Genomic DNA, 72,089 nt, shown 5'->3' with positions numbered 1-72,089 from the left:
TAAATACTATTGAGATAAACCTATGTCCAAAAGACTTTATTAATTCTTATTTTTCTTCACCCCCCCATTCACACACACATAACATTCAAAAGCGAACGGTTAACAGATTTGTAAAAATGTGTATTTTTTTTTTAAAAGAGCTGATTCTTAGGAATAAATAAATAGCTGGGTTGTATGTCTGAGTGAGTTATGTTCCCAATTGGTGAGGTGCCCCAGAGTTGAATTGTCAGATGCAACTCGAAGTCTCCAGGCGAATTTAATGAGCAGTCTTTACTGCATAGGTGTTCAAAGCACTTCGGTTGCAGCAGGCATCACATAGTTTATTCAATAAGGATATAGCAACAGGTCTATTTGGATTCTAAAATCGGTAGTTTTTCAGTAGAAACTTTATTGAGAATTCCAGCAAACACAAAGACAATAGAGTTACTCTTGAAGCAGAGACTTCTTAGAGTTTGGAAGTAAAAAGGAATTTACTACCTCCAACAATATGAATGTTCTTTTTCAGGGTTTTTCTCTTCTTAGGCAATACACAGCCTGAAAATAAATGTATATATTTCTGCTAAGAGAGGGATCATTCCTTTCAGTAAGCACACTTCACTGTTCTCCAAATCAGACTGGTTATAGCTAGACTTTTCACAGTCAAAAGTTACAATACAACAGGTGCCTACCTCTAGGAGGTTGTTGGCACACTGTGTCCCTTAGTTTTTAAAGGCAGACTGTTTTTGAATAGAGCTTTCAAGGCACATTGTTTCTAAGCAGAAAAAATACGATACTTCCAAGACAACTCCACCCTTGGCAATATGAAATGAGTTTGGTTACAATGTAAAACAGAAACTAAAAAAAAAGCACTCTAACCATATTTTCACATTCATGACCCCATTCACTCTATTGATAATTAACAGAATTTTTCTTTATACCATCACCATCCATGTAACAACCAGGTTAAATTTGTGACAAAGCATCGGCGATAACATTGTTTTTCCCTGAAATAAGTACAGTTTTCAAAGGATAAGGCTATAATAATGAACTTCATCTAAATATCCTGGCATTTTGGTTGTTAAATTTTTCCCGAAATGTTAATGGGTTATAGTCTGTGTATGTTAGTGTTTCTTTGTAGTCTGGGCGGACATACATATAAATGTTTGAGACCCAGGAAAAAGTTCTAATGTTTCTTTTTCCACAGTGGCATACGTTTCTGGTGGCAATTGCATTTTCTTGAAAAGTACCCTACTGTTTTTTCTATGCCCGATTCGTCATCCTGCAATAGGACTGCACCAACCCCAGGTTGAGAGCATCGATTTGCTATTTTGAAGCGTTTAGAAATTTTGAAGCAGCCAACACTGGGTTCATTAGTTAAGATTGCCTTTAGCTTTTCAAAAGTTGCCTGGCATTTATCTGACCATACTACTTTGTTTTTCTTTTTTTTTGGTAACAAGCCAATTAATGGAGCAGCTACAGTACTAAAGTTCCTGTAAAAACTGCACATCCCTAAAATCCTCATTATTTCACATTTAGATTTAGAGCTAGAGAACTCTACTCAGGCTCGTACTTTTGCCATTTTTGGCAATACTTGACCGTATCCCACTGTGTCCGAGGTAAGTTACTCTTGCTTTTCCCAATTCGCTTTTTTTCCAGATTTATCATTATGTCCACAACTTGCAGTTTTTTAAACAGAGTTTTTAGTTGTTTTAAGTGTTCTTGCCAAGTGTTACTGTATATTAGTACATCATCCAGATAAACTACACAGTAGGGAACACTGGCTACTACCTGATTCATTAACCTTTGAAAAGTGGCTGGGGCATGTTTTAGCCCAAATGGCATCACTCGGCACTGATGAAGACCATCTGGTTTTACAAAAGCTGATATCTCTAACTCAGAGTTAAAGGATCCCTTTAACAAGTCGATCGTGGTAAGACTGCACACTCTGTCATTTCTGTCTTCTAAATGCGGAATTGGGTAGGAGTCTGCCTACGTTACTGCATTGACCTTTCTGTAGTGTATGCAATGTCGGGTTGACCCTTCAGGTTTAAGCACCAAGACTATTGGTGAACCCCAGCTGCTTTGACTAGGTTCAATTAAGTTGTTTTCCAGCATGTATTGGATTTCTGCTTTTACTTGGGCCTGTTTGTCTGGACTTTAGTGATAAGGATGTTGCTTTAAAGGAATGGATTCCCCAGTATCCACTTTATGTGTGACTAAGGATGTACGTCCTGGCTTATCCCTACGGACTCTTTTAAATGTTGTGAAAAGCCTGGTTAGGTCTTCATGTTGTTTTGCCTCTAAGTACAAAAGCATGATGTCTAATTTTCCTTGCTATTCTGTATTTGCTAACCTGATAGTTGGAGGTTCAATCTGAGAATTGTCTCTGCCTCATCGTCACTATCCTTTTCCTTATCAATAATCCCCATTACCTGACATACCCGTATTGGCTTATGTTCCTCCCTGCGATTAATATTGCTTTAACATATTGAAATGAGACAACTGATTCTTCTTCCAGCAGTCAGGCGTGTCAATCAAGTAATCTACCTTACAAACTCTTTTGATCGCTTAATATGGGCCACAGATCCATACTTTTAATGGTTCATCCTGTAACGGTAACAACACCAATACTTCATCCCCTGGTTGCAAATTGTTGGCCTTTGCATTCCTGTCTGCCCATTTTTTTCATATTGGCTTAGGATGCTTTAAGGTTTTCCTGAGCCACACTACAAGCTTTTGTGAGCCTTACGCGGAACACAGATACATAGTCTAGTATTTAAGAATCTGTCTTTGAGTTTTAGAGGACCTCTTATTTCATACTGCAAACCAATTTAAAAGGACTAAAACCTGTAGACTCATTTGGTGAATCTCTGGTGGCAAATAAAAGAAAGTCTAGCCCTTTATACCAGTCAGGCAGATATTTGTGACAGTATGTTTCCATCATTGTTTTGAGAGTTTGATGGTACCTCGCTAAAGCTCCCTCTGACTGTGGGTGATATGCTGAAGATTTCAACTGTCTAATCACCAAATTGCCCATGACTTCTTGAAATATCTTAGACATGAACTTAGAACCTTGATCTGATTGAACTTCAAGTGGTAATCCATATCTCGTTAAGAATTGGGTTAACTTTTCCACTGCTATTTTTTAGCAGTAATTGTCCTCGAACGAATGGTCTCTGGCAATCGAATAGCCATATCCATGAATGTCCCGTTTTTGTTTTTGGAAAAGGTCCTACACAGTCTACCAATACCCTGCTAAATGGTTCCTCAATCACTGGTATGGGAACTAGTGGTGCCGGTTGTGTTTTTCCCACTATTTGGCATGTATGGCTTGTCCTACAAAATTGCCTCACATCTTTTGTAAGGCTTGGCCAGTTATAATGTTGACTTATGCGTAATTTAGTCTTCCAAATCCCCCTATGCCCTGCAAACGGAATGTCATGTGCCAACCTTAATAATCCCTAATTAATAATTCAACCACTGTCCAGTCTTCAACCCCAGGTCTATGAGGTGGTCTCCATTTCCTCCTCAAAACCCCATCTTCAGTATAATAGCCTTCCGGAACTCCTTTCACCTCAGCTTCTGTAAGAGCTGACTGTGCTATTCTGTTTAACTCTGGATCAGCTTGCAATGCTGCAGTTATGGAAGATTTGTTAAACATCTCATTTGGATTATCTAAATCCCCAAATAAGGTTTCGGATACTCGGCTATCTGTTTGTGGTGTCAATTTTATGGAACTATTCAATGGAACCTGTTTAGCCAGGAAATATTCCTGGAACTTGTTCCTGTAATTGTTCCAGTTCTTTAACTTCACTTGGTTTCTCTGTAATTACAGGAGAAACTGATACTTTTGATCCGGCCAAATTATATCCTAGGAGTAGATCAATTCCCTCTACTGGCAAACTGTGGACCATTCCGACAGTTACCATCCCAGATATTAGGTCACACTCTAAGTGCATGGTATATAAAGGTTCGGGTATATACACCCACCGATTCCATTAACTAAAATTTTAGCGTTCAGGGTGCTCTCTGGTGGAAATGTCATCCCTTTCCCCAGTAAGATCGTTTGGGTTGCTCCTGTATTTGAGTTTAATGATAGATTTTCCTGCTTCACTTATAGGATATGGAGTTACTTTTCCCCTGGACGAGAATTCATTATAACTTTCAGATATCTTATTCTTAACCTCTACATTCACTTTTTAGTTTTTGTATCTGGTTTTACAGCCACTGTTAAAGCTACAGCCTGGTCTGCTGTACGCTCCGTCAAAGCTCTTTTCTCTGCATTAGTTTTGTGTACTCCAACAAGTCCTATGGGTTCACCTTGCAATGTCCAGCGTTCTGAACGAATATGACCCATTTTGTGGCAATGATAACACTTCGGCTTACGGACCTCAGTCCTCCTACCCTGCGCACCTTCCTTTCTGGCTGGAGGTGGTGATCCTGGGGCATTCCCAGCTGTTCCTTCCTTTCACTCTGCCACTTTTTATCCTTCTCGGGTTTGTGGGGGTGACGAACCAAAGGTTTTGGCTTATTCTCAAGCTCAAAATCATCAGCAAGCTCCGCTGCTTGCCTAGCTTTTAAAACTTTCAGGTTATCTACATGAGTTCTCACTACTGAATGAATTGAATTTTTAAACACTTCCAAGAGAATCAATTCTCGAAGGTTCTCATATGTGCTCATCTTTAATGCCCGTATTCCAATGGTCAAAATTAATTTGCTTCACCCTCTCAAATTCTAATTACATCTGTCCAGCCAGTCTCCGTAAGTTCTGAAACTTCTGACGGTAAGCTTCAGGGACTCATACGCAGCGAGAATAGCCTTTTTTTGCCATCTCATAAGCTGCAGAAGCCTCTTCAGGAAGCATCACAGAAACTTCATGAGCTCCGACAATCAACCTGCTTTGCATAAGCAGTGTCCAGCTTTCCTTTGGCCATTTCATTTGTTTGGCTATTTTATTAATGATATGAAAAATGCCTCGATGTCCCTTTCCTCGAACTTGGAAAGAACTTATATAAATTTAAACAGCTTTTTGCTGGGTCCTGGGCTGAATTCAGATTCTTCCTGACCAGAATTTACTCTGGAGTCAAGACTACCCCTTTGTCTTAGTTACATCTCTTTTAACCTAAATTCCCTGTCTTTCACTTTCTCTCTGGGCTCTCTTTCTCCCTTTCCTCTTTCTCAAGTGCAAGTTTTCTTAGTGCTGTTGCTTTTTTGGTTTCCTGTTGACCCTCCAGTTGCCTCAACTGTAACTGAATTTTAGCTAATTCCACTGCATCACTCTCTGACTTACTATGTTCTTGTTCCAATTTTAAATGTTGGACTATTGCATCAAATACCTCTGCTTTTTTAGCACCTGATTTAAATTCTAAACCCAAGTTTGCTGCCAAATCTTTTAATTTAATCTCGGTTAATGTTTTCAAGTCACTGGGGGACACATTTTCCTTTCCCAGAAACTCTGCTGCAATTGCTAATGCCATTCTGATGGTATAACCTTCACCCTATTATACAAGAAAACTGGTTCCTTTTTATCTTTCTCAATCACATTATTACTCCCCTGATAATTCACATAACTGGCATTTGATTTGGATCCCAACAACTAATTGCTTTCACACTGGGATCATATTAATATGTTATGACCTAGGCGGGAGTAATATACTGTCAATTCAACCAAATACTTCACAGGTTGCAGCATATTATTAAAGTTTTCCACCTCCTGGAAATTAGCCAAATTAAACAGAATAAAACAGACCAAACCAGGTATCTTTATACAACAACAATGAAGTATTTATTGATAAACTAAATCTTAAGCACAATTGAGATAAATCTATGTCTAAAAGACTTTATAACTTCTTATTTCTCTTAACTCCCATGCACCCACATACATTCAAAAACAAACAGTTAACTGTTTTTAAAAAATGGCGTTTTTTTTTTTAAACGCTGTTTTCTTAGGAATAAATAATAGTCCTGGTGAGTTACATTCCCAATTGGTGAGGTGTCTCAAAGTTGAATCGTAAGATGCAACTTGAAGTCTCCAGGCAAATTTGATGAACAGTCTTTACTGGATATGTGTCCAAAGTACTTCGGTTGCAGCAGGCGTCACACAGTTCTTTCAACAAGGTGTATAGCAACTTTGGATTCTATTTGGATTCTAAAATCGGTAGTTTTTCAGTAGAAACTTTACTGAGAATTCCAGAAAACACAGACAATTGAGAGTCACTCTTGAAGCAGAGACTTCTTCGAGTTTAGAAATAAAAAGGAATTTACTACCTCCAACAATGTGAATGTTCTCTTCCAGGGTTTTTCTCTCCTTAGGCAATACACAGCCTGTAGATAAATGTATATTTTTCTGCTAAGAGAGAGGGATCATTCCTTTCAGTAAGCATGCTTCACTGTTCTCCAGATCAGACTGGTTATAACCAGTCTTTACACACAGTCAAATGTTATAATACAACAGGTGCCTACCTCTAGGAGGTTGTTGACACACTCTGCCCCTTTGTTTAAAATCAGTGTGCCTTTAAAAGCCGAGTCTTCTAAGCAGAAAAAATACTATACTTCCATGACACCTCCGCCCTTGGCAATATGAAACGCCACTCTTAAGATGAGTTTGGTTACAATGTAAAACAGAAACTGAAAAAAGCACTCTAACCATATTTTCACATTCATGCCCCATTCACTCTATTGATAATTAACAGAATTTTTCTTTGTAGCATCGCCATCCATGTAACAAGGTTAAATTTGTGACAAAGCATCAGCGATAACATTATTTTTCCCTGAAATAAATAGAATTTCCAAATGATAAGGTTGTAATAATAAACTCCATCTAAATATTCTAGCATTTTGGTTGTTAAATTTTTCCAGAAATCCTAATGGGTTATAGTCAGTGTATTTTATTTTATTTTTTTATTTTAGAGATACAGCACTGAAACAGGCCCTTCGGCCCACCGAGTCTGTGCCGACCAACAACCACCCATTTATACTAACCCTACAGTCATCCCATATTCCCTACCACCTCCTACACTGGGGGCAATTTACAACGGCCAATTTACTAGTGTTTCTTTGTAGTCTGGGCGGGCATATACTTCGAAATGTTTGAGAGCCAGCAAACGTCCTAATGTTTCTTTTTCCACAATGGAATACTTGTTTTGGTGGCAATTAAATTTTCTTGAAAAGTACCCTACTGATTTTTTCTATGTCCGATTCATCATTCTGCAATAGGACTGCACCAACCCCCAGGTCGCTAGCATCGATCGCTATTTTGAAGAGTTTAGAAAATTTGAAGCAGCCAACACTGGTTCATTAGTTTAGAATGTCTTCAGCTTTTTAAATGCTGCCTGGTATTTACTTGAACATACTACTTTGTTTTTCTTTTTATTGTAACAAATCGGTTAATGGAGCAGTTACAGTACTAAAATTATGTCAAAAGCTCCTGTTAAAAACTGCACATCCCTAAAAACCTCATTATTTCAGGTTTAGATTTAGGGATAGAGAACTCTACTAAGGCTTGCACTTTTGTTATTTTTGGTAATACTTGTCCTTACCCCACTATTTGTCTGAGGTAAGTTACTCTCGCTTTTCTGTATTCGCTTTTTGCCAGATTTATCACTAAGTCCACTGCTTGGACTTGCAGGGAGCCCTCCTCAAGCCAGTAACAATAGTGCTGAAAGCAGGAGTGAGACCCAGAGACCTGTGTTTCCAAGGTAGGTCACTTCAAAGCTGACTGCTGGAAGCTAAGTGGGAAGCCTGTAGGATTAATCAGGGCACACCCGACCAGTGCAGGAGAAGGGTTCCTAATGGAAAGCACAGCAGAGCAGGCTGTGGCTTTAACTGTACCAGTAATAAGACCCAGGAAAAATACTTTTGTGAATGCAGGAAAATTTAACAAGATCCCTGAAGGTTATCAGGTTTTTGTATGCGAAGGGAGAGTAACCCCATACCCGTCAAGTGGGGCAAGCATGCCCATCGTCATACTCGGGGATACAAGGGCCACTAGATCCCTTTTGCTGGGAAAAGGCATGACCTTTTCCCCAGAGAGAGCAGTGAATGCGAGGATGATAGTCAATGGTATCGGAGGGCGGTGTATGCCTGTACCTTTTTATCGGGTGCTCTTGGAGTGCGACCTAGTTTTGGGACCTGTGACCGTAGAGATTGCCCCTCATTTGCCTGTGGACAGGGTTCACCTGCCCCTAGGTAATGATCTGGCGGAGGTGAAGGTGGTAGCTTTCCCAGTAGTGTTAGAGAGACCCTGCATCTCCCCTAATTGTGTAGTGACTCAGGCCATGACCAAACCAGCTCCCTCAGAGGAGACAACTGGTATGACAGATACATGACCATGCTGTCTGCTTGTCTGAAACTTTCCTTGGAGAGTTAGAGGACCCAGGGAATGGGTGAAATGAATCTTCACTAGTTGAGGCTAAGCAAGCTGACACAGTATTAAGGAAGTTAGCAAGGCTGCCCAAACTGAAATTGAAGCAGATAGAGTCCGTGCTTGCCACTATGTAAAGAATGAGGTGCTGATGAGAAAGTGGAGCTCTCCTCACAGACCTGAGGACAAAGAGTAGACAGTGGTTCACCAGTTAGTGGTGCCGCTGACGTTTATCGTAGAGAAATATTAAGAATGACCCATGAGCTTACAATGGCTGTACATATTGGTGTACGAAAAATCAAAGCCCGCATAAGACAGCAGTTTGACTGGCCAAAACTCCACAAAGATAAAAACCTGCCACATGTGCCAGGTTGAGGGGAAGCCCTAAACTGTAGTAAAATCTGCACCCCTAATTCCTGTACTGGCTTTTGGGGAACCCTCCAGCAGAGTGCTAGTGAATTGTGAGGGACCCTTGCCGAAAACAAAAAGGGACAGACAAACACAGGTCTGACAGATGGTTAGGGAGGAAGGGGACGAAAAGGAAAGTAAGGACAGATTAATGGAGGGCTTGGAGAATTCCCAAATAAAGCCCCCGACTGTCTGCTCAGCCAACCCTGAAATATTGGAAAGATTAGACCCCACACCCTCCTACATAAATGAAGACAAAAGGAACACCTTTTCAGGGCTGTTAATAGCATTTGCACAAACTTGCAGGGACAAAGAAAGTCCCCAAATGGGTAAACCAACAGTGAGAGTGATGCCTCATCAATCCCAGAGCTAATCAAATCCCACAATATTGCTTCAGACTCCAGCAAGAACAAAGGCCCAGAGGAAATCTCAGACACATCACAGGGACTTAAAAACAATTAATTACCCAATACTACCATAGGGAGAGAAAGTAACAAGGTACTGGAACCTGAAGAGTTAGAAGCACATGTTGCAGAAACAGCAGCTGAGAGGATAAAGCTTGTGCACAAAGGAGAACTTAACCTAGGCAATTCTAGAAATTTACAGTCACCAAGCTTCCCCAACATGCATATTGGGATGCCCATTCCCAGCTTAATACAAACTTGACACTAAAGAAACTTTAAACGCATTTGAGCAACACCTAGCCATCGCAGACAAACTTCAAGGGAAAAGGCCAGTTTCAATCAGCACTGCTGCTGCAGATGAAAAATGGACAAGATGCAACAAATTTAAAGCTTCTAAGTGGATGAGTGAATGAAAAAAATACGTGTCCTTTCCTGTGTTTTCTTCTTAAACTCCTCTGGAAATCACTATATGAAAGGTTGGTAGAGGCAGAAACTCTTCTAACATTTGAAAAGTACTTGAATATGCACTTGAAGTGCCGTAACCTTCAACGGCGCAAGAGCTGGAAAGTGGGATTAGGCTGGATAGCTACTTGTTGGCTGGCCCCGACATGATGGACCGATTGACCTCCTGCCCTATTGTAAGTTTCTATGATTCTATTATTCACAAATGATAGCAGCCCCTTCCAATTCCCTGGCAGAAAGATGAAAGCACTGAGATCACACTTTCTTATATGCTGACTTAGGGGTGTTCATGTTAGCCGTTCAGTTGAAGAGGGGTGGGGGGAATATTCCTGAGGTCTCATGGGAGGAAAGCAATGAAAGGAGTCATATGAGCCTTGTGGAGTCTCGGAGTGCTATCTTTTTTCACTTAGGGCTGCAGGCCAAAGCCAAAATAAATTTAATGACCTGGTGAGGGCAGGCAAAAAAACTGCCATCTCACTATTCACTTTAACACCAAGGGAACCCCCCCTCTTCATCCTCACTTCCTAACTGGAATAAAAATTCATCATGGACCATGGTTCAATAACTTTCTAACTATTTCACCCAGAGTATGTGCTTGGAACTTCCTTCACAAAACTTTCTTGAAATTCCACCATCCTATGCTGCATGATCCTTCTAATCCTTGCTCTTCCTGTAACATTAGCCTTCTTCTCGGAGGCACCGGGGGATGCTTGCCATCTCCTAATGGTGTTAATTTTGTTGCTGGAGAAACATTGCAGAGTAGCAGAGGTAGGCCATTGGAAGAAGGAAGACAGTCCCTAACCTGAAACAGCTTGCTTTTTCCAAGAGACAGGCAGACGAACTGCTGGGGAGGCATTCTGCATTGGCTCAGTGATGGGACAGGCTCACCAATTTCTCCAACAGTAGGTAATTATGTTAAAGCATTGGCAGCACTGCTGCTGTAGCTTACTCCATCCTTTAGGAAGAAAATTACAGAATTTTGCTGTCTCTATCTGGTTCCACACTCTTGGTGCACACCAAGTCTAACCTTTTACTCTGCTTTTGCAGATTAATCATAGGAAAGTAGAGGATCTTTTTTATTTATTCTTGGGATGTGGGTGTTGCTGGCAGGACCAGCATTTATTGCCCATCCCTAATTGCTCGAGTAGGTAGTGGTGATCTGCATTCTTGAACGGCTGCAGTCCGTGTGGTGTAGGTACACCTGCAGTGTTGTTAGGTGGGAAGATCCAGGATTTTTATCTAGTGACAATGAAGGAACAACTATATATTTCCAAGCCAGGATAGTGTGAGACTTGGAGGGGAATTTTCAGGTGGTAATGTTCCCATGCGCCTGCTGCCCTTGTTTTTCTAGGCAGTAGAGGTTGTGGGTTTTAAAGGTGCTGTTGAAGAAACCTTGGCAAGTTGCTGCAGTACATCTTGCAGATGGTACACATTGTATCAATGATGCACTGGTGATGGAGGGAGTGAATGCTTAAGGTGTTGGCTGGGGTGCCTATCAAGCGGCTGCTTTGTCCTCGCTAGTGTCGAGCTTCTTGCGTGTTGGAGCGGCACTCATCCGGGTGAGTTGGAAACATTCCATTACACTCCTGACTTGTGGCTTGTAGATGGGGAAAAGGCTTTGGGAAGGTAGGTGGTGATTTATTTGCCACAGAACATCCAATCCCTGATCTGTGTTTGCAGTTGCAGTATTTATATGGCTGACCCAGTTAAGCTTCTGGTGAATGGTGACTCCCAGGCTATTGCTGGTGGGGGAATTCAGCAATGGTAATGCTGTTAAATGTTAAGAGTGTAAGATTTTTGTATGTTTAGGTGGGATGTTGACTAGCTTTTCCCCCCACAAGGTACAAACTCTGGCTTCTTAATCAAGATAGGGAGTTTATTAAGTATAGCAAGAATATACAAACAATACTTAACCAACAGCAGTAGTTATACAGCAGGATAGAGGGTGTCTTCAGTCCTTATCTTTCACGCTGCTGTGGCACCATCTTTGAGGTGTTCTGTTGACTGTAGATTGGTTTCTTCTTGATTCGGTGTGCATGGAGTTGTCCCAGCACCTGCCATTCTTCCCTTCCAGATTAGGCTATAGTCCACCTTAATGCTTTGGTCAGGTAGAAACTCACCTTTTGTACATTGTCCCTTCTTGATTATAGTAATCAGATTACAGCAGATATGGCCCTACCCTCTGTCCATTGTCACAATGTCATTGTGATACAATGGGGAATGTTTGCTGTCAATTCAAGTCTTGAATGGTCTCTGAATATCTTTATTTGCATTATCATCCTTCATGAGGCCTATAAGTCTATCCCTTATTGTGGCTGAGTTTGTCTTAGTTGAAATGCAGAATGGGCATCCTCTGTCATAGCAATGCTACTTCTGTTATTGCTGTTACAGTGTTTACTGTCTCCCACTGTCTCTTCACTACAGTATACAAATATACATTGCACATTTAACATGATTCTAAACAAAGAGTTCTGATCTAATACATTAACTACTCCTGAGTATTACCGCATCACTTAAAATCATTCGAATTTAAAACATAGCATATCATGTGAGTTTTATCAGAGCATAACTTAGATTCATCCAACAGATAAAACATGGCAGAGGTTAACCCTTTAGTTCCTAAAAGGGGCAATGGTTAGATTCTCTCTAAATTGGAGATGTTCATTGCCTGGCATTTGTTTTGTAGTGTGAATGTTACTTGCCACTTATCAGGCCAAGTTGAATGCTGTCCAGGTCTTGCTGCATGCGGGCACAGACTGCTTCATATTCTGAGAAGATGTGAATGGAACTAAACATTGTGCTATCAGCCAATATCCCCACTTCTGATATGTTGGAGGGAAGCAGCTTGGGCCTTCCACATTGCCCTGAGGAACACCTGCAGTGCTGTCCTGGGGCTGAGATGATTGGCCTCCAACAACCACAACCATCTTCCTCTGCTAGGTATAATTCAGCCGGTGGAGCGTTTACCCTTGATTCCCATTGTCTTTATTTTACTAGGGCTGCTTGATGCCACACTCTATCAAATGCTGCCTTGATGTCTAGGGCAGTCACTCTCCCCTCACCTGAAATTTAGCTCTTTTGTCCATGTTTGTAACAAAGCTATAATGAGATCCGGAGAAGAGTGGTCCTAGCAGAACCCAAATTAAGCATCAGTGAGCAGGTTATTGGTGAGTAGGTGCCACTTGATGGCACTGTTGAGGACACCTTCCATCACTTTGGGAGTAAATTGATGGAGTGGTAATTGGTCAGATTGGATTAGTGCATTTTCTGGACAGGACATATTTGAGCAATTTTCCACTGTGTTTGGTAGATGAGAATATTTCAGCTATACTGGAGCAGCAAGGCTAGCTAGGGATGTGGCTAGTTCTCGTCTAAAAGTTTTCAGCATTACAGCTGGGATGTTGTTGGGGCCCATGGTCTTTGCTGTATCCAGTGCACTCAACTGTTTCTTGATATCACAGAATGAATCAGATTGGCATCTGAGATGCTGGGGTCCTCAGAAGGAAGCCAAGATGATTCATCCATTCTGCACTTCTACCTGAAGATGGTGGCAAATATTTCAGCCTTATCCTTTGCACAATCATGGAGGATGTGGATGTTTGTGGAGCCTCCTCCTCCCATTAGTTGTGTAATTATTCACCATCATTCACATCTGGATGTGGCAGAGTTTTGATCTGATCTGTTGCTTGTGGAATCACTTAGCTCCATCTGTAGCATGCTGCTTCTGCTGTCTAGCATGCATGCATTCCTGTGTTGTAGCTTCATCAGGTTGGCACCTCATTTTTAAGTTATGCCAGCTGCTGCTGTCATGCTCTCCTACAGTCCTCATTGAATCAGGGGTTGTCCTCTGGTATGAATAATGGCAGAGTGAGCAATATACTGGGCCATAAGGTTATTGTGGAATAGAGTTCTCCTGATGCTGATAGTGCACAATGCCTCATGAATGGCCAGTTTTGAGCTGTTAGATCAATTCTGAATCTGTCCCATTTTGCACAGCAGTAGCGCCACAACACAAATGGAGGGTGTCCTCAGTGTGAAGACAGGACTTTGGTCTGAATTTTCAATCTGGGATTGGGAACCCAGTGCTTGGAACATTTCTGGGTCCCGACCCCACATCAACGTCAGTGACGTGATGAAATTTCCAATTTAAAGGGATTAATTAGTCCAAGGGAGAGTCCAGCACCCAATGAATGGTGCTGGGAGCTGCCTAGAGGCAGGGAAAGAAATGGAGGGCCCTTTGAAAAGGCAGCGACCGCTATGGCAGGGCTTGATGTTTACTGAAGAGATGGCCAAGGAGTGTTTGCAGAGGGCAGGGCACGCATCCAAAAGGTGGCCCCACCGTTCTCGGATACCTCTCTCGAGCCATTAACTGAGGCAGTAGCTGAGAGGCAAGCGATATTGTTCCTGGCATCTTGTAGAAGAAATCTACCCAGAAATAGCATCAGGGCCTAGATGGAGCTGGTGGTCAGCAGCAGAGGAACAACCAGAGGGATGTGGATCCAGTGCCTGAAAAGATTCAATGACCTGATAAGGTCTGGCAAAGTGAGGTGTGTATGCTGGTGTAGCTTGCCAAAGCAGAACAGACTGAGTACCCACGATTCTCCCCAACATTATCAGATCAAGTGGCCAGTTGCATCACTAAGAAATCAGCCACCCTCGCATGTCGGGCGCAATTGATAAGTGGACATCACTGAGGAGCGTGACAGCTCTTCTCATGGTCATGCTGAAATAGGAGAATGAGGCCAGGCCATTCATACATCATTCTCTCCGCATCCTGCAGGGAAAGAGAGCTCACAACAGTCGTAAGATGTCTAAGGGTGCTGGTTTGGCAGACCTGCACAATCGGATACTGATGGAAGCTTTGTTGGACATTGTGAGGATGCCATTGCGGCAGGTCGTGGGGAATGGCAAGATAGGAAATCGTGAAGAAAAGGGTTTGCGCTGTTTTCAGGTGAACGGCATGGAGGCAACTCCTGTCCAATGGGTGCTGTGTCTGACTGCTGTTGGATTGGTTTTGCTGAGTCACCTGCTGAGTAATCCCAGTTCTCATCATAGCCTTCTTTGTTCCTGCTCCACTACTGGTCCTGTGGGGAACACGAGTGTCCCAGTGCAGTTGTCACTGGCTGCCTTGGTAAGTAGAGATGTTCCAGAGACTGCACTGTCACATCATTCCTCCGTGCCTGTCAACAGAGCAGAGACACCCCTCTCAGTTGGGCCTAAATTAAGATTAGAGCAGCTTGTGAGCAGCACATCACAAGTGAGCAGGAGTTCAAGAGTGAGACAAAGTCAGCTATGGGAAGCTACCTTCGGAGGGACAGTCACAGCACTGCTTCACAGGGTGAAGATGCTGGACCTCAAGTGTCACACACAAGGAGGGTTTTTCTGGAGCCCTCGTGGACACCTCCACAATAAGGTAGGAAGCTGTGGGCATTGCAGATGCCTGGAGAGGCAATGGAGCAGGCTGCCTCCACTTCATCCTCAGCCATTGGGGAGAACCTCGTAGGATTGGGGATGAGCACAAGGTGCCACATCCAAGCAACACACCATTCCAACTAGGAACTCTATTGCCATTCCTTCACTGTTGCTGGGTCAAAATCCTGGAACTCCCTTCCTAACAGCACTGTTGGTGTACTAACACCACATGGACTGCAGCGGTTCAAGAAGGCAGCTCACAACCACCTTCTCAAGGACAATTAGCGATGGGCAATAAATGCTGGCCGAGCCAGCGACACCCACATCCCATGAATGAAAAAAAAAACTGCACCTTTTGGGTCACCTGGGTGAAGTTCTCTGAATTTGTTTGACCGTTTATTTCTCCTTTAAGAATAATTGCCTATGATCTCTAACAAACCGGTGTTTAAGTTATGCTGGATAATAAAAATGAAATGGTTGGCGTGGAGGAGGGGGAATTTGGGTCTGCTGTGGCTCCATTGACTGATGATAATGTTTTTTTTTTTTTAATTCATTCACGGGATGTGGGCATCGCTGGCCAGGCCAGCATTTATTGCCCATCCCTAATTGCCCTCGAGAAGGTGGTGGTGAGCTGCCTTCTTGAACCGCTGCAGTCCATGTGGGGTAGATACACCCACAGTGCTGTTAGGAAGGGAGTTCCAGGATTTTGACCCAGCAGTGAAGGAATGGCAATAGAGTTCCAAGTTGGAATGGTGTGTTGCTTGGATGTGGCACCTTGTGCTCATCCCCAATCCTACGAGGTTCTCCCCAATGGCTGAGGATGAAGTGGAGGCAGCCTGCTCCATTGCCTCTCCAGGCATCCGCAATGCCCACAGCTTCCCACCTCAATGTTGGCAGTGGAGACCCCATTCTCAAACGTTTTGGGTGGCAATGGAATTTCTAAGATGTGTGAGCTTGCTGGATTGTCTCAACTTCCATCAGAGAGATTGAGTCATCTGTCATTAGAACTGAGACCTCTCAGATGAAATATTGCTGAAATCAGCATCGTGTTTGCAGCTATGCCTAGGACAGCCTCGACGGTCTTCCTCCAATGCCTGGGAACCAATCTACTCTGCAGAGCCCCTTTGTCATCTCCTTCCTCCTCCGAGGCAGACTGGCGTTCCAGGGTTCGAGGTCCTCCTTTTCATCCAGCTCCAGTCCTCTTTGCATAACCATGTTGTGCAGTGCACAGCATGCGACCACAATTTGTGACGCACTGGCTGGCTCATTCTGGAGGGCACCACCTGAGCGGTCAAGGCAACAGAAGTGCAAATTCAAGATGCCAATGGTCTATTCAATGCAGATTTGTATTAGTAGAGGGCTCTGGTTGTAGCGTCTCTCTTCATCAATGTCTGGGTACCAGGTGGCGACAGGAGCCACCTCTTCAGGGGATAATCCTTATCCCCCAGCTGCCACCCACAGAGTCTGGATGTTGACCTGAAAAGGTATGGCACCTGGGACTGTCGCAGGATGAAGGAATCAAACCAGCTGCCTGGAAACTGAGCGCACACCTGCAAGATGAGCTTCCTGTGGACACACACCAGCTAGACATTCAATGAGTGGAAGCATTTTCTGTTCAGGAAACTATATGGCTGGTCTGTTGGTGCCTTGATATCTACACAGATGTAATCGATGACCCCTCTGACCTCAGAATCCATTGATTGTGGCAAATCCCAATGCTCTGTATGCCTGTGATGGCCCACCTGTCTGAAAATGGATGTATTCCCCCACCCTCATGAAAAGGACATCTGTGTCCTGCCTGATGGCATCATGAACTGCCGACAGAGATGCCACCCAGATCCCTATCTGATCCTTGGAATGACCCGGTTGCTGAAAAATTCAGGACGGTGACCTTGATGGCTGTAGGTAGTGAACTGCCATGGGGTCTGCGAGGCCTCAGGTCACTGTTGACCAGAGCGAAAATGTCCGAGACTAACGGCTTGGATAGGCACAGTCTCCTATATCTCCTAAAACGGCCGTGCTGTCATTTGCAGGTAGCTAGTTCTTGGGTAGTTCCTCCTTCCCCTGCAGCCCCTTGCTGCTCTCCTCTGGCCTCGTTCTGTCCAGGAGGATGCATCTGTTGCAGTTCCACCTTGCTACTCTGTCCAATGTCAGAGTAGTCAGCTCTCATGTCAACTCCCTCAGCTGGCACTCGTTCATTCGCCAAGGCTTCCTCTGTCAGCCTTTGCTGCCCAAGTAATGGCAGCAGCCTCATGTTCCTCTCAGGAGTCCCACCACTCATTGGTCAAAAATGCAAGCCTCTGAGCACCATCAATAGCAACTGTGTGCCACTGTTTGACCAGCTGAGCATTAATCTTGGCATTAAACTTTGTTGACCAATGCATCCATTAGTCCTCATGGCTCCACGCTGTGTTCACGACAGCTGCACCTTGATGTGCCCCACACACACTGCATGTTCCCCATACATCCCGGTTGAAAATTTTAAACTGCTTCTCCGAGGCCAGTTAAAAAGCTATTCAACAACCTCGACAACCAGATAATTGGGAGGCGAGGGGGTTCCCCAATCCCCCCTTCCTTTGAAACTTGCATTGCATTCCAGAGGTAGCGGAATCCAGTGTCACCCTCCAGGTATGCAATTTTCAAATTATGCCCCGCCTGTTCCAGACGCTAACGGGATTTGAAATTCCAGCCCATTTTCTTCACAAGGACTGTGTAGTGGTCACTCCTACCAATACTGTCAGGTAGATACATCTGCGACTGGTAAGTTAACGAGGCCGAGGTTAAGTAGGTTTTTCTCTTGTGGCATGTGGAGAGAGAACAAAAGCCCAATCTGGCAGCTATGCCCTCAGAACTCTGCCAACTTGGTCTGTAATGGTGCTACTGAGCCACTCTTGGTGATGGATGTTGAAGTTCCCCACCAGAGTATATTCTGTGCCCTTGCTACCCTCAGTGTCTCTTCCAAGTGGTGTTCAACGTGGATTCATCAGCTAAGGGAGGGTGGTAGGTGGTAATCAGTAGAAGATTTTCTTGCCCATGTTTGACTTCATGCAATGAGACTTGGAGGAGAGGGCAGAGTGTACTATATACCAATTTTCTGACAATACAAAAATAGGTAGGAGGGCATGTTGTGATGAGGACATAAGGAATCTGAGTGGGCAAAAACTTAGCAGATGAAGTTTAATGTAGGAAAGTGTGAAGTCATGCACTTTGGTAGGATGAATCAAAAGGCAGATTAGCTAAATGGAGAGAGACTCAAAAAAAGTGCAGCAGAAGGATCTGGGTGTTCTCGTGCATGAAACACAAATTTAGCATGCAGGTGCAGCAAGTAATTAAAAAGGCAAATGGAATTTTGGCCTTTATTGCTAGGGGGTTGGAGTTTAAAAATAGGGAGGTTTTGTTACAACTGCCTAGGGTGTCAGGCTGCAACTGGAGTACTGTGTACAGTTTTGGTCCTTTTTTTTTTATTCATTCATGGGATGTGGGTGTCACTGGCTATGCCAGCATTTATTGCCCATCCCTAATTGCCCTCGAGAAGGTGGTGGTGAGCTGCCTTCTTGAACCGCTGCAGTCTATGTGGGGTAGATACACCCACAGTGCTGTTAGGAAGGGAGGTCCAGGATTTTGACCCAACGACAGTGAAGGAAAACGTACAAGATTGAGGGGGCCTGATAGTAGATGTTGAGATGTTTCCACAAGTGGGAGAATCTCAAACTAGGGGACAGTTACAGAATAAGGGGGCACTCATTTAAAACTGAGATGCAAAGGAATTTCTTCTGAGGGTAGCAAATGTCTGGAATTCTTTAGCTCAGAGTTGTGGAGGCTAGATCACTGAAAGTAAAGAGGAGGTAGATAGATTTTTGAAATGTCGGGGAGTTGAGGGCAATGAGCTGGCATGAAAGAGTTGTTGAGGTCTGGGACAGATCATCCATGATCTTATTGAATGGCAGGGCAGGCTTGAAGGGCCAAATTTCCTACTCCTGCTCTTATTTCTTATGCAAGATTAATCTGCCACCTTTCAAATGCAGGATTCCTTTTTAAAGAGATGCAAGTCTCCTTTACAGAGAGAGGTAACACTTTTCTGGGTCTTTTCTCTATTGCACCAGGCAGGTCAAGCAAAAATTTCAAATGCCTGCCCTTCCTCCAATTCACTGGCTTTTTAAAGGGTCCAAGGTGAAAAAAGCCTTCTTGAACATGGTCACATGTCCAGACAGTGTCTCTTGTCCTTCAAAAAAACCTCTAAAAAGGTCATACCCCTGTGGTTTCATTGAAATTGCTTGCTTTTCTGACCTTGTACCAGTTCAACTTCCTTTCAAAACACCATTAAAGTTCAACTCTTGTTCTGAACTTCCTTTCAAAACATTGCAGGAATTCCAACTATTTACAGGTATCTTCCACTGAGCAAAATCCTTTTCTCAGCTTTTAAAACACAGAATTCTAAGCTTTCTTTTTAAAAACAAAACACTTGTAACAGAGGGCACAGTTGATATTTTGACCACCTATTCAGGATGTACAAGGAAGCCATCAGAGCAATCCAAGTCCCTAAATCACCTGGTCTATTAGCATTGGTTGATACATGGGTGTCAGTCTGTTGTACCTCAGCCCTGACATGCAAATTGTACAGAGGCATGAGCCAATATCTCCCAGCTGCCAGTCATTGAGCTTTTCCTCTGTAGAAAGACTATTGCTGCAGGATACATGAAACATGGATACCACTGAAGCAGACATTAACTGCATACATGCAAGCTAGTCATCACATTCCATTACTATATTAAGGGAGTGGATGCCCAATTTATGTACCCAAGACTATAGTTGCAATTTGCTTGAAAGGAATAGCTGACTTTTGGCCTATACACACAGTACAAGGGTTTTTTTGGTGGAAAGAGACTGTAAAGACTCATACCCATCTTTCCTCTGTAATGATGCAGGGCAGCAGAAATTGAAGTTATAACTCTCAACATGTTTATCTATTTGCCACTGCCATTGCGATAGGGGCAAGGGAACAGTAGCATAGCTGTTGTCTTACTGGAATAATGATCCAGAGACATGAGCTCAAATCTAGCCTCCACAACTCTAGGGTAGAGAATTCCAGACATTCACGACCCTCAGAAGGAATTCCTTCGCATCTCAGTTTTAAATGAGTGTCCCCTTATTCTGTAACTATGTCCCCTAGTTTGAGATTCCCCCACTAGTGGAAACATCTTCTCAACGTCTACCCTGTCAAGCCCACTCAGAATCTTGTACGTTTCAATAAGATCACCCCTCATTCTTCTAAACTCCAATGAATAAAGGCCTAACCTGTTTAGCCATTCTTGATGAGTCAACCCCTTCCTCCCAGGAATCAGCCTAGTGAATCTCTTTTGAACTACCTCCAATGCCAGTATATCCTTTCTTAAATATGGGACCAAAACTGTACTCCAGGTGCAGCCTCACCAACACCCTGTGCAGTTGTAACAAGACTTTCCTATTTTTAAACTCCAACCCCCTAGCAAAAGGCCAAAATTCCATTTGCCGCCTTAATTACTTGCTGCACCTGCATGCTAACCTTGTGTTTCATGCACAAGAACACCCAGATCCCAGTGTTGCAGTATTTTGTAGTCTCTCCATTTAGATAATAATCTGCCTTTTGATTCTTCCAGCCAGCCAAAGTGCATGACTTCACACTTTCCTACGTTAAACTCCATCTGCCAAGTTTTTGCCCACTCAACCTATCTATAGCCCCTTGCAGATTCCTCATGTCCTCATCACATGCCCTCCCACCTATTTTTGTATAGTCAGCAAATCTGGATATATTACATTCTGTCTCCTCCTAGTCATTCATATAGTAAATAATTGAAGTCCTAGGACTAATCCTTGTGATACTCCACTAGTTATGTCTTTCCAACCTGAAAAAGACCCATTAATCCCACCTCTGTCTTGAGTTAACCAATCCTCAATCCATTCTAATACATTACTCCCAATACCATGAGCTCCTATCTTGTGCAATAATCTTGTGTGGCACCTTATCAAATGCCTCCTGGAAATCCAAATACAGTATATCTACCAGTTCCCTTCATCAACTCTGCTTGTTATATCCTCAAAGAACTCTAGCAAATGTCAAACATAATTTCCCTTTCACAAAACCATATTGACTGTTTGATTCCATTAAGCTTTTCTAAATGTCCTGCTATTTCTTCCTTAATGGACTCTACCATTTTCCCAATGACTGATGTTAGGCTGACTGGCCTACAGTTTTGTGCTTTTGTCTCCCTCCCTTCTTGAACAAGGGTGTTACATTAGCAGTTTTCCAATCTGCTGGGACCCTCTGGGGAATCCAGTGAGTTATGTAATATTTCGACCAATGCCTCCACTATCTCTGCAGCCACTTCCTTTAAACCCCCTGGATGCAGGCCATCAGGTCCTGCCGGCTTGTCTGCCTTTAGTCCCATTAGTTTGTCAAACACTTTGTCCCTCGTGATAGAGACGGTTACGAGATCTTTCCTCCCATTAGCTCCTTGGTTATCCGATATCTGTGCGATGTTTATAGTATCCTCCACCATGAAGACCAATGCAAAATATTGGTTTAAATTATCTGCCAATTCCTCGTGCTCAGTTATAAATTCTCCAGTTGCATCCTCCAAGGGTCCCATGCTCACTTTAGCTACTCTTTATATACCTATAGAAGCTCTTGCTGTTTGTTTTTATATTTCTTGAAAAAGGTCTAAGAATTCCTGCAGCCAGAGAGATTCCTGCTGCCTCCTGTGTTCTAAGAAATCTTGAAATCTGAAGAATTCTTTTACTGTTGAACTGCTGCTTCAAAACCCAAGCAGACCTATTGCTACACCCCTGATGGAAGACCTATGTGATGCCTACTGCAGTTCAATTGACATGAACACCTATCCATCAGACTGTTCATTAACCTCGCCTGGAGAGACTTCAAGTGGCATCTGATTTTGACTCTGGCATCTCATTGTACCAAAAACATCCTACCAAATATGAACCTCAATTATTTTTATTATTCTTTCTATTCCTAAGAAACAGCTGTAAACCAAAAGTATTTTTCCCCTGATTAACCGGTTCCTTTTTGAATGTATGTGTGTATGCATGAGGGATAAGGAAGGGTTTTTTTCATGTATACATTTATCTCGTTAGTAGTTAAGACCTATTTATTTTCTAATAAATTGTTAATGTTGTTTAAAGAAACCTGGTTTGGTGTGCTTTATTCCGGGGGCAGGGGAAAATAGTGTTTAATTTGACTGTTCTTCGGTAGGTGGGAACTTTATTTGATATGCTTTGACCTGTAGAGTCGTGGGAATGATTTAACAGTGCATTACTCCTGCCTTGGTCGTAACACCTCCATGCTGCACAATGTTATCATTGAACATGCAGTTTACTGATAATTAGCAAGTACCAGGCCAAGAGGAGGATGATCTGGGGCAACAACATCTGCCACGTGTCTGTGCCACATTATTTTCATGGTTCCCCTTTATCCACCCTGCTTGTTGCATCCTCCTCCGGTGATTAGTCATGTTCCCTTTGCTTGAGATCTCAATCTCAACTGCAGTGCTAGTCTCTGCCCCCTGCAGTAAAGATCTCTGATGTGTTCAACCTTTTATATCCTTTTTCAGAGGATGAGTTTAGTTTACTATATTTACAGGCCACACCATCCTATGAATCTTTATAAAGGCGCTATTAAGGCCACATGGTGAGGGATGTGGGTGGTTCCCACTGTTCAACTCCCACCTGACTGCAGCAAGTGTTTGTGTTATTTGGGTTTAACCCCTTTGTTTTCAGGTTTACTTGTAATTCTAAACAAAAGCTCAATTATTTATTGAGCAATATGCCTTATTCTGAAATTGTCACAATCGTATTCACACATTCACTCGCGCATGCACATAGAAGGGACAGATAGAGAGGAAAGGGGTAAATAGTTTTCAGGTGAGGTTTTGGGGTTCATACTAAAACTGTTGAATTCTCTTGGAAGTCAAGTTCTGGTTGGTTTCAGGCCTGAGGGGTGTGTAGATATCTCTGTTGAAAATTCAGTCTGAAGATAGAGTGTCACTTTCATATAGGTTAGAAATGTAGGATTTACAGCAGGGTCCCTCCCTTGTGTCTTGCTGGATTTTCTCCCAACTATTAGCTGGGCAAGCTTCTTGGTGATGCTTCTTTCTTGGTGTATCTCGCTCAGGCTGCCTTTTCAAGTTTGTCACATCATATTCTGGTACAAGATGCTTTGGTCTCTTCCCCCAAGGTGATCACGCAATGGTCCAGGATGAGAATAATCTGATTGATGTTTTCACTTAAAACCTTCTTTGTTTCAGTAGAACCCATTTAATTCAGGACTGTTTCAGGAGGGGTGTAATTGACACATTTCAACCAAGTTTGACATCCTTTGTTCTAAACAGGCAATGTGGCAATGTTTGAATTTTTCATAACACTTCAGTTTTAGTCCATGTTCAACGTCACACTTACAGTAAGCATATAGGCACAATACTGAATTATATTCTGCACTCCTGGTTTAAAGCATGATTTGAATTGCCCAGAAAGTTGTCCATCTTTCACTTTCTCCAGTAATCTTCCAATTATGTGCAGCCTCTTTAAGTCAATTTTCCAGGAAAAAGAACATTCTCCTCTTGCCCTATTTGCTGTTGGAATACTCTGCTTCACCCTATCTAGGTCTGAGGTCTAGTCTTCATAAGATAAAGCACTAGTGTTTCCTGCTTTCTTGGTAGCATTTGTTTTTTCTGTTGGCTTAGTTCAGCAAGTTTAATTTTAAAAGACTGAAACCTGCATTTTTCATTAGTGCAGTTTCTAGCTTCCCAAGGCTTGCTGGTTGAACGTCAAGCTTAAACTTTTTTTGTCCTACACTCTCCTGCCAGAACCATGCTAGGGTTCCCCTTGTGCTCAGCTTCCACCCCACCAGCCTCCACATTCAATGGAATACCATCTCCCATTTCCACCAACTCCAACTTTGCCACTGATTATGTTTTCCCCTCCCTTCAGCATTCCAAAAGGATCATTCCCTGTTTCCTTGGTCCACTCTTTCATTACCCCCAACACCTACTCCCCTTCCCAAGCAGACACAGGAGATGCAACAGCTGCCCTTTATTATTTATTTTTTTTTTATTTTATTAGAGATACAGCACTGAAACAGGCCCTTCGGCCCACCGAGTCTGTGCCGATCAACCACCCATTTATACTAATCCTACACTAATCCCATATTCCTACCAAACATCCCCACCTGTCCCTATATTTCCCTACCACCTACCCATACTAGTGACAACTTATAATGGCCAATTTACCTATCAACCTGCAAGTCTTTTGGCTTGTGGGAGGAAACCGGAGCACCCGGAGAAAACCCACACAGACACCAGGGAGAACTTGCAAACTCCACACAGGCAGTACCCGGAATCGAACCTGGGTCCCTGGAGCTGTGAGGCTGCTGTGCTAACCACTGCGCCACTGTGCCCTTGTACCTCCTCCCATCCCATCATCGGCACCCAAACACTGCTTTCTGGTGAAACAGCAATTTACTTGTATTTTTTCCAATTTGGGATACTCTATTCACTGCTCATGATGCGGTCTCCTTTACATTGGGAAAACCAAACAGATTGGGTGACTGCTTTGCAGAACACCTCCATTCAGTCTCAAACCTGATCCTGAGCTGTCAGTCACTTCCCATTTTAATTCTGTGCCCTACTGCCATTCAGACCTCCCAGTCCTCAGCTGCCTTCACTATTGCAGTGAAGCTCAATGGAAACTCAATAAACAGCTCATCTTTTGATAAGGCATTTTACAACCTTCAGGACTCATCAAATTCAACAATTTCAGATCATAACCACTGCTGCTGTTTGTGGGCAACAGGTACAGGTAATTGTTTTGATCTCATCACTTACAACTGCTCTGAACCCATAATTTGTTTCTTTACTTGTCCCATTATCTTTTTGCTTTCACCATCATCCGTCTTGTCATTTAATTACTCCTGCCTTCCATCCCATCACAGGCATTCCTTTTTATTCTTTCCTCCCCTCCCGCTCTTTTCCTTGCCTCTGTACTTAATTACAAACTGCTACATCCTTCTTGACCTGTCTGCAGCCTTTAACACGGTTGGCAATACCATTCTCCTCCAGTACTTCTCCTGTGTCATCCAGCTGGGTGGGACAACCCTCAGCTGGTTCCATTTCTATTTGTTCAGTCATAGGTAGAGAAGTACCTGCTATGGTTGTTCTTTCCACTCCTGCAATATTAACTCTTAGATCCCTGCCAGGATCTATCCATATTCCACATGTATGCTGACAACACCCAGCTCTACCTCACCAGCACCTCTTTTTGACCCCTCCAGTCCTCTGATAGGTCATGTTGCTTGACTGACATCCAGTATTGGATGAGCATAAATATTGGGAAGACTGAACTAAGTGCAATCAACCAGCACTTACTCAGCAATAACCTGCTCACCAATGCCAGGGCCACTCAGCTCCACAGGTGAAGAGAGTGACTGCTCTTGATGTCAAGGCAGCATTTGACCGAGTGTGGCATCAAAGAGCCCTAGCAAAAATGAAGTCAGTGGGATTTAAGGGAAAACTGTCCTCTGGTTGGAGTCATACCTAGAAAAAAGGAACATGGTTGTGGTTGTTGAAGGCCAATGTTCTCAGCTCCAGGATGTCACTGCAGGAGTTCCTCAGGGTAGTGTCCTAGGTCCAATCATCTTCAGCTGCTTCATCAATGACCTTCCCTCCAACATAAGGTTCAAAGTGGGGATGTTCGCTGATGATTGCAGAGTTTAGTACCATTCACAACTCCTCAGATACTGAAACAGTCCATGCCCGAATGCAGCAAAACTTGGACAACATTCAGACTTAGACTGAGAAGTGGAAAGTTATATTTATACCATACAAGTGTCAGGCAATGACCATCTCCAGGAAGAAAGAATTTAACCATCTTCCCTTAATGTTCAACAATATTACCATAGCTGAATCCTCACCAACATCTTGGCGATTACCATTGATCAAAAACTGGACCAGGCTTATAAATACTGTGGTGACAAAGGTAGGTCTGATGCTGGGAATGCAATAGTGATTAACTCCTCAAAGACTGTCCACCATCGACAGGGCACAAGTCAGTAGTGTTGGAATGCTATCCAATTGCCTGGATCACTGCAGCTGCAACAGCACTCAAGAAACTCGACACCATCCAAAACAAAGCAGTCTGCTTGATTGGCATCCCATCCACCACCTTAAACATTCACTCATTCCATCTCTGGTGCACAGTGGTACTGATACACTGCAGCAACTCACCAAGGCTGCTTCAACAGCAGCTTCCAAACCTGCGACCTCAACCACCTGGAAGGAAAAGGACAGCAGACTCAAGACCACCACCTTCAAATTCCCTGCCAAATCACACACCATCATGACTTTGAACTATATGTATTGCTGTCCCTTCACTGTCAGTGAAAATCCTGGAAACCCTCCTTGACAGATCTATGGACTGCAGTGGTTCAAGAAGTTGACCACCACCACCTTCTCAAGGGAAATTAGGAATGGGCAATGAATGCTGGCCTTGCCAGCGATGCTCACATCCCAAGAAAAAGCCCATGTCTTCAGACCTTGCACAAACTATCTCACTATCAACTCCATTCTTCTCCCTGGCCACTGTCTGATACTGAAACAGACAGCTTTCAATCTTTAGAACTAGTTTACATGTGAACATACAAATTAGAAGCAGGAACAGGTCACTCAGCACCTTGAGCCTGCTCTACAATTCAATAAGATCATGGCTGATCTGATTGTAACCTCAACTCCACATTCCTGCCTATCCCCAATAACCTTTCACCCCACCTTGCTTATCAAGAATCTATCTACCTATGTCTTAAAATATTCAAAGACTCTGCTTCCACTGCCTTTTGAGGAAGAAAGTTCCAAAGACGCAGGAACTTCTGAGAAAAAAAAATTTCTCCTCATCTCGGTCTTAAATCAGCAATCCCTTATTTTTAAACAGTGACCCATAGTTCCAGATTATCCCACAGGAGGAAATATCCTTTCCACATCCCACCCTGTCAAGAGCCCTCAGGATCTGATATGTTTCAATCAAGTCGCCACCTACTCTTCTAAACTCCAGCAGATACAAGCCTAGCATGTCCAACCTTTCCTCAAGACAACCCACCCATTCCAGGTATAAGTCTAGTTAACCTTCTGAGCTGCTTCAAATGCATTTGCATCCTTCCTTAAAGAAAGAGACCAATATTGTACTCCAGATTTGTGTAATGAGGGGAATAATTGACAATCTAGTTGTGCGAGACCCCTTGGGGATGAGCGACCATAATATGATAGAATTAACTGTCACTCCATCTTGAAGAATTCTGAGACTAGGATCCTGAATCTTAAAGGAGACTATGAAGGTATGAGGCATGAGTTAGCTGTGATGGATTGGGAAACGTTACTTAAAGGGATGACAGTGGATAGGCAATGGCAAACAAAGAGCACATGGATGAACTGCAACAATTGTTTATTCCTGTCTGGCGCAAAAGTAAAACAGGAAAGGTAGCCAAACCATGGCTTACAGGGGAAATTAGAGATAGCATTAGATCCAAGGAAGAGGCATATAAATTTGCCAGGAAAAACAGACCTGAGGATTGGGAGCAGTTTAGAATTCAGCAAAGGAGGCCCAAAGGGAAAATAGAGTAAGAGTGAGCTTGCGAGGTACATAAAAACTGACTGTAAAAGTTTGTTGGTATGGGAAGATCAAAAGATTGAAGACAAATGTAGGTCCCAGTCAGAAACAGGGGAATTTATTATGGGGAATAAAGAAATGGCTGACCATCTAAATGCATACTTCGGTTCTGTCTTCACAAAGGAGGACACAAATATCATACCAGAAACATTGGGGGAACACAGGGTTTAGAGAGAGGGAGGAACTGAAAGAAATCAGTATTAGAGAAAATGGTGTTGGGGAAATTGATGGGATTGAAGGCCGATAAATCCCCAAGGCCTGATAATTTATATCCCAGAGTACTTAAGGAAGTGGCCCTTGAAATAGTGGATGCATTGGTGGTCATCTTCCAAGATTCTATAGACTCTGGAACAGTTCCTACAGATTGGAGGGTAGCTAATGTAACCCCACTATTTAAGAAGGGAGGTAGAGAGAAAACAGGGAATTATAGACCAGTCAGTATGACATCAGTAGTGGGGAAAATTCTTAAGTATATCAAAGATTTTATAGCAGAGCACCGAGAGAACAGTGGTAGAATCAGACAGTCAGCAGGGATTTATGAAAGGGAAATCATGTTTGACAAATCTACTAGAATTCTTTGAGGATGTAACGAGTAGAGTTAATGAAGGGGAGCCAGTAGATGTGGTTTATTTGGACTTTGAGGCTTTTGACAAAGTCTTACATAAGAGATTAGCATGTAAAATTAAAGCGCATGGGATTGGGAGTAGTGTATTGCGATGGATAGAAAATTGGCTGGCAGACAGGAAACAAGGAGTAGGGATAAATGGGTCTTCTTCCAAATGGCAGGCAGTGCTAGTGGGGTACCGCAGGGAACGGTGCTAGGATCCCAGCTATTGACAATATATTAATGATTTAGATGAGGGAACTAAATGTAATATCTCCAGATTTTCAGATGGCAAAACTGGGTGGGAGGGAGAGTTATGAGGATGCAGAAAAGCTTCAGGGTGATTTGGACAAGTTGAGAGAGTGGGCAAATGCAGTATAATGTGATAAATGTAAAGCTATCCACTTTGGTAGCAAAAACAGGAAGGCAGATTATCTGAACGGCTAGAAGCGGAGAGGGGAATATGTAACGAGACCTAGGTGTTCTCGTGCACAAGTCGCTGAAGTTGAATATGCAGGTGCAACATGCGGTAAAAAAGGCAAAAGGTATGTTGGCCTTCATAGAGAGAGGATTAGTGTACAGGGGCAGGGATGTCTTGCTTCAATTATACAGGGCTTTGGTGAGGCCACACCTGGAATATTGTGTACAGTTTTGGTCTCCTTATCTGAGGAAGGATGTTCTTGCTATAGAGGGAGTGCAAAGGTTTACCAGACTGATTCCTGGTATGGCGGGACTGACGTTTGAGAGAGCAAGTCGTTTAGGATTATATTCGCTGGAGTTCAGAAGAGTGAGGGGGGAATCTCATAGAAACATAAAATTCTAACAGGACAGACAGGTTAGATGCAGGAAGGATGTTCCTGATGGTGGGGGAGTCCAGAACCAGGGGTCAGAGTCTAAGGATATGGGGTACACCTTTCAGGATTAAGATGAGGAGAAATTACTTCATCCAGAGAGTGGTGTGCCTGTGGAATTCGCTACCACAGAAAGCAGTTGAGGCCAAAACATTGTATGTTTTCAAGGAGTTAGATATAGCTCTTGGATATAAAGGGATCAAAAGGATATGGGGGGGAAAGTGGGAACAGGTTACCGAGTTGGATGATCACAACGAATGGCAGAGCAGGCTCGAAGGGTCGAATGGCCTATTCCTGCTCCTATTTTCTATGTAAATGTGGTCTTAATGCCCTGAAAACTGAAGCATAACCTCCCTACTTTTGTATTCAATTTCCCTTGCAATAAACGATAACATTCTATTAGCTTTCCCAATTACTTGCTGTACGTGCATACTAACCCTGTGCGATTCATGCACTAGGACACCCAGATCCCTCTATCTCAGAGCTCTGCAATCTCATTTAGATATGTTTTTTTTTTTTAATTCTTCCTGCCAGAATAGACAATTTCACATTTCCCACCCACCTAACCTATCTATATCTTTTTGTAGCCTCTGTATGCCCTCTTCACAACTTGCTTTCCTACCCATCTTTATGCCATCAGCAAATTTAACAACCATACCTTCAGTCTCTTCATCCAAGTCATTTATATAAATTGTAAAAAGTTGAGGCCCCAGCACAGATCCCTGTGGTATACCACTCGTTACATCTTGCCAACCAGAAAATGACCCATTTATGACTACTGTTTCCTGTTAGCTAGCCAATCTCGTATCGATGGCAATATGTTACCTGCTACACAATGAGATTTTATTTTCTGCAATAAACTTTGATATGGCACCTTATTAAATGCCTTCTGGAAATCTAAGTAAATTGTATTCACTGGTTCCCCTTTATCCCCACATGTTGGGCAGAATTTTATGAGCATGTCACAATTCGCAGTGGCACGCTCTGATCTCACTGGCCCACCTGCGTGGAGTGGCCATCGCTGAGCCACTGCAATATTTCATGGGGATCCTCATTTAAATGGAGGGGGCACAGCAGCCGCCCACGATGGCATAGAGGGGGCAGCTGCTCTGTCCCAGACAATGGTGTCCGGCACCACTGCACATGTGCCATTTTTAAAGGGCTTCAAGCTGCTCTTAGAAGAATTTTTATTATATATATTTTTTTTTATAAAAGGAAATGAAAGTGTAACCTCTTCACTCCCCTCAGCCACACCCCCAAGGAATAATCTATTAATTAATAGACCATTCCCCCCAAAAGTTACTTTAATACAGATCCTGACCTTTCCTCTCCAACATTTAAAAACTTTAACCCTCAACCCCTTCCCACCAGGACTGCTGCCAATTCAGAGTTTTCCTGGCTCTTCTCCCACCCCCCCCCCCAACCTAAAAATATCACTTCTCCCCCCTTCCCCACCAGACCCCTGCATTGGAACTCCGAACAGAGTTCCGAAGGCACGGGAGTTCCGTCCAGCATCAGAGTGGCCCTCGCTACCAGGCAAGTAATTATTTCATTTGAATATCATTTGCATATGAGAATGAAGGCCACACTGAGGCCTCTCCACCACCAGCAAAATTCAGTGGGGTGTTCCCGGTGTCCGGGGTCATGGTGATCCTCTCCCAGAAGAATTTTCCAGGCCGCCTGCTTTCATGCACTCATACTTGCCCTTATTTAAGTTTAAAATACTAGCCTTAGACCCATTCTTCTCTCCTGCAAACTGAATGTAAAATTTAATCATACGATTGCTGCTGCCTAGGGGTGACTTCACGATGAGGTAATTCATTAATCCTATCTTGTTACACAATAACAGATCTAATATAGCCTGCTCTGTGGTTGGCTCCAGAACGTGCTGTTCCAAGAAGCTAACCCAAGAACATTCTTTGAACTCATCGAGGCTACCTTTGCCCACCTGATTACCAGCTATATGTAGATTAAAATCCCCCATGATTATCGTCATAGCTTTCTGACAAGCTCCCATTACTTCCTTTATACCCCCGTCCTACCATTTGGTTACTTTCAGGGGCCCTGTAAACCACTCCCACAACTGACTTCTTGCCTTTATCATTCCTCATCTCGACCCAAACCACCTCTACATCTTTGTTTCCTGAACTTAGGTCATCCCTCTCTATTGTGCTAATACCATTAATTTACAGAGCTACCCCTGCACCTTTTCCTAGCTTCCTGTCCTCCCTAAATGACATGTACCCTTCAATATTCAGATTCCAATCTATGTCATCCTGCAGACATGTCTCTGTAATGGCTATCAGATCATACTTATTTATTTCTATTTGCGCTATCAGTTCATCGGTTTTGTTTTGAATGCTACGTGCAGATACAGAGCCTTTAATTTTGTCCTATTATTGTTTTTGTAACCTGTCCTTATCTGCTAATTTACTTAGATTGGTAGTCACTGTCCCTTCCTGTCACAGCCTGTTTATCTGTTCCCATATTCATACCTTTCTCTTTTGCCTTGTCTCTACTCTTTGATTTAACATATCTTACCAAATTTGATCCTTTGCCCCCACTATTTAGTTTTAAATAGTCTTTACTTCCCTAGTTATGCGGCTCGGAAGAATACTGGTCCCAGTAAAGTTCAAGTATAGAACGTCGCAATGGTATAGCTCTCACTTTCCCCAGTACTGGTGCCAGTGCCCCATTTCTACCACAGCAGTCTTTGAGCCACACATTCATTTCTTTAATCTTTTGTCCTGTGTCAATTTGCACATAACTGAGGTAATAATCCAGAGATAATTACCTTTGAAGTCCTGCTTCTTAATTTGGTGATTAGCTCCTTATACTGACTATGCAGAATCTCTTGTCCTACCTGTCATTGGTACCAAATGGACTATGACGACTGGATCCTCCCACTGTAAGTTCCTCTCCTCTGGACTCTTGCACTTTGCTGCAGAGAACAGTGTCAATCCCCTTCACTATACTGCCCCCTACCACTACTTTCCTTTTTGCTCCTGCCGCTTGAACGACTTCCTGTACCATGGTGTCATGGTCAGTCTGCTCATGCATACTACAGACCTCGCTCTTGTCCATATAAGCTACAAGAACCTTGAACTTGTTGCTCAATTGTAAGAGTTGAGGCTGCTCCACTTCTACCCTCAATCCCCTTACCTGCCTGACTTGCAATCACACCTTCCTGTTCCTGACTGACTAAATCAGATGACCCTATCCCAGAAGGCAGTCATGCCCCTTAGAACAAAGTGTCCAGGTAACTTTCTCCTTGATGCATCACAATGTCTGCAACTCGGCCTCCAGGTCATCTACTCTGAGCGGAAGCTCCTCCAGCTGCAGACACTTACTACAAACATGGTTGCCATGGATTGCCTTGGCATCAGGAGCTCCCACATGCTGCAGCCTCAACACATCACCTGTCCTGCTATCTATATTGTGTTAATTAAAAAAAAATTATCTTAATATTGTTCCTCTCTTCACCAAACTCCCTTCTTGAAGCTCTGCACTCAAGCAGCACTGTGTAGACCCTAATTTGACCCCAAGATGAGCTGCTGACCCCATATGCTCCATCAGCGCAAGTGCCTACTTCCACCTGCGTAACATTGCCCATCTCCACTCCAGCTCAGCTGCTGCTGAAACCCTCATCTATCCTTTTTACTTTCAGACTCAAATATTCCTCACGCTTACTTATCTTAGTAAGATTCTCCAGCTCTTCTGGGCTTCACGATGTGTTCCTTCAATTCTGTCCTTGTGCATCCCCAATTTTAGTTGCTGCACCATTGGTAGACGTGCAGTCATCTGTGTTGGCTATAAGCTAAGGAATTCCCTCCCTAAACCTCTGCCTTTTTATCCCTTTCTTCTCCTGTAAGATGGTCCTTAAAACCTGCTTCGATGAAGCTTTTGGTCACTTGTTTTTCTATCTCATGTAGCTTGTTAACAAAATGTGTTTGCTCCTGTGAAGTGCCTTAGGTCATTTTACCAGGATTAAAGGCACTATATAATTTCAAGCTGTTGTTTTTGACATTATGTGCTGCCTGTTTTGAGCTAGAATAATTCAGGAGTTTTGAGCCATTGTATTGATTTGAAATTTGCACCAGAAATTTACCTGCTTCCAATTGGTCTCATTACTCACAGTAGCTGAATCATGAGAAACATGCGATAGTATTCACTGACTAACATGAAAATAATTTACGAATTGTCACTGCATGTACACAGAGGGATGTGCAGGTACATAATACTGTTGTCAGGGAAATGCATTGGTGGGATCCTAGCTGCAAGGTTGAGACTATTGGGATGATTGGGAATAGAATTGAATCGGGACTGGCAGTGGGATGTGCCAGGGAGTGGTAAATTTGGCTGTTGGATCATGGATTTAAGTGTCACATTATTTTAGTACTAATTCAGTTTGCTACAAAAAGTGTTAGGACATAGGTGTTTAGTATATTGTAAGGAAATGACAGCAGGTAGAATCTGGACTTTTGCTCAGTGTGGGACAGAACTCTAGCAGGCAGTCACCTTAAAACATCTTCAATATCCAGCAGCTGAAAATGTGATGTTTCCGTCACCAAGAGGAAATAGCCTGTTGTGTAAATATTGTAAAATTTATCAATTCATAAAATTAAGTTACATTTTAACCTTTGATTCAATTTCAGATGACTTGAAAAAGGAAAAAAGGGACACAAGTGAACCAGATGTACTTAGCATAATATTAAAAGCCAACAAAGAACTGTGTAAGAAAAGTTTTGGATCAAAGTTTTTAAGCAATGTGTACACTATTTAAAGTATGCTATTTTAATGACCCAATGGATTGAAATATATTGTTGTAATAAGGTACTATTTGCAGTGCTCAACTTTAGTAATGATGTCACAGCCAGATAGTGGGTACAAAAGTGATATGGATGAGTAGAAATGAGGAACTGGGGTTGTTTTCATTAGAGCAGACAAGGTTACATTGACCTGAAGTATTAAATTATGAAGGCTCTTAAAAAGGTGATTTCTGAAAGGCCACTTCCACTGCTTGGTATCAGCAATAACAGACTATACATTAAAGTTAATCATGAATGAAGGGAGAGGTTAGGTGATGTTTGAGTGATGGAATGTCCTACAAGAAACAGTGGTGGAAGCAGCATATATAATAGTTTATAACTGGAAGGGGACAAATTATGAAAAATGTTGTCCAGATATGGGGAGATGCAGAGCAATGGGACTAAAATGACCAAATATTAGAGTTGGCACAGGAAAATAGACCAAATGTCTTCTTTCTGTGCTTTAACATTCAAGATACTAAGTTCTGTTGTTCACAAGTTAAACATAGATTGTTACAAATAAAAATGCAAAAGTACAACATGAACTGTAAGGATTTCAGATTTTGCCTTGTTTTTCAAAATAATCATACATTGTGTAACTGAATAATGTAGTGTTTTAGTACTTTGCAACCTTTTTTTCTTCTGCATATTTCACTAAGGAAATTTGACCATACAGTTTTAGTTGCCACAAATTGTTCTGGGGGTGTATTTCTATCTTTTGAGAGGTCAGGAGAATGTTGTGGGTAGCCCATGTTTTTCTAGTTAATATGTAATTGGAGTTAATTGTTATGCTTAGGAATGCTAACCCGCATACAATGAATAAGTATATAGATTTTGGTCATAAAAGTTATGTCTGCCTGCAGAAACTGCTGTCTGACCATAAACGAAGATAAATGCTAAGAGCCCAAAGAGCAACACATTGCTGACAGGATAGTTTTGTTTAGTGCTCCAACTTGATTATAGTAGATTTCCTGCTTAGTGATTTTATTTTGAAAAACATTTTTAAAAAATGACTTTTCACCATATACCTTGGCTACCTAGCATTGACAGAGGATTGTTTTCATCTTTGCTTTGCAATCTTCTTCAGTCTGTTACAGCCGGGTGAGAAGTCACAAGCTCCCCTCTTGTCCTTCCCCTTACTTGACTGCAATAGGGTTTATTCTTCTTTAAACAGTGTATGTGCTTAGCATCTGAGTATTTTCCCTTTTCCCTTTGTTGTGATCGTGAAAGAACCAAAATTGGACAGGTTTTCTTGAGTTTAAAGAAGAGGTGAGTTTATTAGACTTAATCTAAACCCAATCTAAATAAAGCAATAAAGATACTCTACACATTCATGCACACTCAAGAATCACACACCAACAAATAGATTAGAGAGTGAGAAGTAGATTGTGGTTGGATTGGAGACCAGAATAAATTCTGATGAGGTTGGATGATGCTGTGGTTTTCTGACTGAAGTTGTATTATTGACGTCTTTGGCTAGTAAAAGCACATTTTGGTGGGTGTGGGGGGGGGGAGAGGGGGGCAAGGACACAGCCCTTCTGCCAGTTTCACTCACTGCTTGTCCGACTTTGTCCAAGGCAACTCCCAGCTTTCACAGAGCTGGACAGTCACATGACTGCCTCAGTGCAGTCTCTGGGACTTTCTAATGAGATTTAAGGTTAGAAGTTTCTATCTGTCCAGGCCCCAGTACAATATTTAGGCTTGGAGCGGTTTGCTCTTTCAAAGTCAATAGGATGGATCTTAAGGAGCCCTCGACATTAGGATCCATGGCAGGGGCTGCTGATGGGCCTGGATGAGACCCACTACAGACCTTGACACTGGCAGGGCCCAGCCCAATATTAGTTTAGTTTAGAGATACAGCACTGAAACAGGCCCTTCGGCCCACCGAGTCTGTGCCGACCATCAACCACCCATTTATACTAATCCTACACTAATTCCATATTCCTACCACAATCCCCACCTGTCCCTATATTCCCTACCACCTACCTATACTAGGGGCAATTTTATAATGGCCAATTTACCTATCAACCTGCAAGTCTTTGGCATGTGGGAGGAAACCGGAGCACCCGGAGGAAACCCACAGACAGAGAACTTGCAAACTCCACACAGGCAGTACCCAGAATTGAACCTGGGTCACTGGAGCTGTGAGGCTACGGTGCTAACCACTGTGCTGCCCCTAACTGGTGGTGGCGAGGCTTTGTGGCGACTCCCCTCTGCTCAGCAGCAAGACTGCAATTTAAATATCTTAAAAATAATTAATGAATCTCACATCTCCTCCTGATTTCCTGTTGCAATCTTCAGCCAGGCAGCTAGCACTGCCATGCCTTCGGATCCTCATCCGGGGAAATGAGGCAGATCACTGGTGCGGAGCAGGGGACATGGTAAGTTTATCAGTGCGGGGGTTTTGGAGGGGGGGGGGTTGTGGGATAATCAAGGTCAATTTAGCATCATGGTGTAGGCTATAGGGGGAAGGGTTGAAGTTGAAACTTTCTGTAGTTTGCAGGGGGGGGGGGGGTCAGCGAGATTGTAAAGTTAAGTGTTTTGCATTGGGGGGGGGTAGAAGAGAAAGGAAGATAATTAATTTAATTGTAATTGGGGGATGGGAGGGGGACAGAAGAAAATTTATTTATTTTTATTTAATTCACTTTTAAATATTTATATTTCCCAGTGGGGTTGATAGCCCTTTAAAAATGCTATCAGCGCCTGCATACAGGCAGCTGACACTATTGCCAGGATGTACAGCCTACCCCTCCATGTGGTTAGTTTGGGGGCAGCCCGCCCTAGCTGTTTAAATGAGCATGGCTGCTCTTTGGCATGCAGCCCATGTGGGTGGTTGCTATTTTCTTTCACCCTTTATCCCAATATGTCATGACCTTGAATGTCATGCTAATGAAGCCATCAGGTAATTCAATCACTTTGAGCAAACCATTATTGTCAGTCCAGCTTCAGACATGTGTCTCCTGTTGGATGCCTTGGAATGTGAAAAAGTGTTTCAGATGCAAATTGCGGTGGCCATCTTAGCTGCCAGTTTTTTTTTAAATTAAAGTTGACTGTAGGATTTCTCCCTATTAAAAGTTTAATGCAAGTTTCCAACTGATTTAAAATTCCTCATTTGGCATATTGTTTTTCTTGATACTGTTGCACCACTTGGAAAGAAATGTGATAAAAGGAACATTTCATTAAAGTGTAGAAAAGAAAAAAATACCCATTCATTCCCTACGACTTCTCAAATTTACTCATTAATCTTAGAACTGCTGCATCTTGCTTTGTCCACAACAGCTATGCTAATTTCATTTTTTGGGACGTTTTTCTGCAACAGTTCTGTCAGGTTAGAGCCTGGACAGTGATTACATTCTTTTTTTCTGCAATGTAGCTTTAACTATTCAGGTTCCAGCACCTGGATAATTTTTCCTCATATGGTGCCAATGGGTAATAAATTGGTTTTTAGCCCCTGTGAAGTGTCAGATTTCCTCCGAGCCCTTGTTCTTGCTAAATTCTGAATTGAAATTGCTGAGTTTGATTAGCTTTGGATTTGGCACCTGATCATTGGGTTCTTCAGTGGGTAGATCTACACTAACCTCACTAGTTTTCTGGAGAGTTACAGAAGTGTTTACTTTGCAGCATTTTTCCTCCCCTTTTCCCTTCACTGGGGGGCAGGGTGGGGTGGGGGAGGGTCTCTTTGCTAATCTATCCTCTGGAACATTCCTGCTTGCAGGTGTCTGTCCAGCTTTCAGTGCATTCCCCTGCAGCATTCAACTAGGTGAGGCATTTCCCCCACTGTTGGCTTGCCTTTTTGCCAACTTTCCTTGTCCTTGCAGGTTTCTGTAAATGCTGTTAGCAGCATTAACATGTAAATGCTGTTAGCAGCCTTGGTAGGGTTCCTCTTTGCTCTGCTGTTGAGTGGCATGTCCCATTTTTCAAACATTTCAGTGTCGGCTAACTGGACACTAGGGGGGTTCCATTTGGGAATTCTCCTGGCCCTCCTCTAACCTGTCCTCACTGTCATTTTCATCCACTTTCTTCCTGGCTGTCTGGCAAGCTTGTACTTGTCTGTCCCCTTCCTGGCTGATATTGTTTTATCATGTTAATATGGCACAGCCTTTGTTCTTTTCCCTTGGTCTGGGGTGTCAAGTAATTTAACTGGCTGATCCTTTTTGCCATTCAGTATGGGCCACTGAACTGGGCTTTCAGGTAGTTCAGCCTGAAATGGGAGCAATAGTAATACATGGTCTCCATGCTGCAATGTTCTGGCCATGGCATGTTTGTCTGCTTGCCTTTTCATAGCTGTCTGCTGGGTGGTTTACATGCTCCTGAGCTAGTGCACAGGCTCTTGTGAGCCTCTCCCAGAATATAGAAATGTCATCTAACATGACTCACCTGTGTCCCAAAAACTTCTTGATTAGTTTGAGGAACATTCACCCTGTGTCCATAAACTAATTCAAAGGGACTAAAGCCACTGGACTCATTGAGTGAGTCCCTGGTGCCACCAGGAGAAATCCCAGCCCTTTTCTCAGTCATGGGGGTACTCATAGCAGTATGCCCTGATTGTCTTTAGGATCTGGTGGTACTGTTCAAAAGCCCTTTGTGACTGTAGGTGGTAGGCTGAGGATTTTAAGCTGGGTTATGCCCAAATTACCCATGGCTTTTTGAAAGATCCCAGACATTTGTGCCCTAATCTGTCTGGATCTCAGCAAGCAGTCCATACTGGGAAAGAACTGGGTTAGCCCCTCCACTACTACCTTGACAGAAATAGTTCTTAGGGGAATGGCCTCTGGGAAATCATGTAGCACATCCATAATGGTAAGATATTCATAACCCCTTTGTTTGCAGGAGTCCCACACAATCCACTAGCACTGAAGGATTCCCAAAAGCTAGTATGGGAATCAGGGGTGCAGGTTTTATTGCAGGTTGGTGATTCCCCACAACCTGGCACATGTGGCAAGTTTTACAGAACTCCACCACATCTTTGGAGTTTTGGCCAGTCTAAATGCTGTCTTATGCAGGCATGAATGTTCCATTCACTTAAATGACCAACTATTGGAGGTTCATGGGCTATTAGTATTCTCTTATGGTACCTGGGTGGCACAACTATCTCAAACCACTGCCCACACTTCATCCACAGGTCTGTGAGGAGGTCTCCACTTCCTCATCAGTACCTCATTCTTTAAATAGTAGCACTCTGGGACTCCCTCAGCTTCAGTTTGGGCAGTCTGCTAACTTCATCACTGGGTGGGCTTGCTGAGCCTCGACTAGAGAAGATCTGTTTAACCCATTCTTTGGGTCCTCTAACTTCCCAAAAAAGATTTTAGATAACCAGACAGTAGGGTCATCTGTCTGCAATGCCAGTTCAGCCTCTTCTGAGGGAGCTTGTTTGGCCATGGACTGACTCACTATCAGTAAGGGAAAATACCAAAACCTTCTCCTGCAACTGCTCTGTCTCTGACTTTAGTTTGTCTAAAACTACTGGGGAAGCTACAACCTTTGCCCCTGCCAGATTACCCAGAGGCAGGTTGACCCCATTCACAACCAAACTAGGGACAATCCCCAATGTTACCAGTCTGAAGCTAGGTTGCACTCCAAGTGCACCCAACAGAGGTATGGGCATACATTGCCTTCCAATACCATTCACTAACACTTTAGCCTTTACTGCATTCTCTGGGCAAAAGTTCATGCCTTTTCCCTGCAGAAAGCAATATGGGACCACCAATTCCCAAGTATGATGGGCTTGCTTGCCCCACTTAAAGGGTATGGGGTTGTTTTTCCTTGGGATACAAAATCCTGGTAACCTCAGGAATTTTGTTAAATTTTCCCCCACTCACAGCAGCATGTTTACTGGTCTCATTGCTGCAGTTAAAGCCACAGCTTGCTCTACTGTGCTTTCCATCAGGGCCCCTTCTCCTACACTGATCTGTTGTGCCCTGATTAATCCTACAGGTTTTCCCCTTACATTCCAGCAGTCAGTTCAAAGGTGACCTGCCTTGTTACAATGGAAACATGCAGGTCTTCAGGTGTCACTCCTGCTCTCAGTACCATCCTTTTTGGCCTGAGGAGAGCCAGGTTGACTCCTCATTTTGAAGTTTGCCTGATGCTGCTCCTGGCATGCCCTTCTGCACTCTTCATTGAACCAGGGTTGGTCTCCTGGCTTGATGGTAATGGCAGAGTGGGGAAAGGCCAGGCCATGGGTTTACAGGTTGTGGCTGACTACAGTTCTGCTGCTGATAACCCACAGTGCCTTGTGGATACTCAGTTTTGAATTGCTAAATGTTCAAAATCTATCCCATGTAGCATGGTGGTAGTGCCACACAACATGACAGTGTATCTTCAGCATGAAGACAGGACTTACTCTCCACAAGGACTGTGCAGTGGTCACTCCTACCAATACTATCATGGACAGATGCATCTGCGACAGGCAGATTGGTGAGGATGTGGTCAAATATGTTTTTCCCTCTTGTTGGTTCCCTCACCACCTGCTGCATACCCAGTCCAGCAACTATGTCCTTTAGGACTCAACCAGCTCAGTCAGTAGTTGTGCTACTCAGCCACTGTTGATGGACATTGAAGTCCCCCACCCAGAGTACATTCTGTGCCCTTGCCACACTCAGTGCTTCCTCCAAGTGGTGTTCAACATGGAGTACTGACTGATTGGAGGGAGGGTGGTAGGTGTTAATTATTAGGAGGTTTCCTTGTCCATGTTTGACCTTCATGGGGTCCAGATTCACTGTTGAAGACTCCCAGGGCAACTCCCTCCTGATTGTATACCACTGTGCTGCCACATCTGCTGGGTCTATCCTGCTGGTGGGAAAGGACATACCCAGGGATGGTAATAGCAGTGTCTGGGACATAGTCTGTAAGGTATGATTCCATGAGTATGATTATGTCAGGCTGCTGCTTGACTAGTCTGGTTTTGTCTTCACAAAGGAGGACACAAATGACCTCACAGAAATGTTGAAGAACATAGGGTCTAGCGAGAAGGAACTGTGAAATCAGTATTAGTAGGGAAATGGTGTTAGGAAAATTGATGGGATTGAAGGCCAATAAATCCCCAGGGTCTGATAATCTACATCCCAGAGTATTTAATGGAAGTGGTTCTAGAAATAGATGCATTTCTGGTCATAATTCAAAATTCTATATACTCTGGAACAGTTTCAACTGATTAACTACCCTCCAATGTGACCCCACTATTTAAAAAAGAGGTAGAGAGAAAACAGGGAATTATGGACTAGTTAGCCTGACATTGGTGGGAAAAATGCTAGAGTTCATTATAAAAGTTGTGATAGCAGAGCACTTGGAAAACAATGACAGGATCAGATAAAGTCAACATGGATTTACAAAAGGGAAATCATGCTTGACAAATCTACTGGAATTTTGAGGATGTAACTAGTAGAATAGATAAGGGAGAACCAGTGGTTGTGGTGTATTTGGGCTTTCAATAAAGTCCCACAAGAGATTACAAAGAACAAAGAACAGTACAGCATAGAAACAGGCCATTCGGCCCTCCAAGCCTGCACCAATCTTGATGCCTGCCTAAACTAAAACCTTCTGCACTTCCAGGGTCCGTATCCCTCTATTCCCATCCTATTTATGTATTTGTAGAGATGCCTCTTAAACATAATCGTACCTGCTTCCACCACCTCCCCCAACAACAAGTTCCAGGCACTCACCAGCCTCTGTGTAAAGAACTTGCCTCGCACATCCCCTCTAAAATTTGCCCCCCTCACCTTAAACCTATGTCCCCTAGCAACTGACTCTTCCACCCTGGGAGAAAGCTTCTGACTATCCACTCTGTCCATGCTGCTTATAACTTTGTAAACCTCTATCATGTATACCTCCACCTCCATCGTTCCAGTGAAAACAATCAGTTTATCCAACCTCTCCTTATAGCTAATGCCCTCCAAACCAAGCAACATCCTGGTAAACCTCTTCTGTACCCTCTCCAAAGCCTCCACGTCCTTCTGGTAGTGACGACCAGAATTGCATGCAATATTCTAAGTGTGGCCGAACTAAAGCTCTGTACAGCTGCAGCATGACTTGCCAATTTTTATACTCTATGCCCCGACCGATGAAGGCAAGCATGCAGTTATACTTTCTTGACTACCTTATCCACCTGCGTTGCCACTTTGTGACCTGTGGATCTGTACACCCAGATCTCTCTGCCTGTCAATACTCCTAAGGGTTCTGCCATTTACTGTATACTTCCCACCTGCATTAGACCCTCCAAAATGCATTACCTCACATTTGTCCAGATTAAACTCCATCTGCCATTTCTCTGCCCAAGTCTCCAACCGATCTCTATCCTGCTGTATCCTCTGACAATCACTGTCCGCAACTCCACCAACCTTTGTGTCGTCTGCAAACATAATCAGACCAGCTACATTTTCCTCCAAATCATTTACATATACTACAAAGAGCAAAGGTCCTAGCACTGATCCCTGCGGACCACTAGTCACATCCCTCCATTCAGAAAAGCACCCTTCCACTGCTACCCTCTGTCTATGACCAAGTCAGTTCTTTATCCATCTTGCCCGCTCCCTTCTGATCCCATGTGACTTCACCTTTTGTATCAGTCTGCCATGAGGGACCTTGAAAAAGGCTTTACTGAAGTCCATTTTAATAAAATCCTTCAACCCTTCCTTCAACAGTTATCTTGGTCACTTCCTCAAAAAGACTCAAATGAGACTACCTCCCCTTCACAAAACCATGCTGCCTCTTGCTAATAAGTCAGTTTCCAAATGGGAGTAAATCCTGTCCCGAATAATCCTCTAATAATTTCCCTACCAAAGATGTAAGGCTCACTGGCCTATAATTTCCTGGATTATCCTTGCGACCCTTCTTAAACAAAGGAACAACATTGGCTATTCTCCAGTCCTCTGGGACCTCACCTGTAGCCAATGACAATGCAAAGATTTCTGTCAAGGACCCAGCAATTTCTTCCCTTGCCTCCCTTAGTATTCTGGGGTAGATCCCATCAGGCCCTGGGGACTTATCTACCTCAATGCTTTGCAAGACACCCAACACCTTTTTGATAATGAGAGGATTGAGACAATCTACACTCTCTTCCCTAGGCACATCATCCACCAAGTCTTTCTCCTTGGTGAATACTGATGCAAAGTACTCATTTAGTACCTTGCCCATTTCCTCCGGCTCCACATAGATTCCCTCCTCTGTCCTCGAGTGGGCCAACCCTTTCCCTAGTTACCCTCTTACTCTTTATACATGTATAAAAAGCCTTGGGATTTTCCTTAATCCTGTTTGCCAATGATTTCATAACCCCTTTTAGCCCTCCTGACTCCTTGCTTAAGTTCCTTCCTACTGTCTATATATTCAAGGGATTAGTCTGTTCGTAGCCTTCTAGCCCTTATGAATGCTTCTTTTCTTTTTGATGAGGCTCACAATATCCCGAGTTACCCAAGGTTTCCAAAACTTGCCAAACTTATCCTTCTTACTCACAGGAAGATGCTGGTCCTGGATTCTAATCAACTGACATTTGAAAGACTCCCATATGTCAGATGTTGATTTACCCTCAAACAGCCACCCCCAATCTAAATTCTTCAGTTCCTGCCTAATATTGTTATAATTAGCCTTCCCCCAATTTAGCACCTTCACCAGAGGACTACTCCTATCCTTATCCACAAGTACCTTAAAACTTATGGAATTATGGTCACTGTTCCCGAAATGCTCCCCTACTGAAACTTTGATCACCCGGCCGGGCTCATTCCCCAATACCAGGTCCAGTACGGCCCCATCAACCTATCTACATATTCTTTCAAGAAGCCCTCCTGGAGGCTCCTTACAAATTCTGCCCCATCCAAGCCCCTAGCACTAAGAGAGTCCCAGTCAATATAGGGGAAGTTAAAAATCACCCACCACAACACTGTTTACCTTTACATCTTTCCAAAATCTGTCTACATATCTGCTCCTCTACCTCCTGCTGGCTGTTGGAAGGACTGTAGTAAACCCCCAACATCGTGACTGCACCCTTCTTATTCCTGAGCTCCACCCATATTACCATGCTGCATGACCCCTCTAAGGTGTTCTCCCACAGTACAGCTGTGCTTTATTTTTATTTAGGGATACAGCACTGAAACAGGCCCTTCAGCCCACTGAGTCTGTGCTGACCATAAACCACCCATTTATACTAATCCTACACTAATCCCATATTCCTACCACATCCCCACCTGTCCCTATATTCTACCACCTACCTATACTAGGGACAATTGATATTGGCCAATTTACTCAACCTGCAAGTCTTTTGGTGGTGGGAAGAAACTGGAGTACCCGGCAAAAACCCACAGACACAGGGAGAACTTGCAAACTCCATACAGGCAGTACCCAGAATTGAACCTGGGTCACTGGAGCTGTGAGGCTGTGGTGTTAACCACTGTGCTGCCCAACTGATTCTCATTAACCAGTAATGCAACTCCCCCACCCCTTTTACATCCCCCTCTATCCCATAAAATTAAAGCACACGGAATTGGGGATAAGGTACTGACGGATAGAGAACTGGTTGGCAGACAGGAAACAAAGTAGAAATAAATGGGTCTTTTTCCCAAGTGGCAGGCAGTGACAAGTGGGGTACTGCAGGGATTAGTGCTCGGACTCCAGCTAATCACAATATATACTAATGATATAGATGAAGGAATTCAATGTAAAATATTGAAGTTTGTAGATGACAAAGCTGGCTAGGAATGAGAGCTGTGAGGAGGATGCAGAGAAGCTAGAGTGATTTGGACAGGTTGAGTGAGCAGATGCAGTATAATGTGGATAAATGAGAGATTGTCCACTTTGGTGGCAAAAACAGCAAGGCAGATTATCTGAACAGATTGGGAATGGGGAGGTGCAGCAAGCCATGGGTATCCTTGTGGACTAGTTGCAGAAAGCAAGCATGCAGGTGCAACAGAGTTAAGGCAAATGGTATATTAGCCTCCATAGCAAGAGGATTCAAGCACAGGAGCAAGGATATTTTGCTGCAATTTACAAGGCCTTGATGAGACCACAGCTGAAGTATTGTGTGCAGTTTTGGTCTCCTTATCTGAGGAAGGATGTTCTTGCTATGGAGGGAGTGCAGCGAAGGTTCACAGACTGATTCCTGGAATGACACATGGAGACTGGGTCAATTAGGCTTGTTTTTGCTAGAGTTAAGAATGAGGGGATCTCAAACCTGCAAAATTCAGGACTCGTTAGACTAGATGCAAGAAAGATGTTCCCAATGGGATGAGAGTCCAGGACCAGGGGTTGCAATCTAAGGATAAGGGGTAAGCCATTTAGGACTGAGATGAGGAGAGATTTCTTCTGAGTGGTGAACCTGTGGAATTCTCTACCACAGAAAGCAGTTGAGGCCAAATCAATAAATATATTCAAGAAAGTTAGATTATAGTTTTTAGGGCTAATGGGATCAAGGGATATGGGGAGAAAGTGGGAACAGGTTACCAAGTTTGAATGATCAGCCATGAACATATTGAATGGCAGAGCTAGCTTGAAGGGCCTACTCCTATTTTTCCATGTTTCCATATTTCCTGATGCTCTGGAATTCTAGTTAGTCACTTCTGTTCCAATTGCATTTCTGCAAACATAACAGGGCAGCACAGTGGCAAGCACTGCAGCCTCAGCTTCAGCGACCCAGGTTTGATTCTGGGTACTGCCTGTGCAGAGTTTGCAAGTTCTCCATGACAGTGTGGGTTTTTGCCAGGTGCTCCAGTTTCCTCCCACAGCCAAAGACTTGCAGGTTGATAGGTAAATTGGCCATTATAAATTGCCCCTAGTGTAGGTGGTAGGGGAATTGAAGGAAGGTAGAGATGTGGTAGCAATATGGGATTAATGTAGGATTGGTATAAATGGGTGGTTGATTGTCAGCACAGACTCAGTGGGCCGAAGGGCTTGTTTCAGTGCTGTATCTCTAAATAATAATGTACCGTCTGCTTCTGCTTCTAACCTGGTTTCTGAATCTTCAGGTTCTAGTGAAAAATGGTTGGCCAAAAGTTTTAGAATTTCAGATTTTCTAGCTTTGGGATGGAGTGTAATCCTTACTTGCCCAGCTACATTCCTCAACTCAATAGATTAGGGCTTTTAACCTGTCCCACTTAACTCTGGTTTTGGAAGGTACTGGCCTTGAATGTGGACATGTCAGTCATCTAGTGGAGAAAACTACAAAATCTGTACTGAAGTTTAATTTGATTTTCCACTTCCAATTTCTTGTTGGGTTACAATGGCCTAGAGCCCCCAAATTTCTGTTACAGTGGATGTGCTTATCACCCGAGTATTTTCCCTTTGTTGTGATAGTGAAAGAACTAGACAGGTTTCTGGAGTCTAAAGAAAGTGAAATTATACTTCAGTTTAAACCCAATCCAAGTACAAATACACTACACATTCAAGTGCACACTCAAGAATCTCAGATTAGAGAGAAGTAGATTGTTTGGTTGGATTAGATTCCAAAATAAAAAAATTCAAGAGTCTGAGGTTGGGTGATACAATGCTTTCCCAGTTGAAGTTGTATTCTCAAAGTCTTTGGCTAATTGAAGTGCACTTTGTGGCTAGCCCACTTAGCTCAGTGCTTCTTGGAGGCAGATTGTAGGTGGCTCTCTTCATTTGGTGTCTGTATCTCTAGCCATCTGTAGGGTCGGAGTAACAGCAGTTGCAGATGGTTTAAACTTGTGATGTCAACTGGAGAGAGGGTCATAGCCAGTTTCAGTCACTGACACTCTGCCTTTGCCCAAGGAAATTCCCAGCTTTCAGAACTGGACAGATGGTCACATGACTGAGATTTCACTGAGGCAATGTGCCAGAGAATAAAGGTTAGAATTCCCATCCCTTCAAGCCCAAGATGCCAATATGTACACTTGGAGGAGTTTGCTGTTTCAAAGGCAATGTGTCAGGATGGCCTTGAATGTCATGTTAATGAAGCAACTCAAGGTCAATTTAGAACAAGCCATTGTTCTGGATCCAGGCTCATCACATGTCTCCTGTTGGATGCCTTGGAATGTGAAAAGGTGTTTCAGATGCAAATTGTGGCAGCCATCTCAGGTGCCAGTTTTTTTTTTTTTATAAATTAAGTGAACTGTAGGATTTTTCCCCATTAAAAAGTGAATGCAAGTTGCCAACTGATGAATTAAAATTCCTCATTTATCATTGTTTCTTCTCTTGGCTTTCCTAAAACCTCAATTTTTTCCCTTCTAGTTCTTCCCTCCCCACTTCCTCTCCTGAAGGCATTGAATGCTTGCAGTGGTGGTCACCTTCCTATACCTTGCACAAGTTACCAAGTGAGCCTAGCCAATCAATATTGGCCAACTATTGACACAAAATGTCCATGTGGTACTTTCATCAGGTGTTGCTAGCTATCAAGTGAGAACTCAGGTCAGTGTTTCCCTTCCTAATCCAGAGCCATGGACCATTGGTGGTCTCCCTATTGCTTTGTTCCTAAAAAGCAGGAACAGGAGATCAAACCTTGGACAGCAGTGAAAATAATTCTTTACAGATGTATAGATTTTTGAAAGTTCAATTTTGTACAGAAGACGTTGCACGCATTGGTCAGGTTTTGGACCTGGCCTGGTATGGGTGATGGAGCAGCCCTGGAAAGGTCTAGAGGGCCACTGTATTGATATGCAGTTTATAGTCCTTGTTTTATTAAGAAAATTAAAAGTGTAGAATTCAAGAATATTTGATTGAGGTCTTTGAATAATACATGACGACTTTCAGGCCATGTGGTTCACCGTTTAAGTGAATTAAGTTAGTGACCAGTGGCTATGAGTAGTAGTTAAAACTAGATTAGATGTTGGGAAGTAGTGCATTTCAGAAAATTTTAGAACAAGTTGAAGGTTTAGAGAAGGAATGCATTGGATGTCATCAATATGGATTTTAAGGAAGTGTTTGACAAAGTACCATATAAAAAGGCTGGCTACCACCATTGAGGCTCATGGAATAAGAGGATTAGTACAAGCCTGAGAAAAATATATACATGATTTGGATGTTAGAGAATCTTTCAGGCCTGGTTGTGAAGAAAGCACTAGGATGCTGTGATAGAGCTTACTTCTCCACTCCAACACCTAGCCAGGATGCACATGCATCAAATGACAATATTTTGTAACTTACATTATTCATTAACCTTCAACAGCACTAGCTATTAACATGCTGTATATCCCCTTTAAGCAAAAAAAAAAAGCACTTGTTTAAAGGATTACAAAAGTGATAAAATTCCACATTTTCCTTAACTCATAACAAGGATGACCCTCAAGGAAATCCAGTAATTTCTTTGAACAAGCACCTCTGTAAAACAAATGACAACTGATAAAATGAGTCAGCCCATTTTATTTTGGAAAGTTCTTTACTCATTTTTTTTATACTCAAGATCACTCTTCAATGTCTTTTCTGTGACACTGTTGAATGGACATTGGCCCAGGGAGAATGGTTTTCTATTTAGCATTTTAGGAAAATTTCTGACTGCCCCTTACAAGTTACCTTAAAATACTCAATATTGCTACTATCAATGCAAGTGTCTCAGCAGCTAAGGTGCTTTTAATTGTTATTTATTTTCTTCAATTCCCAAGCTAGTAGACATCATTTCTTCCCAAAAATATAATGAACTTTGCTGCACTTAAATACCTAGCAAGAAAATTAGTGGCATCATGAAAAATGACTGATTTCCAGCACATCAGCACAGAAGATAAAGCTGAAGCATTTACAACAATTTTCAGGCAGAAGGGCCAAGTTGATGATCCATCTCTGCCTCCTCCTGAAGTCCCCAGCATTAGATGCCAGACTTCAGCCAATTTGATTCACACCACAAAGAAATGACTGAAGGCACTGAATACTGCAAAGGCTATGGACCCTGACAATATTCCAGCAATAGTACTGGAGATGTGTTCCAGAACTTGCTGTGCCCCTAGCCAAGCTGTTCAAGTACAGCTTGAACACTAGCATCTATGCAGCAATGTGAAAAGTTGCCAAGATATGTCTGTACACAAATCAGGATAAGTCCAACCCAGCTAATTACCACCCCAGTCGACTCTCAATCAGTAATGTGATGGAAGGTGTCAGCAACTTTGCCATCAAGTGGCACTTGCTTAGCAATAACCTGCTCAGTGACACTGTTTGGGTTCCACCAGGGCCACTCAGCTCCTGACCTCATTACAGCCTTGGTTCAAACATGGACAAAAAAAAAAAGAGCTGAACTCGAGATGAGGTGAGTGTGACTGCCCTTGACATCAAGGCAGCAGTTGACCGAGTATGGCATCAAGGAGCCCTAGCAAAACTGAAGTCAGTGGGAATCAAGGGCAAACCCTCTGCTGGTTAGTGTCATACCCAATGCAAAGGAAGATGGTTGTGGTTGTTGGAGGTCAGTTATCTGAGCTCCAGGACATCACTGCAGGAGTTCCTCAGCTGCTTCATCAATGACCTGACTTTGAAGGAAGAAGTGGGGATGTTCACTGATGAACTTTTTTCAAACACCATTCACAACTCCTCAGATACTGAAAGTCCGTGTAGAAATGCAACATGACCTGGACAATATCCAGGCTTGGGATGATAAGTGGCAAGTAACATTTGCACTACACAAGTGCTAGGCAATGATCATCTTCAATGCAAATCTAACCATCTCCCCTTGACATTCAATGGCATTATAATCACTGAATCCTCAACTATTAACATCCAAGGGGCCATCATTGATGAGAAATGGAACTGAATACCATGGCTACAAGTGCAGGCCAGAGGCTAGGAATCCTGCAGCGATTCACTCTCCTGACTCCAAAGCCTGTCAATCATCTACAAGGCACAAGTCAGGAGTGCGATGGAATATTCTCAACTTGTCTGGATGGGTGCAGCTCCAACACCATCCAGGGCAAAGCAACCCACTTGACTAGCACCCCACCCACAAATATTCACACCCTCCACTGATGCACAGTGGCAGTGTTTACCATCACCAAGATGCACTGCAGCAATGCACCAAAGCTCCTCAGATGCACCTTCCAAACCCAGCCTTTACCAGCTAGAAAGACAAGGGCAGCAAATGCATGGGACCACCTGCAAGTTCCCCTCCAAGTCACACCATCCTGACTTGGAACTATATTGCCATTCCTTCACTGTCACTGTCAAAATATTGGAACTCCCTTCTTACAGCACTATGGGTGTATTTGCCTCAAGGGCAATTAGGGATGGGCAATAAATGCTGGCCTAGCCAGTGACACCCACATCCCATGAATGAGTAAAAAAAAAATTCTTATTCACCCAATGCTGGAAACTTCAATGTAGATTTGTCAAAATTCAAATTCTTCAATGTCTTCCATGTTTCAGCATGGTGCTCAACTCTAATACAGCATAGCAAGGTTAGTTTCAGTTCTGATGAAGGGTCTCTGACCTGAAATCAGGATTCTGCTTCAACTTGAGCATTTCTTTATTTCAGATTTCAGTATCTGTTTATTTTAGTGATGGTCAAGGGTTGTTTGTGATTGGAAGCCTGTGATCGGTGGTGTACTGCAGGGATCAGTGCTGGGACCCTTGCTGTTTGTTGTGTACATTAATGATTTAGATGTAAATATAGGAGGCATGACCAGTAAGTTTGCAGATGACAAAAATTGGTGGTGTCAAATAGTGAGGAATGATACAGGACAATATAGATGGGCTTGTAATGGGCAGAGCAGTGGCAAATGGAATTTAACCCTGAGAAGTGGGAGATGGTGCATTTTGGGAGGACCAAGGCAAGGGAATATACAATGGATTGTAGGACCCTAGGAAGTACATAGAGGGACCTTGGTGTACTCGTCCATAGATCACTAAAGGCAGCAGCACAGGTAGATAAGGTGGTTAGGACAGCATATGGGACACTTGCCTTTATTAGCCAAGGCTTGGAATAGAAGAGCAGGGAGGTCATGCTGGAGCTATATAAAATGCTAGTTAGGCCAGAGCTGGAGTACTGTGTACAGTTCTGGGCACCACTATTAGTAGTGCATGATTGCACTGGAGGGGGTGCAGAGGAGATTCACTAGGATGCTGCCTGGGCTACAGCATTTCAGCTATGACGAGAGACTGGAGAGGCCAAGGTTGTTTTCCCTTAGAGGAGAGTGTGGGGGGGGGGGGGGGGGGGTGTGGGGGGGGAGAAACATGAGGTATACAAAATTATGAGGGGCATAAATAGGGTAGACAGGAAGATGCTTTCCCTTAATGAAAGCATCAATAACCAGGGGGCAAATATTTAAGGTAAGGGGCAGGAGTTTGAGGGGAAAAAATTTCAGAGGGTGGTTGGAGTCTGAAATACACTGCCTTGTGGTGGTAGAGGTAGGAACCCTCAGCACTGTAGTAGTATTTAGATGAGCACTTGAAACATGATAGGCTATGGGCCAAGTGCTGGAAAATAGGATGAGGATAGGTGCTTGATGTTTGCCACAGACATGGGCCAAAGGGCCTGTTTTTGTGCTGTTTAGCAGTTTACTTAACAGCAAAAGTATTTCACTGACTACTACATTCATAGCAGGGGTAAGTCATTTTATTACTATGTTACATGGAATTACCACTTGTAATTTCAACATGTCATCTACCTATTTCAAGTTTGGGATGAACAGTCATTCTTTGATTTACTTCTGTATGACCACAAGAATTAGCAGAAGTAAGCTAGCTTGTCGAGCCTGCTCCACCATTTAATATCATGGCTGATCTTTTGGTCTTCAATTCTACACTCCCATCTACCCACAATCTTCAATTCCCTTGCCCAAGAATCTACCTCCACCTTAAATATTTCTTGCCTTCACCACCTTCTGAGGTGGAGAATTCAAAAGTTGCACAATCCTCAGTTTCCTTGCCTGTTCTAAAAGGGTGGCCCCTAATTTTTTTTTTAAATTAAACAGTGCCCCTAGTTCTGGATTCAACCAGAAGAGGAAACATCCCCTCCACATTCACCCTGTTAAGACTGTTCAGGATCTTATATACTTTGATGAAGTCTCCCCCCATTCCTCTAAATGCCAGTGAAAAGAAACCCAGTCTGTCCAATTTTCTCAAGACAACCTGCTTATTCCAGGTTGGAATCTAATAAGCTTCCTCTGAATCACCTCCAACACAAATCAATGAGCACAGCATTTCACCTTTCCTATTGCTCCTAAGCAATAGGAAATTTGGGGGGAGCAAACAAATTTGGCAAGTAACAATTACTAAGAGGGCCTCAAACTTGTTAAATTCAGGTTCCCAAATTTCCATGCAAGAATTCAAATGCTTAACCTCCATGTCCACTGCACAATTGCATACATGCATTCCAAACTTATCCTGCATCAAGCACTCAACCTATGAATTGCAGGAGACATATCCCATCAGTTTACTAAAATAAAAAGCAAAATATTGCAGATGCTGGAAATCTGAAATGTAAACAAGTACTGGAAATACACAGCAAGCCTGGCAGCATCTGTGGAGAGAAGCAGAGTTAACATTTCAGGTCAGTTCTGAAGGAGGGTCACAGACCTGAAACATTAACTGCCTCTCTCCATAGATGCTGCCAGACCTGCTGAGTATTTCCAGCATTTCTTGTTTTTATTCCATCAGTTTACAACTGCCCACAAAGAGCAAATTGGACTTACTGCTTCTGTAGTTTGTAGTTCTACAATATGAACTATATGCAAGATACTAGAAAATGTAGTGTATACTCATCCCAGAGCTAAGAATTACATCAGCACAAATTCTTAAACTGTAGACTGGAATATTGCCAATGCATTAATAGATAGGGATCTATCTACCAAAAGTTTTTAAATCAGAAAAGATTAAGCATTAAGGATTTAAGAATTTAGCAAACTGTTCTGCTTTTTTCAGACACATGTAGTGACAATTTACAAAATATTCACATTTCAGAAACATTACTCTTAAGATTAGAATTAGAACTTCAGTATTAAACTATACAAGCCACTGGATTAATCCCTAAATTTGTGACATGGAAGGATGGAATAAGATTTATAAAAAGGCCCAATATAATAATGAACATATTGGCAGACTAAAACCAAAGGAATGTTTGCCAAAATATTTTCACTTCCATATAACTACAAAACTCTAATTGAAAAAGATCTTCCACAGAACAGCATTTATTGACTGAGAACAAGTGACCTACTATTGTGACCATGACTAGATCTCTTTAGTGGAAGGTGTATAGTTACAACATTGGCCATCATTTTTTATACAGTTGCTTCATGACATTGTACTCCAACAACCTTGACAGGAGACTTGGAACTACATAGGGACATCAGTATGACTAGTTTTCTTACCACTTCATGTCACAGGAAGCAAGCATACTAATATGGCACTCAGGATTAAGCATAATTACAAAGCAAAAACAAATACCCCAAGAATTATCCTAGCAATCATACATCAGAATAATCTTTCCTTCCCCTCCTACAATTTAAAAATTAAATATGCATTCCTTTAATAATCATTAAATTCAATGCAATTTAACAGATGGGACTTAGAAAGTTTATGCCTTCGCACCTGTTGAGCAGTCAAGCTATGCTGCTTAAGCTGGGCCTCCTGTTGGGTCTTGAACACTGGAGTTCTTCTGCTCATTAATTTTTGCTTGCTGCTCAGCAGTCTGTGCTTTCATCTTCATCCTCCAAACCTTCCATGTTATGCATAATCTCAAAAACCCTATTACTCCTTTTTGACAAGGCAACTACTGCTCTGGTATGGGCTGTACATAGTGATCCTTTGATTCACATCAGAAACACCTGTTGACCACCCCTTGGTTATTCCTAGGGTTCATCCTAGTGCCATAATTGCCCAATGCTGATCATCTAATTATAAGCTTCCAAAAGTGTTTCTTTCTACATTTGCTTCACAAGTTATTCTTTCATACTGAAATTTGGGCCCCATATATGAACCTCAAAATGCTGCTAACATTGTATCCTCCACCTTTGGAGTCACTGCTGAAGAGCCCATTTGCACTGTGAAAGCAACTAGAAAGGAATTTTTTCCCCAAAAACTTTTAGGGCATCAGACATCTGATCAACAAGCATACCTGAGTAATTCCAATTAGAGCCTATCCATGTGCAATATCCTACCATAATCCATCAATTAAGGAAAGTACTGATCTAGGAATTTCCTAGTAAATATCACTGCAACCTTGCATATAGCCATTTTTCTAATTCTATCTAAGTCCAACCACACCTCAGGCATTCAGTAAATCTTCCATATAGATTTTGAGATTGTACAATGAGCCTTTAGCTTTAAGAACACTTTGCACCAGATCTCACTTCTGGCAGGATGTGAAAATGCAAGGACTATTCCTTGCTTCCTTTTTGGAAGCATAACTCACAGCCATAGATAACTTCATTCTTCCATTGATCACAAGGTTCAGCTTCACAAAACAACAGTGGGCAATCACATCCTGACACCTGGTTTCAGTTATCTTTCCCCAAAAAACAAAAACCCTCCAAATACAACCTTCTTAAACAAACTCTAATTTCCTGTCTGAAAACAAATCATCATCTCCAATCTTCACTTTCAGGCAACCATCCTCCACTACCAATGTTAGAGAAAGTTCCAAACCTATTTGTGAAGGAGACTAAGATGCTTGACTGTTTCTCCACTCCTAACAACACCTTGCCAGTGTTGGCTGCCTCTTCTTTATATGTACATATTTGAGTACAATTAACTAATCAATACTCAACACTTGTTCACCCTATTACCTTCAATTACCTGGTATTTAACATCCATTAACAGAACTTTAGACCCTAACATTGGATACTGGAGTACTTAGAGGTGTGGCAGACAGTGATGATGATACTAACTGACTGCAATAGGATATAGATATGCCAGCAGAATAGGCAGAAAATGGCAGATGGAATTTTGACAGAAGGGCTAGGGTGAGGCAACATAGACTTAATGGCGAGGAACTTGGGGGTTCATGTGCATAGATCTTTGAAGGTGGCAGGACATATTGAGAGAGTAATTAGCAAAGCATATGGGATCTTAAGCTTCATAAATAAATACAAAAGCAGGGAAGTTATGCTAAACCTTTATAAAGCTCTGGTTAGGCCACAACTGGAGAATTACGTTCAGTTCTGGTTATGACACTTTCGGAAGGACACAAAGATCCTTGAGAGGATGCAGAGGAAATTTACCAGAATGCTTCCAGGGATGAGGGATTTTAGATACAAGGTTAGGTTGGAGAAGCTGGGATTGTTCTCCTTGGAACAAAGTATATTCAGGGGAGATATGATCGAAGTGTACAAGATTGTGGTAGGTATAGATAAGATAGATGAAGAAAAGCTGTTTTGTTAGCTGATGGTAAAAGGACTAGAGGGCACTGATTTAAGGTTTTGGGCAAGAGATGCGGGGAGGATGTCAGAAAGAACTTTTTTATGCAGCGAGTGGTAATGACCTGAAACTCATTGCCTAGGAGGGTGGTGGAAGCAAAGGAAATTGGATGGGCACTTGAGGAAAATAAATTTGCAGGGCAATGGGGATGGAGGGGAGAATGAGACCAACTGGATAGTTCTACAGTGGGTTGAATGGCCTCCTTCTGTACCACATTGACTCTATGACTCCAGGCCGTAACCCTGTGCAGTGAGTATAGATTTACTGCAAATATTCAGAAGGGTTTCCTGAGACTGGCCAATATAATGATGTATAGAAAGTAGACTCAGTCACTGGGATCTCCTGCAATTTCTTTAATTGCTTTTGGGGCTCAGAGACCAATTCCCCAGAACTCTATCCTAAATTATTGTGACTTTTTTTCTGTTTTTTTGCATCTGTTATAAGGTTGTGTGGGTGGGGAAGATGGAGAGATTATGATGTGCATAAGTTGCACTATGACAGAATAGGACAAATCTGATGAAACAGCTGATTTTTTCTGATCCTTCATTTTTGTTCATAATTCTGAAAGGGACTAATGCACAGGAAAGGGACAGTTTCCGGAGTTTGACTTTGAACATTATTACGACTGAGGTGGGAGGAGTGCACTGTTTATTCTAGTCCCATTTCTCCACAGGTCACAACATATATTTAAATTTTCCCACTTACTGACACTGTCAATATTTTTCTCAGAATAAAGCACACTAACCAGGGGCTGAATTTTATTGGGGCGCCGCGCTCCGCGGCAGCGTGCCTACATTTGCCGGCCGCCGCTGAACACCCACGATATTAATCGTGGGGGCTCACTTCCATAGAGGCCGCGTGCCGCCCTCCCCCCTATTATGTGGGGATAAGCGGGACATTCGGCGCCACGAGAGTTTTGACAGTTGTGCTGGAGGTGCTGGGGTCCTATTTTAAGCGCCCCAGCACCTGCTTCTTGACAGCTGTCAAAGAAATACTTACCTGACTGCTGAAGAGTGGGGCTGTTGTCAATCTGGCAGCAAAGCAGAAAGTGCTGCAGAAATCCAGCTGGTCAGGCAGCATCTGTGGAGAGAGAAGCAGAGTTAACTTGTCCACGTTCACAGAACTGAAAGTTAACTCTGCTTCTCTCTCCAGAGATGCTGCCTGACCTGCTGAGTGACCCCAGCACTTTCCACTTTGTTGCCACATACTTACCCTGCTGTGTCCCAGTGTCCTGTGAAGTCGTGATCGTCTTCTCCCACTCAAATGTAACATTCCTTCTTGTAGGCGTGCCGCACCTGGGTGAATAATGGTACATTTGCACATTCCAGGACGTGAGACTTAAATAGACCATAAAAGGTATTACAGAGGTTTACAGAGAACACGCTTAAACAAATGGGAATGCACGGATGTCACAGCAATGTAAATACGTCTTTCATTAAATGTTCCTCACCAACATGTGTGTCCTTTTCTCTGTGCGAATGATGTGTGCCAGCATGTAGTGCCAATGTCACATCCCTTTGCACCATTGACCCTTCAGGAGAGCCAATGTATGCAAATAACATCATTGCCATGCCATCATTACTCGTGAGCATCTCCACAGATGCAGTGACATGGACATTGGCTCAGTTAGCTGCTACCTGTAATGGTTTACACAGAGATGCTGCAGATGTGGACTGGTGCACAGCAGGTGAGCGAGGGTGATGTGTGGCTTGCAGATCTCATGTCAGTTCCTGTGGCGCAGAGAGCCTTTGTCTGATAAGCTACTTCCATACATCCCTACCTCACTGCTAGCCCTGCGTGCAGAGCTTGGGTGCCATCTGCCCTCCATGCGTCGTTCATGTTGTAGGTCCTCAGCATCCTCATAGTCCGAGAACAAATCCTGTTGACGTCTCTCCTCATCATGCCAGGCCTGGCCCCTATTGGGTGCGTAGTTGTGCAGAGTAGCAAAGAAAGATGCTGGCGTTTTCGGTCCATAGTACAGGGCATCACCCTATCCAGACGGGCATTGAAGGAGCTCTTTCAGCATGCTGATCTCCTGCTCAATGGTGGCTCATGTAGCTCAGTGGCTGGCGTTATATCTCTCCTCTGCAGCAGTGGTGGAGGCTCTCACTGGTGTTAGGAGCCATATCTGCGAAGGATCGCCCTTATGTCCAAGAAGCCACCCCTCCATCTGAACCTGTTCAATGAACAACAGTGGCAGCTAGGACTGGCGCAAGACCCAGGTGTCAAGGCAGCTGCCTGAGAAGTGGTCACACATCCGCTGCAAGCATCTGCGGTGTTCACATACCAGCTTCATCTAGATTGAGAAGGCTCCTTTAATGGTGATGTCTTCAGGTGGTAGCCTGGCAGTAGGCCTGATGGCCACATGAGTGCAGTCTATGCACATTACAACCTATGGTTCTCCGGCAATGGTGCTAGAACCATCCTGAAGCAGACATACTCACTGGCCCTCCGGTGCAGGGCTTTGGTGACCTCCCTGATGCAGCGGTGCACTGCTGACTGTGTGACCCCACAAAGGTCTCTGGTGGGCCCCTAAAAGGCTGCGGAGCCATCAGGATTGAGAACCGCTGCTACTATGAGGACCAAAGGCATAGGATGTCCACCGGAGCCCAGGGGCTGCAGGTCAACCTTGAGCAGGGCACAGAGACATGTCACCACCCTCTCTATATGCACAATCTCCTCTACCACTGGTGCTCTGACATCCAATGGCATGTCATGTGCGTCCTGTAGATGCACGCAAACATAATGGCAAGCTCCCCTTGGGGGCTGCTGCTCACGACCGGGGGCCTCTACGTGGATCGCACCTGCCTGTTGGTATTGCCTCTGGCTCATATGAATCCTCACGTGCAGAGGATCACACAATGTAGGATAAGCCATACCTATGTCCATGTGATAAATAAAGTTGAATCCTGCATGTATTCAAAGGTTCGTAACAGGGCAGGGATTGGTGTTAATGGGTACATCAGCTGCTTTCCTGGATCAACTATGTGGCGTGCCATGGCATTGCCCATCTTGGCCAACACTCAGAGTGGCACAGCATTACCACATCAAGATCTTACCAGCTGAATCAATTGCCCCCACTATCTATATAACCTTAATGCTCCTGCCCTTTCTGGCACCCTCCCCACACACAGGGTGCCTAGTATGCCATTGCCCCCTCACAAACACAGAGCATATACTGTTAATGGAGGGATGGTGCACGGTACCTCCCTTCATGTCAGCACAACTTTCCCTCCAGTAATCCCAGACCCCCTCCCTTTAAGAATGCAGTGTGAGACCCCTGTGTTTCCCACCCCCTCCTCCCTTCCAGAATGCAAAGTGAGACCTCTGAATATCCCCCCTCCCTCCTCCCTTTAAGGATGCAGGGTGAGACCCCTGTGTATCCCCCGCTCCCTCTTCCCTTCCAGAATGCAGAGTGAGACTCCTGAATATCCCTCCTCCTTCCTTCCTTTAAGAATGAAGAATTGGACCCCTGAATATCCCCCCTTCCAGAATGCAGAGTTAGGCCCCTGAATATCCCGCCTCCCTCCTCCTTTCCGTAATGCAGAGTGAGACCCTTGAATAACAGAACTTGCCTTCGCTGGTGACAGCTTCTGCCTCTGAGGACCCGCAGGCTTTTCAAATCATGAACGGGACTGCACGTGACGGCTGCCCTTTCAGCTTAAAATCTGGAAGTGTCAGTGGAGAGGCGGCGGTCTGCATAATCAGCAAAGGTAAATACTCTTTACCATATGCTAATTGTGGTGCCACCTCCATGCGTCGGGGGGCAACAGCGAGGTCCCGCTGCCGCCAGTAATATGCTGCAGGCTCTTCTTGACGTCGTGGTGGGCCTCTCGCCGCAGCATTTTATCGGCCCCCATGGCATGACCCGTGATGTTGAGGGGCCGGTAAAATTCAGCCCCAGGTTTCTTTAATGAACAACAAAATTATCAGTTTATTATAAAACAAGTCGTAACCAGCAATTAAGTAAAACATAAACACACAGATTGACATTTTAAAGTTCCCTTTTTAACTTAGCCCCACACATTCACATACACATACACATAGGTTAACCAGAAAAATAAAAGGGATTTTTGTTTAGAGCTCTGCTACAAAAAAAAAGACAAAAAACACTTGGGTTGAATACTTGCTCATTCTTGAAGAAAACAGCAGATGAGATACGTGTGTTCCAAAACTAGATTACAGGCTGGCCTCCGAGTACATATAGACGGGTCACTGGCAGTTCTCAGAACAGTTGTTTTCAGGCGACGTTGCGAATTAATTTAGCAGGCTTTTCTTGTCAGGACTTATCAGGGTGTTTAAGAAAGGTGCTGGAAAGCTGAGCTGGGTTGTGATCTTCTCCCCTTCCTTGGGAATTCTCTTCTCCTTCTGCAGGCTTGACTCTTCAAACATTCAGCAAAAATCTGGTCGCTTCCTCTGTAACACTTCTTCAGCAGCAGGCTAACTTTATCTCATTCCAGAAGGTAAACACAAACACTACAACCAAAAGATTGCGAGTCTGCCGGGATTTTCCTGTCAAGGGCTGTGCGACGGTTACTTCTCTGCTCCCATCTTCTCCAGTTACCAGAGTTTCTGTCCTAGTTTTAACATGAGTCATGTGACAACCAGTAACCATGGTTACCAAATCAGATCTTTCAGTGTCCTCTTGATGACCCTCTTGGAAAAAAAAACTGGTTCAGCATTTCTTCAGTTTGACTATGAATTCCTCAAAACATATTTTAACAGAAAGCAGAATCACTTTCATAACAAGATGTTCTTGCAAAGCTGTGTTTTGTGTTTGCTAACAAAGTCAGGGAGGAGTCGGTTTTGTGGTTGAAGGCCATAAATCTTTCTTGATGTCAGACTGTAAGTTGAGCTATAGGCCGTGACACTTGTAAACCAATGCTAAAGATGTCTCTGAGGTGGTGGACTGCACATGGACTGCAGCGGTTCAAGATGACGGTTCACCACCACCTTCTCAAGGGAAATTAGGGACGGGCAACAAATGCTGGCCTTGCCAACCACACCCGCATCACGTGAATGAATTATGAAAAAGATAGATCTGTTTTAGCATTCATGTAAAATGTGACTGACTGCCCTGTGGATGATGTTGCCAAGCAGCAACTTATAGATAAGGAAGGGGAGGGTGTAAGGATAGATCCTTCAGGGACTCTAGAGGTAACAGTGTGGAGGCAGAAAGAGGAGCCATTACTGGAGAAGCTCTGGTGACAATAAGATAAGTAGAACCAAGCGAGGCCAGTTCTGCCCAGCTGGACAATGGTAGAGAGACCTTGGAAAAGGATGATGTAGTCAACTGTGTCAGATCTATACAGTGGTTGAGAAGGGAGAGCACACCATGGTCATACAACTGTACTTGCTGTCATCACACTTGAAAAGCAAACTCTTGTAGACACATTCTGAAAACATTTACTTTCATTTTAACAGGGAGACACCACCAGATCTGTTACATCAGCTGTCTGATGCCATGTGGGTCACAATCCTCAATCTTCATCTTGTTCACTCACCCTTTTTACAGGAGGCATTTGTGCCCAAATGGGGAAAGGTGGTATACCAGCAATAAAGAATTATCTCCATACAAGGAGTCATCTGTTGATCGGCTCGGGAAGCACTTTTCTGCAGGAGATGGCGAAGTCAGTGGCATATTGCTGGCTCAGGTTTAATGGGTGCACACCTATTAGTCACTATATTACCCAGGCACCGTTTCCACACCCTTCTTGTATCCTCCTTTCAGGTTGATCTATCCCTGCAATGAGTGGCAGATGAAGAGGATGATGATGCTGAAAAAAAACAGAACAGGAAGGGAAATTATCCCTATGGTTATGATAGTAATGATACTGAGGAGGAGGAGGAGGAAGGTCAGACACACCTATGAGTCCCTAGACTTAGATTTGTGCTCAACAATTCTTTGTCTCCTCCATCTTACCTCCTGCATTATTTGCTTTCTCATACCCAAACACAACCGCAGACATTTTCACATGGGGTATTACTGTTACTGAAGATAAGGCACCAGTTGATTCACAGAGCACAGGTGAAATGGAGGGTTAGGGAGTTGTGTGAGGTTGTACCACCTACATAGCAGAGGCCGAAAGAAGGTCACTCATGATTTTGAAGTTATGAGACCTAAAGTACATCAATACTCCCCTGAAAAGAAGAATGTTAAAGGAACTCCATAGCTATATAAGGCTCTGAGGTCAGCTGTCATTTGCAATACATCAGGGAAACCTTTTTTTTATTCCATCATGCAGCATCACTAGAATCTGAAGCAGGCAGGTACCAAGCAGAGCTTCTATACCCACATCAACTGTGGTAGCCGTAGCGGAGAGTTTAGCTAGTACCTTGTTTTCTGATGATTAGACTTTAGGATGTAGGATGCTGTCTTCTGGGAATTCAGGATCTAATATTAGCCCAGAAAAGCTGATTACAGGCACTTAGATCCAGGGTAGACAGAATCAAGGCCTGTCGCAATGGTGGTGGCTGGATCAGTGCTACCTGAGGCTGAAGTTTCTCAAGGTAGCAGCAGATGCCAGACATCTGGCCTCCCTCCTCAGAACATTATGCCAATGTATTTAGTGAGATGATTATTGTTGGCATGATTTTCTAGAGCCAAAGAGATCTGATAAGTTGTGATGTTCTAGGGGAGTCCTGGATTTAAGGGCTAGATTTTAAGTGGTGGTGGGAAAAAAAAATGGCAGCCCACATGTGGGGGCTTGCATCTACATGTCGGCCTGCACCCCGCAAATCATGTGAAGGGGCAGGTTCTCCAACACCGGTATTGGCATCTGCTGCCTGTGTGCAGGCACTGCTGCCATTTTTAAAGGGTAGCCAGCCCTGCCAGCTAATTAAAATTTTTAAAGAGACCCCCCCCCCCACCCCACTGTTCCTATCAAAATTCTATTGCCCCTTTCCCACCCCCAAAAACAATAAATTATTTGGCATTCGCCCCCCCCCTTTCAAAACACTTACCTTTCAAATATGACCTTCCCCCCCCCCAAATTAAACTGAACAAAGTTCACAGGTCACCCCTTCCCATCATCCCTTACAGTAATGATGAAAATTTGATCCCATTCCCCCACCCCTCCGCACTAAAAATCTTACGTTCCCCCCTTCCCCACCACTGTGGCGCCTGCTTTCCCCAGGTAGGCAGGTGAAGGCATGGGAGTGCCAGCTTTGAAGATCGTGGCCCGACCATACAATTACAAGTAAGTTTATTTAAATTTATGCATTGTGCTCATTTCAATATGGAAAGCCATCTCCCGTCACCCAGTGGCAGGTGGGCGGCCACGGAGCCTCGCTGCCACCGAGAGGACTGGGCCTGGCCCTCCCAGCCTTCGGCTCCGTGGCGGGCCACTGTTGGAACAATCTTCCGGCCCTCCCCTGCTATCATGGAACCCAACGTCCAGAGCCCTGTAAAATTCCAGCCTAAGAATGTCCTTTATTTGAAGGTGGGGTGAAGGAGTTAAGCCAGTGGTGACAAAACTAGATTGTTAAGAAGATGAGAATTCTTCACTGACCAGTTGTTTTCAAATGGTCTTTGGAGCAGTCATGAGGAGATCTTCGAGTGATGGTCATCCTGATCCTCTCTGCCTTGTGGTTCTGCCTCCAAAGTGTTTCATAAAGGTTTAGCATAACTTTCCTGCTTTTGTATTCTCTGCTCTATTTATAAAGCCAAGGACCTGTATGCCTTTTTAACAGCTTACTTGACTTGGCACATCACCTTCAATGACTTTTGTACATACAGCCCCCAGGTTTCTCTGCATTCCCTTTAAAATTGTACCATTTAATTTATATTGCCTTGCCTCATTCTTCCTAGCAAAATGAATCATTTTTGTATCAGCTTGGTTTTCTACAGAATTATGAATTATGAAGCCAACATTTATCATAAGCTTCCTTTTTATGTTTGAGGAATATCTATTTGCATGCCTTTCAGATGGCGAAGTTGTGGAAGGCCCAGAACGCAATAATTATGTGAGACTCATGAGCTGGATCATATCGCAAGCCCCTACTGACCTATCAATGCAAATAAACTGTCGCTTTCAGACACCAACAAATTATCTCTTCCTCAGTATAATTATCTCCTCTGCTCACTGATGAACTATGGCACCTTCCTCCTCTTCATCTCTGTCTTACTTCTTGAATTTATCTGTAGGCATGGGGTCAGCATCCATATGTTTTCTGATGACATGAAGCTTTACCTCTTTATAACTTCCCTTTGGTGGATTCCCTGTCTAACATCATTCTGGATATGTCACACTTTCCACCAATTAAATATTAGGAATATGGAAAAAAATTAGACCAATATTCATTTGACCTAGGGCCTACCTGTCTGGTGCAAGGATTGTTACTGCACCCAACTTGTGCAGGCTTCTTGGTGCAAATAAATTTCTACTCCATTGTCTCTGGCCCCCACGGTACAGTTGCCAGTGACTACCTTTACTTTCACCACAACATTCTGCACCTCCAACCTTACCTCAGTTCGTTACCACCGAAATTCTTATCTACTATTTTGTCAGCTTTTGAATTGACGTGACCTCCTTGTTAGCTTCCTATTGTCCATACTCCTTAAATTCTAACTTGTCCAAATTTCAGCCAGTTTGCTCTTCCTTCTGACTTGTATTGGTTCCCTGTCCCCTAACACAGAAAATTTTAAATTAGTATCTTTATCATCAAATTTTGCTACACTAAGTCCATTTCTCTAATGTATTTAATTTTATTCTCCATAAAATGCCTTGGGACATTTTCTGTGTTAAAACTGCTATATAGAATCATAGAATGATACAGTACAGAAGGAAGTCATTGGGCCTATCTTGCCTATGCCAGCTTTTTGAAAGAACTATCCAATTAGTTTCATTCACTTGCTCTTTCCTCATAGCCTCTTTTATCCCACTTTGAGGGTTCATCCAATTCATTTTTGGAAGTTATTAAATCTGCTTCCACCACCTTTTCATGCAGTGCTTAACACAATCTTTTTCTTATGCAACCTCTGGTTCTTTTGCCAATTAGCTTAAATTTGTGTCCTTTGAGGACTGACTCTTCTGCCACTGGAAATAGTTACTCCTTATTTACTTGGTCGAAACTCTTCATAATTTTGAACACCTCTATCAATTTTCCCCTTAACCTTCTCAGCTCTATGGAGAACAACTCCAGTTTCTCAAGTCTCTCCACATAACTAAAATCCTTTGTCCCTGGTACCATTCTAGCAAATCTCCTCTACACTTAAGGCCTTGACATCCTCCCTAAAGTGTTGTGTCCAGAATTGTATGCCAGCTGGGGTCTAAAGTGTTTCATAAAGGTTTTGCATAACTGTCTTGCTTTTGTATTCCTTGCCTCTATTTATAAAACCTGTATGCCTGTTTAACAACCTTCTTGACTTGGCATGTCATTTTCAATTACTTTTTTTTATTCATTCATGGGATGTGGTCATCGCTGGCGAGGCCAGAATTTATTGCCTATCCCTAATTGCCCTTGAAAAGGTGGTGGTGAGCCACCTTGAACTGCTGCAGTTCATGTGGGGTAGGTATACCCACAGTGCTGTTAGGAAGGGAGTTCCAGGATTTTGACCAAGTGACAGTGATATCGTTCCAAGTCAGGATGGTGTGTGACTTGGAGGTGTACTTGCAGGTGGTGGTGTTCCCATGAATCTGCTGCCCTTGTCCTTCTAGGTAGTCGAGGTCATGAGTTTGGAAGTTGCTGTCTGAGGAGCCTTGGTGCATTGCTGCCGTGCATCTTGTAGATGGTACACATTGCTACCACTGTGCGTCGGTGGTGGAGGTAGTGAATGTTTATGAATGCGGTACCAATCAAGCGGGCTGCTTTGTCCTGGATGGTATTGAGCTTCTTGAGTGTTGTTGGACCTGCATCCATCTAGGCAACTGAAGAGTATTCCATCGCACTCCTGACTTGTGCCTTGTAGATGATGGACAGGCTTTGGGGAGTCAGGAGATGAGTTACTCGCTGCAGGATTCCTAGCCTCTGACCTACTCTTGTAGCCATGGTAATTATATGGCTGCTCCAGTTCAGTTTCTGGTCAATGGTAACCCCCAGGATGCTGATAGTGGGGGATTCAGTGATGGTAATGTCATTGAATGTCAAGGGGAGACGATTAGATTCTCTCTTGATTGAGATATTCATTGCCTGCCACTTGTGTGACACGAATGTTGATTATGGGATCGCTTAGCTCTGTCTTTCGCATACTTCTTATGCTGTTTGGCATGCAAGTAGTTCTGGTTTGTAGTTTCACCAGGTTGACATCTAATTTTGAGGTATACCTGGTGCTGCTCCTGGCATGCCCTCCTGCACTCTTCATTGAACCAAGGTTGATCCCCCGGCTTGATGGTTATGGTAGACTAGGCGATATGCCAGGCCATGAGCTTACAGATTGTCATTGAGTCCAATTCTGATGCTGCTGATGGCCCACAGCACCTCATGGATGCCCAGTTTTGAGTTGCTAGATCTGTTCCAAGTCTCTCCATTTCGTACGGTGGAAGTGCCACACAACACGATGGAGGGTATCTTCAAGAAGACAGGACTTTATCTCCACAAGGACTGTGTGGTGGTCACTCCTACCAATACTGTCATGGACAGATACATCTGCGACAGGCAGATTGTTGGGGGCAAGGTCAAGAATGTTTTTCCCTGACTACCTGCCGCCGCACACCTGTCTAGCAGCTCTGTCCAAGACTCAGTCAGCTTGGTCTGTAATGGTGCTATTGAGCCACTTTTACTGATGGACATTGAAGTCCCGCAGAGTATATTCTGCGCCCTTGCCACCCTCAGTGCTTCCTGCAAGTGTTGTTCAACATGGAGTAGTACTGATTCATCAGCTGAGGGGGGGCAATCAGCAGGAGGTTTCCTTGCCCATGTTTAACCTGATGCCATGGGACTTCATAGGGTCCAGAGTCGATGTTGTGGACAGGACATACCTGGGGGTGGTGTTGACGTTGTCTGAGACATTGTCTGTATGGTATGTTTCGGTGGGTATGACTATGTCAGGCTGCTGCTTGACTAGTTTGTGGGACAGCTCTCCCAACTTTGGCACATGTCCCAGATGTTAGTCAGGAGGACTTTGAAGGGTTGTCATTTCCATTGCCTAGGTTGATGCCGGGTGGTCGATCCGGTTTCATTCCTTATTGACTTTGTAACAGTTTGATGCAACTGAGTAGCTTGCTAGGACATCTCAGAAGGCATTAAGAGTCAACCACGTTGCTGTGGTCTGGAGTCACATGTAGACCAGACCAGGTAAGGACAGCAAATTTCCTCCCCTAAAGGACATTAGTGAACCTGTTGGGTTTTTACAACAATTGACAATGGTTTCATGGCCATCATTAGACTAGCTTTTAATGCCAGATTTATAATTAAATTCATATTCCACCTTCTGCTGTGGTGGGATTCAAACCCATGTCCCCAGAGCAATACCCTGGGTCTCTGGATTACTAGTCCACTGACAATACCACAATGCCACTGCTGGCCACAATCTTCCAATTCTTCCTAGATATTTTGTTGATGCCAAAGAACTACAGGATCGCAAATGTTACACTTTTGTTCAAAAATATGGGTGAAGGATAAAGATAAACCTGGCAACTGCAGGCCAGCCAGTTTAATGTCCATGGTGGGAAAGCTTTTAGAAACAATAGTGCAGCAGAAAATTAACAGCCATTTAAAAAAGCATCGACTGATAAAGGAGAGCCAGCAAGTATTTGTTAAAGGCAGATCGTATTTGACTAAATGATTGAGTTTTTTGATGAGGTAACAGAGGGAGTGGATGAGGGCAGTGCAGTTGATGTTACCTATATGGGCTTTTAGAAGGTGTTTGATAAAGTCCCACTTATTAAAAGAAACAGAGTTATAGTAAGTGGCTATTTTTCAGACTAGAGGTTCTGTAGTAGGATCAATGCTGTTTTGAATCAAATGGCTTTGATTCGGGGTACAGGACACAATTTTGAAATTTGCAGACGATGTGAAACTTGAAAGTGCAGTAACCGGTGTAGTAACTTCAAGAGGACACAATCAGGCTGGTATAATAAACAGATACATGGCAGATGAAATTTAATCCAGTAAAGTGTGAGGTGATACATTTTGGTAGGAAGAATAAATGCTAGATTCTAACAATTTTAAGAGGTGCAAGAAGAGAGACATGGAGATGTTTGTTCTCAAATCTTTGAAGATGGCAGGACAGGTTAACAAAATCATTAATAAAGCATATTGGTTCCTAGGCATTATAAGTAGAGGCATAGGCAGGGATTTTATGAATCCTGCAGGGTTCCTGATGGTGGGACCAGAAGTTGACGTAACTTCTGATTCTGCCATTTTTTCCATATCCCACGCAAGTTTATATGTAAATGAATGGTGCGGCAATGGGCACGGGAGCCACGTGCAATCATGCAGTGGGACAACCTTTCATTGGTGGAACCATCACTGGCTCAAGTACCATGAGTGTCACGACTATAAAGCATTCTGTATTCAAACCTAAAGGATTAGCAGCCTTCGTGTTATTAAAGTGTCTTCAAAGGTGCTAAAATTAAATCTTTAAGTTATCTGTAACTGTTCTTTCTTTCCTTAATTTTTCAAACCCAGCATCAACTCCCCATCATTTTCTTTTCACTGCGGCAAGAGAAATAAAAATGTCATCCAGCAGGCAGTATCATGCCCCACATTTCAGTGGTGCCTTCCTGCAGGTTGTCCTCCAGGCCATCAAGGAAAGGGCTGTTCCCTGCAGATAGAGTCAGAAGACCCTCCCACTTGACCAAGGTGGCCTGGGTGGAGGTCTCGAGCTGTAGAGTGACACGGTGAACCTGGGTTCAGTGTCGCAATATATCACTGATTTGCTCAGATCAATGAGGGATGTGGTCTTCGCAAAGCTGTTCCATTGTTTTTCTGCCTGGCTCTGACTCTTTAAGACAGAGGGCAGACAAGGCATTCAGTGGAATGTGTGAGCAGCCTTGGTGCCATATACTTGCTGATTGTACGCAAAGTGGATAGTTGGTATTGTTGATGTGCTTGGTTGTGTCGTGCGAAAGGCAGTCCTAAATGAGCAATGTTGATGCATGTATACAATGATTCTGATGCATCTTTTGACATGTCATTAAATCTGCACTGTCTCCTGCAGGATAAACACACCCACAACCAGCGCAAGTAGGCAAAGACAGACATCGGGGTGCTGACACTGGCTGAGGAGCTGGCGGCAGAAATATCAAGAGAGGAGGGAGGCAGGGATGTTGTAGATGGCAAGGCAGGATCCTCAAGCCACAAGGATGAAGTATCAACTTTAGTCTTGCAGCCATATATGCACACCAAAGGAAAATGTGTGAACTCATGTTAAGCTGATGCTTAATGTTCCTCTGTTTATGTCTCCGTTTCAAGTGCAGGCACCCGAGACTCAGAGCGCTGCAAGTCCCAAGATTCCTCCTCTGGGGAGGAAGATGAAGCCAATGCCCCAGAGGGTGCACTGTCACCTGCCTCTTCTTCCATCTCCACCAGTGTGGATACATCAACACATCCACTGGGGGTTTAAGATTAGAATCTGGGTCACAATCTGGGGTGCACGACACAGACATATCTCAACAGCTGAAGGAGCATGTGCCAGCTGGGTCTGCTGACAATTGACTTTAATATTTAATGCACTGTCGTAAATAATTTGCTTTGTTTCAGCTGGAAAGGAAAATGTTTATTGGAGGCCTATGGCAGGAATGCATTGATGCTTGTAACGCATTTCAGAAAGTGCACAATGTCCATTTATCATTGCTATTTGAGCTGTCAGTTTTCAATAATGGCTGTCGTTTGCAAATTTTTCACTTTTTTTACTACCGACATGCCTTACATTTGTGGTTCTGCAATCACACTCTTACGCACTTTGGGGATGTTGCTTTGGTGTCATGCACAGAGGAGGTAATTCTTGTCACCTATGATCCAGCTGGTTCTTCAAAAACTGCTGGCAACTGTGAATTCTTCAAAGTGTATGAGTCGTGACAGCTCTCTGGGAAACGTGTGCAAATATACATGATTCTTCTCATGTGATCGCAAACCAGTTGTACGTTCAAAGAATGGAAGCCTTTGTGATTTACAAATTCAGCAGGCTGGTCCCAGGATGCCTGAATGGCCACATTAGTGCACTTTTGCGCATTGCACACTTGAACCTAGAGATGGCGCCGAAAGGCGGAGATCTTGCTGCCTGGCTGTCGTTGTCCACAGGTAAGTAGAAGAAATTATTGGCACAACGGAATAGGACATTGGTCACCTCTTTGATACAGCTATGGATCACAGACTGTGATATGCCACATTTGTCGCCCATGGATCCCTGGAAGACCTTGCTAGCAAACAAAAGGCACCTTGAAGGCAACTGGCATGGGATTCTCACCAAACCTAAACAGTTGCAGGTCATGTTGCAGGGTCCTACAAATTTCTGTGACCATTTCATGTGACATCCTTAGGCGTCTCTGGCATTGCCTCTCTGATATTTGAAGGTAATTTGTCCTTGTCTTGAGTATGCGATGACGCACCAGTGCCCATCTTTGATAATGCCATTTCCCGATGTTATAATTCAGATCATCCTTACCTTCTTCTTCTGCCTGTTACTGGCGCTCAGGCATCATACGTTGAGGAAAAGAGCCCTCCTTAGTCACTTACCCCGCTCTTCTTCCCATGGTAGTGGACAAATTGGGTGATGAGACCTATGTTGCTGCAGCTTTTCAAATAATGAAATAAACACAGCATTCCAATTCAGCCCTTTGTTGCCAGTCAGCTGAATAATTGAGGCAATGAGCAGTTTGCTTCTATGTGCCTTAAAATGGCAGCCTGGTGGAAATCCAACCCACTATCATTTGTCTTCCCCCACTCGCCTTACAATCCTTGAATGGCTATGTGGTTTGCATTATTGTTCAAGAAAATGGTGCGTGTACAATTTAAGGCAAGTCTCCCAACGTTCCAACCTCCTTCTGCAACCTTCCAACCTGCACCCATCACCCTTGGCTCACCCAACATAACCTTAACCTTTCCCTCTGTTACCATTGAACCTCCCCCCATAACCTTGGACAGTGTCACAACAAAATCATTCATGCCATTTCTCCCCCAGTTCCTATTCCCATCACCATTGACATGCCGACTCTGACCCTTGATCTTCCTCAAAAACACCTTTATATTATTGTCGAGTCCTGTTCCTCTCTCTATGGTGCCATAGAATACCCAACCCTAAGTCTTGATCTTCCCCCCTACGGAATCCATTTGCCTCCATAGACTGTGACCATTCCCTCTGCCTGCCAGTACCCATTGACTGTGACCGTTCCCTCCGCCAGCCAGTACCCTGAATTCACCCTATGGACCCCAATGTTGACAGCGCCCATCCCTCCCTTTAGGCCCCTCATGACCATCTGTTGACTGTAATGTTGAAATCAATTGAACCCCCACTGTCGTCCCCATCCAGCTTCAGCAGTAATAACAACCATTACACAGCCTGGACGCTCCCCTCCTCCCTCCTCTGCTCCTCCATGCACCCAATCATCCCATCATGTCCTCCCTGTGTACCCTCCCCTGTTCCTTCATGCACACAACCCCATGTTTTCACCGGAATCTTGGCATTCATTTTGAATGATGAGTTCAAGAAAGGAAAACACTGACCTCAGACTCAACTGCACAAAGCTGACTGTTGCATCCCACACTTAAACAAATGTGAACCAAGTGGCATGGGAATAGTGCTTGGATTTACTTAATCTGGCAGGTAGGGCTTGATTGAAACTAAGTATAGGGTAATCACTATTCATGGCATGTAAATGAATGCAAAGCTGCAATCAGCTACCATGTGGGGGGAACCTCAGAACGCCGCAACCACTGTTACAACTGAAACAGGAGTAATGTGCTGTCAATTCAATCCCACTACTCCACAGGTCACAGAATATTACTAAAGTTTCCCACCTACTGGAAATTAGCCAAATTAAACACTTTATTAACCCCCAGAGTGAAACACACCAAACAAGGTTTCTTTAAACAACAACAAATTAACTACTTATTCATAAACTAAATCTTAAACAATATTGAGATAAATCTATGTCTGAAAATACTTTATAACTTCTTATTCCTCCTAACTCTCATGCACACACACACACACACACGCATATATTAAAAAAAAACGGTTAACCAGTTTTAAAAATGATGTTTTATTAATTATAGCTGTTGGTTAGGAGTAATAAAATAAATGGGTTGTAAGTCCTGGTTGGTTACTTTCCTGGTTTGATGAGGTGTCCCAGAGTCGAATAGTCAGATGCCAAAGTCTCCAGGTGAATTTGACGAAAAGTCTGTAATGGAAAGACGCTTTGGCTGCAGCAGGCATCACACAGATCTTTCAACACGGAGTATAGCAACGTTTGGATTTTTAATTAGCAGTCTAATAGTGTAAACCTTCCTGAGAATTCCAGAACTCCCAGAAACACAAAAGGCAACAGAAAGTCACTCCTAAGGCAGCGACTTCTCAAACACTGAATGTAAAAAGGAATTTGATATCTCCAACAATGCAAAGATTCCTTTCCAGGGTCTTTTCCTCTTTAGGCAAAACACAGCCTATAGGCCAATGTAGATTTTCGCTGAGCAGGACAAAATCCTTCCTTCAAAGAGAGCACGCTTCTCTGGTCTGCCAGATCAAACCGGTTCTAGACAGTTTTTACACACAGTCAAATCGATACACTACGGCATGTGACCTCATCACTCTTGCTGTTGCCTAGGAACAGGTTGTACACACTGTTCCTAGACAAAATAAAAACTGCTCTCAGTCTTAAAGGCACACAGACTCCCCTTAGTTTTTAACAGAGGAGAATTGGCAGTACCACCCTTTATTATTGTGGGGACATG

The sequence above is a fragment of the Heterodontus francisci genome, chromosome 14 (assembly GCF_036365525.1).
Source record: "Heterodontus francisci isolate sHetFra1 chromosome 14, sHetFra1.hap1, whole genome shotgun sequence".
Classification (NCBI taxonomy): Eukaryota; Metazoa; Chordata; class Chondrichthyes; order Heterodontiformes; family Heterodontidae; genus Heterodontus; species Heterodontus francisci.
The sequence above is the reverse complement of the archived record's forward strand: the minus strand, read 5'-3'. Positions refer to the sequence as shown.